A 72,089-nucleotide genomic window follows, 5' to 3' on the forward strand; every position below is an offset into this window, starting at 1 on the left:
TGCTATCACCACTAGGAGTTGAAAGACATTGAGGGGGAGCGATGAAGTAGTACCCCCTAGGAGTCAATCTGTGACTACACCTACCACTGATACTGTTATAGAGAGTGAGGAGGAGAGGACCGGAGAGAATGATAAAACTGTAGAGGTCTTAAATGAAAAGGAAGTAACACAAGTCAAAGAGCCCAATCTATTGCAAAAACTTCCTTACCCCCATAAGTTTGTGAGACATAAGTTGGATGTTCAATTCGGTAAGTTTTTAGATACTTTGAAGCAAATTCACCTTTCCATACCATTCACCGACGCTATAAAACAAATGCCTAACTATGCTAGGTTTTTGAAAGATATTTTGAGTGGCAGGAGGAATTGTGATGGGGTGGAAACTGTTAACCTCACCGCGAATTGTAGTGCAATCATTATGAACAAGATGCCTCCCAAATTGGGAGACCCAGGTAATTTCTCAATCCCTTGTGCTATTAATAAAATGAAAATTGATAATGCATTATGTGATCTTGGGGCTAGTGTTAGTCTTATGCCATATTCTGTATATCAAAGATTAGGGGTAGGAGAACTTCTTCCTACCAACATTACCCTACAGTTAGTTGATCGTTCGATCAAATTTCCTAAGGGTAAGGTAGAAGATGTTCCCCTACGAGTTGGGAAATTTGTGATACCTGTGGATTTTGTAGTTTTGGAAATGGATGAAGATAATCATATACCTATTATTCTTGGGCGACCTTTCCTAGCTACCTCTGGTGCTCTCATTGATGTGAAGAGTGCCAAGATTTCTTTAAAGGTAGGAGAGGAGGTCCTTGAATTTGATCTGAACAAAAGCATGCAATATCCTTTGTCTACTTCCAAAAACTGCATGATGATTGACACTATTGATTCGATTGTCTCTAGTATGCATACACTATTGCTTTCTACTAACCATGATCTTGAGCCAAGTGATACCGATGAGAGCAGGTACATAGAGGAGCAAATGCTAGAGGAAGATGATGGTGATAACGGTTTCAAGGAAATTACACCCATGTATGCACTTGCTGAGGCCACCACAAAAGAGGTAAACGAGGCCCCTAAAATAGAATTGAAACCTCTACCATTACATCTAAGGTACGAATTTCTTGGCCCTGATTCAACTTATCCTGTCATTGTGAATTCTTCTTTAGATGCGGATCAAACTCGGAAGTTGTGTGATGTATTGAGAGAGCATCAAAGTGCCATAGGTTATACCATTGATAACCTCAAGGGTATTAGCCCCGCTATATGTATGCATCACATAACTCTCGAGGATGGTGCGAGGCCTTCTATTGAGAGGCAGAGGAAACTCAATCCTCAAATGGGGGAGGTGGTGAAGAAAGAGATCACCAAACTTCTTGATGCAGGTATCATCTTCCCCATTTCAAGCTCTAGATGGGTTTCCCCTGTGCATGTTGTCCCTAAGAAGGGGGGAATGACTGTAGTTGAGAATGAGAATGGTGAGCTCATCTCAACTAGAACGGTGACCGGCTGGCGGATGTGCATAGACTATAGACGTCTAAACGCATCTACCAAAAAGGACCATTTTCCCCTCCCTTTTATTGATCAAATGCTCGAAAGACTAACTAGGCACAAGTATTATTGCTTTCTTGACGGTTATTCGGGGTTTTTCCAAATACCTATAAACCCGGATGACCAAGAGAAGACGTTTTACTTGTCCATATGGTACTTTTGCCTACAGGAGAATGCCTTTTGGACTTTGGAATGCACCGGGCACCTTTCAACGGTGTATGATGAGCATTTTTGGGGACATGTTGGAGGCCGAGATGGAGGTTTTCATGGACGATTTTTCTGTTGGGGGAGCCTCCTTTGATGATTGCCTAGTGAACTTGGGGAAGTGCCTACAACGGTGTGAGAGAGTGAATTTAGTCCTGAACTGGGAGAAGTGTCACTTCATGGTTGAAGAAGGTATTGTTCTCGGTCACAAGATCTCAAATGCAGGCATAGAGGTGGACAAAGCAAAGGTTGAAGTTATAGCAAAGCTACCACCACCGGTCAATGCAAAAGGGGTAAGACAATTCCTAGGACATGCGGGGTTCTACCGGCGATTCATAAAAGATTTCTCTCTTATAGCCAAGCCTTTGACTGCCTTATTGCAAAAGGAAGTCGACTTCAAGTTCGACAAAGAGTGCCTACAAGCTTTTAACACACTTAAGAAAGCTTTGATTTCGGCACCGATTGTGCAAGGACCACGGTGGGACCTACCTTTTGAGTTGATGTGCGATGCTAGTGATACGGCTATTGGAGGTGTTCTTGGGCAACGAGTTGAGAAGAGGGTTCACGTGATCTATTACATGTCCAAGACCTTAAATGAAGCACAAAGGAACTACACCACTACAGAGAAAGAGTTCCTAGCCATTGTTCATGCATTTGAGAAATTTTGGGACTACCTCATTGGTTCCAAAACGATTGTTTATACCGACCATGCTGCCATTAAGTACCTAATTTCGAAGAAGGAATCCAAACCACGCCTCCTCCGATGGGTCCTCTCTTTACAACAATTTCATGTGGAGATCCGGGACAAGAAGGGAGCCGAGAATGTGGTTGCGGATCACCTTTCGCGCATGGAGAGGGAGCAACAAGAAGATGATGGGCTGCCCATTTGTGATGAGTTGAAGGATGATGTTTTATACCTCCTCAAGGAGAAGATTCTACCATGGTTTGCGGATTTGGTAAACTACTTAGCTTGTGCGGAGTTTCCCCCCGATTACTCCAAGCACCAACGGAAGAAGATTAGGAGAGATGCAAGGCATTACATATGGGATGATCCAATTTTGTTCAAGAGAGGTGTAGATGGTCTCCTAAGAAGGTGCGTTCCATAGGAAGAAGTTCATAGTGTGCTGAAAATGTGCCACTCCGACCCTTGCGGAGGTCACATGGGGGCTAATAAGACAGCCCAAAAGGTTTTGCAATGTGGGCTATGGTGGCCCCATATCTTTAGGGACGCGTGGGCATTTGTGAAGACTTGCGATGCTTGCCAACGGAGTGGAAACATTTCCAAGAAGAATGAAATGCCTCAAAAACCCATACTTGAACTTGAGATCTTTGATGTGTGGGGCATTGACTTTATGGGACCCTTCCCTTCCTCCCGTGGGAACCAATACATACTTGTGGCTGTGGATTACGTGTCTAAGTGGGTGGAAGCAATTGCCTCCCCTACAAATGATCACAAGGTGGTGGTAAAACTCTTCAAGAAGATTATATTTCCAAGGTTCGGGGTTCCTAGGGCGGTTATAAGTGACAACGGGTCACACTTTGTGCATGGGGCCTTTCAAAGGATGCTTCGAAAGAATGGAGTACATCAACGGTTCGGGACAACCTATCACCCTCAATCTAGTGGGCAAGCGGAAGTCTCCAATCGACAGATAAAGTCCATCCTTGAGAAGACAGTGGCGAAGAATAGGAAAGATTGGTCCGATAAGCTTGATGATGCACTTTGGGCATACCGGACTGCTTTCAAGACCCCAATAGGCACCACCCCATACCGTTTGATCTACGGGAAAGCATGTCACCTCCCGGTCGAACTAGAGCACCGTGCTCAATGGGCTATCAAGAAGATAAATTTTGATCTAGCAAGCGCGGGAGAGCAACGGATGTTGGACCTTCATGAATTGGAGGAGCTTCGGATGGACGCATATGACAGTGCGAACCTATACAAGTCCCGATCTAAGGAGTTCCATGACCGGAAAATAGAGCGGAAGGTGTTCAATGTTGGTGACAAAGTCCTCTTATATAACTCTAGGATGAAGCTCTTCCCCGGTAAGTTGATGTCAAGATGGAGGGGTCCATTCACTGTCAAAGATGTTTTCCCTTCCGGTGCGGTTGAGCTTTATGATTCTAGTGGGTTGCAATCCTTCGTGGTTAATGGGCAAAGGTTGAAGACATACTATGAGGGAGCCCATGTTGGTGTGATAGATGTGTTCGAATGCGGTCACAAGAGTTGAATGTGACCACGTCAAGCTATCGACGTTAAACTTAGCGCTTCCGGGAGGCAACCCGATTTTCTTGCTTTTACTAGAGTAGTTTCTTTTGTTTTGTAGTTGGTTTAGCTCCGATTTTGTGTGAGTTTTGTGTGCTCTTGTGTGTTTTTGTGCAGGTAGAAGATTGGTTAGAAGTCGGAATGAAGAGAGTGATGAGTGCCTTGAAGGAAAAGAAAACCTGCAGACTGCAGCAGACAGCACGACCGTGCCATCAGACAGCACGGCCGTGCCAAGTACTAGCACGGCCGTGCCATCAGACAGCACGGCCGTGCCATCTGAAGTTCAATTTCGCAAAAGCCTGCCAAGCCAACACGGCCGTGCCAAATTCGGCACGGCCGTGCCAAACTTCAGCACGACCGTGCCAGTTATAGCACGGCCGTGCCATCTGAAGTTCAATTTCGCAAAAAGCCTACCAAGCCAACACGGCCGTGCCAAATTCGGCACGGCCGTGCCAAACCTCAGCACGGCCGTGCCAGTTATAGCACGGCCGTGCAACGCGGGTTCTGGATAGTTTTTCGTGTTTTTTAAACACGATTTCACTCACACTCTCTCATTATTCTCCAACTCTCCTACCCTTTTTCTCTCTAAACTAACCCAAACCCCCAACCTCCTCCCTCAATTCCTCAAATCAAACCCTAATTCCCCATACTCTTCTTTCAAGATCTCGGCACCCTTCTTGCATTAGAGCATTTTACAAGTGATTGGACGCAAAATTCGGCCCTCTTTGAGCTTGCCACAACTCCACTTCGTGGAGTCCTCGGTGAATTCGTTCTTAAACTCATTGATTTCCGCAATTTTTGTCCAATTTCATTCGTTTTATTGAATATTTGTTGTTGAATTGTGCTTTATTGTTGCAAGTTTGGGTGAACTAGTAGTGTTAGGGTAGTACATTGCATGCTAGGATAGTTTCTTGCTTGTTAATTGGTATATTGTGCTTAATTTCTTGAATCAAACATGCCTAGAACAAAGACATCGACTAGGAGACCGGGTCGGGACGATGCATCCTCATCCATGGTCACAGTGGACACCATGGGTATTGTTTTTAATAACCCGTCCTTTTTGGAAAAATTTGTAGGATTATCCCACCGACCGATCCGGCCTACCAAGTTCTACGACCCTTTAGCCGCTAGGGCTCTAGGGATCGAAAGCGACATGGTTCAACTATTTTCATTTACCAATTTTGATTCTTTCCTTACCATGCATGCTCTCACTTACAAGAGGCTTACCCTCGAGTTTTTGTCTTCTTTGTACGTGCATCGGGATGAGAATAACTCACCCCGGTACTTGTCCTTTCAACTAATGAACTCGGGCACCATTCAAATGTCGGTGGCCCAAGTTAATGCCGCCTTTGGGTGGACATCCGACCTGAAATATGGTCCTAAGGATGGCCACTCAAAACACTACAACTCCGGGTTGTTTTGGCGGCAAATCACGGGGAAAGTGGATAGAGATCCCCGTAGGGATAAGGCGACTTCCATCGTAAATCCCGCCTTTCGGTTGTCCCACAGGACCTTCTCCTCTACTATCTTTGCTAGAGGAGATAGTTCGGGTGTAGTCTCCAGTAGGGAGTTACAGTTTATTTGGCACCTCACCCGTGGGGACGGGCGTCTAGACATGGGAGCGTGGTTACTAGACCACCTCGACGGTGTAGCCCGGGGTAGGGGTGATATTACTATCGGTGGCATGATCACCATTCTTGCGCAATATAATGGGATTGATTTTTCTGAATTGCAGGCTATCCCAGGCACTACGAGGCTTGATATGCGCACCTTGAGAGCCATGCAGTGGCTTGAAGGGACATCCCAGCCGGATTTCTATTTGTGGCTCGTAGCAGGCAAGCCATACGCCTACTTGCCCGATCCGGAGAGGACGGTGGTTTACAACAAACACAACTGGATCTTCGACCCCGACTTCGCCTGGAACGAGGACGGAGGCACGGAGTATGTAGACCGCAATCCCCAGCCTCACCACGGGGATGAGCAGGCCCACGGGGGCCAAGGAGGTGACGATGCTGATGATGATGATGATGACGAGGAGGGTGGCCCGGATGCGGCCCAGCAGATCCCGGCGCAAGACTTCGCCTGGCTCCGCCAAGGAATGGAAGATTTGAGGCTCGAGGTAGCGGATTTGCGCCGGTCGAACGAGGATATGACCTCCGCCTTCAGAGACTTGAAGAGGAGTGTTGATGATATGGCCTCCCGTTTCCCTTATGGCCCGGGCGGGCCTAGCTCGTGATCCCTTTCCCTTTCCCTTTAGTTACCTCCCTCTCCTTACTATTGTAAGTCCTTGATGTGTAAACATTGAGGACAATGTTTGATTCTAGCTTGGGGGGGGGGGGGGTCTTACTTGTATTTAGGGATTTGGATTTTTGGTAGTTTAGTTTTTATTTGCTTTCGAAAAAAAAACAAAAACAAAAACAAAAAGATTTACTGCTTTCCTAGACTAACCTTAACTTGTTTGCTAGTAAGTCTTTCCTTTTTGCAGATTGGGAACATTCGAGACGCGGCATGAGTTTGAAGAACGATGCTATGGCCGTTAATTGAAGCTCCCGGGAAGCAAATTTGGTGAGATCTTTTCTTTTTTTTGTGCGCTTAGGATAGTTTAGTTTAGGAAGAAGTTGAATGGTTCGAGGATGTTTGATCGGTTCTAAGTAACCTGGGATCGTTGATGTTGATATCATTCAATCACTTGTTTGTCGATTGGGATTATTATGTGATTTTCATGCCTCTTTATGAGCCATTTAGCTTGTTTAGATTACTTAGTTGTTTATATATGTGTGCAATATAGGAAAAGCTTCTGTTATGAGAATGTGTAGTCTAGTTTATATGATTTGCCTCATAGTCTTTTCCTATATTTTTTTGGATCGTGATAAACTTGTCTAATTGCATAAACTTTTGGAATAATGCTCATATTTGGATTCGAAACGTGAATGAATGTGTGTGGAATATCTATTTCTACTTAAGCCAGTAATGAATGCACAGTTTGAGTCTATTGTTGATCAATGTAGACGAGTCTAGGCGAAGGTAGTTGGTTAGAGCACTTTTGTCATGTGAAACTCTATGCCTTTGGGCTGTGGTAAGATGGAGTCGCTTCCCATTTGTGGATTTGATCCCCTTAATTGGTAGTTGCTTTGTTTTTTAGATCCCGTGAGGTTTATTTGTTCTAGCCTTCATCATTCTTGTTGAGTGGCATATTTGGATCCTTGATTACGCATTTTTCGATCTTTGTGTTGACTAGTAGCTCCCGAGACCGACTTGACACTTTTAAGGGAGGAAGAGGGCACCTTTTTCATTTTTCTTATTTTGTTCCTTTTGTTTTGTTACAAATTAATTTTCTTTTTACATCATCTTACTTGCTAACCATGTTGAGCCTTTAATTCCATTCTTGGTTACCCATGTTACAAACCCGATGGCCGATGTTTTACCAACCCTTAGTTGTGAAGCGTTTACCTCGCAAGGTTTGTTTGAGCTTATTGTGTATAAATCAAGAATAATGATCGATAGTTGGTTTGAGCAAGTTTGAAAGTGAGCTTAATTGTAAAGATGTAATATGAAAATTTGTTTTTGAAAAAAAAAAGGAAAAGAAAATCAAAATAAAAAAAAAGAGGAGAAAAGCCGTCCGAATTGTGAAAAAAGGCAAGGACACATAAATAAAGTTTTGAAGTTTGAAAGAGGTCATTTGAGTGTGTATTATATGGATAATTCGGGATGTGTAAGAATGTGAATCAATGAGATTGTGGAAAGTGAATTACATCTTTTGAACTATTGTTTTTGAGAATTGTGATTCTTGCGCTTCATTTAGGAATTAACCCCACTTTTTTAAATTGTTTTCACCTACCTTACCCATTGCCAATACATTACAACCCTTTTAAGACCCTTAGACTTTAGAGGTGTTCGGTTCTCAAACGGTGGAGGGAGATACCTTTCAACCCTATGGAAAGATTATGCGTAATCGAGATGTCGGGATACCTTTGTTATTTCCTCAAAATATCACTTTTTCCGGTTCCTTCGAGGAATCACGAGGGGCCAATTAGGGTGGTGATTTGAAGCAAAAGGGGAGGACGTGGCCGGTTTGGTTGGGTTTAGAGGGAAGCATGACTTCTTTGTTCTCTATGCTTGGTTTAGGTTTTGTTTGCATTTTGATCAACGATACCTTGGATTGTGTGTCTCGTTGCTTGTTTGAGTGAGTTTTCATTCCGTGCATGGTTGTTCTAAGTAGGATCCATTGACTTCATTCCGTGCTAAATTGGATTTATATGTAATGGCAATAGTTTATTTGATCCTGTGTGTGTGTGTGTATCCCTTGGTTTTTTGCTCGAGGACTAGCAAAAGTGTAGCTTGGGGGGTTTTTGACAAGCGCACTTTAGGGCGCGCTTTAGAGCATATTTTAGGATGATTTTGGATGTATTTGGGGCCGCTTTGGCCGATTATTACCTTGTTATGCTTACGTTCCCCATATTACATGCTTCACGGGTTTTCGGTTTGTTTTTGATGTGTTTTCAGGTAATATCAACCGAGTTTAATCGGATCCCGAGCCCTTGATGCGTAACCGAGCTAGCCTTGACCGGAGTCCGAGGAGTTAAGGAAGTTCAAGTGCCGTGCATTGATTACATAGCACAGGCAGCACGGCCGTGTTACCATAGGCACACCCGTGTTGGCCTATAAGCAAGCAACCCCAGGCAAGGCAGCACGGCCGTGCAAGCCAATAGCACGGCCGTGTCAGTATCCACGCACCCGCACGGCCGTGCAGGCCATTAGCACGGCCGTGCCAGATGTTGCCCGTGCCCGTGTCAGCTTCAGTATGAGCCCCGTGCTAGAGCATATTCAGCACGGCCGTGTCATTTTTAGCACGGCCGTGCCAGGAAGCTGCACGGCCGTGCCATATATAGCACGACCGTGCCAACTTGAAGAAGAAACCCGGTGTACTTACTGACAAGCTAGCACGGCCGTGCCAAATACAGCACGACCGTGCTGATCCAGGGTTAACTGCGCGCTTGACTTCTCCGAATTAGAAGACGTATATAAGGCCCGACTTTAAGAGGATTAAAAGACAGTTTTTAGAGATAGTTTGGAGAGCCTTTGTAGAGAGTTATTGAAGAACGTTCTTAGTATTAGAGATTCATTAGTTTTCTTAGAGATTATTCTAGCGATTTTAGTTTTCTTGGATTGATTTGAAGCAAGATTTGTGAAGGTTCTTTGTATTATTCATTGACGACGGATATCAAAGTTCTGAACTTTTCCATTGATTCGCATCAATACAATTGGTATTATTCATTCTTGTTTATTAATCAAGCTTTATTATTCCTTAATCAGAATTCATGTTTATATCTATTATGCTTTTGGAATTCATTATTGCTTTGATTATGAATATGTGTGAGTAGTCTCCTAGCTAGGGTTTCGGGATGAAACCCGGCCTAGGTAATCTATGTAATTGAGGATTGATTTTGATAAACGGATTGTGATTAAATTGATTATATGCGATTGCATGTTAATTCATTATAATAGGAGTAGCTAACCTAGAATCTTGAATTTGATTGCATGATATCCTTGATTTGAACAAGAGATTGTGAATTGAGTATTTCATTATTGAATGTGGTTTGATTATGTATCGAGTAATATTAAGTGCATGAGAAATCCAAGCTTAGTATTGCCCGTTGTCTTCCTATCACATGATATTGATCAGACATATAGTCTTTGCATGTCCCGTCTGTCTCTGTGATTCCTTGTTGCGTAGTTACCGATGGTTTGGTGAATTCCCGTTCTCCCTAGTGTCTTAGTTTATTGATTTATTCCATCTTATTAGTAGTATTTTAGAACACCATTTTCCATTGATTTCGAACTAGCTTAGGTTTAAGATTGATTTGCAATTACTCTCGTTCCTCGTGGACCGAACCTTTATTTGCCATTGTACTTGGTTATAGGGTGTTCGTATAAGTATTGTTTGATTGAGAGTTAGATTGTAGCGACCGATTTAACCCTTGTCAGGCATCACTCATTAGCATGTAATTGTGCCACTTGTCGCGTTGTGATTGATTTAATTATTTATTTAATTTGGAATTAAACAAATTGTTGAATTTACCAACTCTCCCACATTGGTGGAAGATTGGAAATCAAGGGTGGATTTCCCTATAAATATCAAAGGCATGGGTATTGGGAAAAAAAACAACCTTGAGTGGAATTAAAAGGCAACTTTTGATTTGAGTAAACCTTGATTCGTAAAACTCATAATTTTATTTGTCCGGGTCTCGTCTGACCTTCGAGACTTAGGACGCTCGGGTCGGGTTCGAGGATACAATCCCGTTGGAGACCTCGTATTTTTGGGGTTCAAGTAAGAGCTCATAGTAGAGCGAAGCACGCGTCACAGGTATAATCTTTTATCCTTAATTATTTTTAAATTATGTTTTGCTTGTAAATTACATTTATTATGGGGGTGAGTCTTGGCGGGTTTCTTTGCGTGTAGTGTGGGTCACTATGAAACCCTACAACACACCTATATGTGTTGCACCATGTTGCAGATGTTCACCCATGTAACGTCAAATATGATGACTTTACTCTTGTAGATCTTGGCAACCTGATTGATAGTGCGGAACCATTCATCCTTGCATCTCAAGATAAGCAAGTGTTTTACGTAAGTGACCCAGCCGACTCTAAATGGCCTATTGTGCTAGCTGGCAAAAGAAGAATCCTTGGCGTTGGAGATGTCGAGATGAGGTAGAATATGATGCGTTTGATGACTCGGCACCTTTCACTGTTCCTAGACCTGTTGTACCAAATGAGATAGACGACCAAGCCAATTACATGCGATCAGACCACAACGAAGGAATATTAGATTGAGGTACTATTTTTTGTTAGTTTGAAATTGTAGGCATAGAAAGTATTATTTAATCACATTTTAGGTGAAAATGAATGAAATTGTTAACTTACTTGCCCATTTTCTGTTGATTTGTATTATAATTCAGCAATTTATATTTGGTTATAACTTTACTTTACAAATTTATTTATATTACAACTAATATCGTGTTATGTTTGTAATGACAGGTTTTTACATCTCATGGCGGACGATCTGTACCGTTTTGGAGTCGAGGATGATGATGATGATGATGATTTATCAGAGGATGGGGACGAGTTATATGATGTGAACAAGGAGCCTGATTTGGGTGAGGCAGAAGATCAGGCTCAAGATGTTTTGGAGCGAATGCTAGATGAGTTTGAAATTTCAGCTGAACAAGCGCCTCTTATCGAAAATGCAATGTGTGAGACGTTTGGTGAGAATCATGTTTCCCACAGTCAAAGCCAGGAACAAAGTGGAGGGGGGGTAAAGGCACTAGCGAAGAAAAAGTTGAGGGGTCTGAGGACAAGTTTTAAGAAACCTGTCGGCCCAATGGTCCTGGAGTATGACAGGGTAGGCCAACCTACAGGAAAATGGCATCGTCAGTATGCTGTTAAGTTGGCATTTGTGCGCGGAAAATCCCCATTACTCTTTGTTGGAGCGAAGTATCTACAGACTTGATTGACACATTTTGGAATGATACAAGGGCAAGTGTTTTGTTTGCACATTTATAAATTCCTTCACTTTATTGCTATTTAATGGGGAAACTAATAATGGCTGTTATTTGTGCTTGCAGAGTCTGTTTAATATTCCAAATGAGTATGCCAAGTGAAGGGTGTTTGAATCCGTACTAGCGGGAAGATTCAGAGGCTTTAAGACTACCTTAGTTCGTCAATTTATCACAATGAAACTTGTGAGAAAACCAAATAACAAGAAAGGAGGTGGCAATGATGATGAAGTCATCGATGAAGAGAAACTCCCATGGAAAATGTGGCCAAGCGTATCGAAGGATGATTGGGAAGCTTTCGTTCTTCAAAAAAGCAAAAAGGAAGCAATTGTAAGTTTCAGTAATTCTGATGACAATTGTAGAATATATTAACTCTTTTGGTAGTAATGATACTAACATGTCTAATTATGTAGGAACTGAGGGAGAAGAATTCCAAGAATGCATTGCAGAGGCAATACACCCACCGTATGGGGTGTAAGACATTTGATGAATGGAAGGAGACGTGGGTGATTGAGGGAGTATACCCTACTGCGCTTCTAGGGTCCTCCAAAGAAGCCTCTGATTCCACGACCAGTACGTTGGTGAGTCGCGCTGGCGATTTCATTTTCTCTCTACATTTGCGTGACAAGGAAACCGGAAAATGGGTCATCAAGGCTCCGAAAACCAATGAAATGGCAGATAAACTTGTAAGCAACTATGAACTAGTGAACTACATGAATCTTTTGCATATATATCACTTTACATAAACATTACCTTCGTGTTGCCTTTTTTTTTGCTATAGCTTGAGTACACTGAAGAGCTTGTTGATGGCAAGCTCGTCCCAACAGTAGAAAAGGACCCTTTCACCTTGGCTTTGGGAAAGCCCTACCATCCAGGACGGGTATTGGGTGTGGGGGGGAGCTTGCTAGGATAGGAGAAGGTAATGGGTCCGGAATATACCAAATCTGGTAGATCCCGAGCAAGTGTAAACTCATCACATAAATTCGATGCCACGGTGGCATTAATTAAGGAACAAGTGCGCAACGAGATGCGAGAAAAGTTCAATGCTTGGGCGAAGCAAATGAACTTGCCGGGCTTGCCTTTCTCCTCGACTACACCGGTCGACTCATCTAGTCACCCACAAAGACAAGGAGAAGATGAGATACATGCAGACGAGGAGGTACATGAGGTGGTTTCAAATCTATTAGTTTTGACATGCTGAGTTGCGTGGGTTCTAATTAAGGTGGCACTATTAATTTACTGTTGCAGGTTGGTAATCCTGCACATGTGGACTCGAGGGAGCTTGATAATCCAACACCTCATGAATTTCCCGATCTACAGGTGATTTGATTACTTTTTTGTCTGGATGGTGCTAATTGGTGATATGTTATTTTTGTGATGTATAAATGTTGTTGTGCTATTGTTGTTGTTGTTGTGTTGCTAATTCTGTGTTGTTCTGTTGCTGTGTTGCTGTTGTTGTTATGTTGCTGTGCTACTGTTGTTGCTGTGTTGTTGTTTTTGTTGCTGTTTGTGTTGCCGTGTTGATTTTTCTGTTGTTGTGCTACTGTTGTTTCTATTGATGTGTTGCTGTTTCTGTTGCTGTGTTGTTGTTCCTGTTGCTATGTTGTTGTTTCCGTTGTTGTTGCGATCTTGTTGCTATTGCGGTTGCTGTTTGGAGGCTGCTGTTTTTAGTGTTGGTGGCTGCTTTGTTGATGGCTGCTGTGTTGTTGTTAACAGCCACTAGCAAGACCAGCAACAGCCATAAAAACAGCAGCATCATGCAGGCAGATTAGTAGTAGCAGACAGCATAGCAGCATGTAGACAGCAGCAGGCTGATCAGCAACAGCAGGATGCAGATCAGTAGCAGCATGCAGGCAGAACAACAACAACTTAGCAGACTGCAGCAGCCAGATCAGTGGCTGTTGTTTCTGTTTGCTGTGGCTGCTGTTTTTGTTTGTTGTGGTTGCTGATTTCTGTTTTGCTAGCTCTTGTGTTGCTTGTTTTGTTTTCGTTTTTGCTTGAGTGTTGATGGATGCTTGGCCACTTGTGATATTTTTTGTTCTAACATGTGATCTTCCAAATTGGTGTAGGAAGAGACCCATTGTGCACTTTTACACCCAGGCGAATCATACAATGGAGCTTTAAATGTGGTTGCATATGGTAGTGCACAACTGGCCGAACAAGGTACGGTCCATTTGCGACCGCTTAGGCCACAACATTATTCGGTCGGGATCAATTCTGTGGTTGCCGGGTTCGAGGACATTCTAATACCTGTGCCCGAAGAGGAGGATGAGTTCACTACACTTTGCACAACAAAAGGTAGTTTTGTGCAATGGCCATGTGCTTGGATACGGTTTTCAAACCAGGTAATTAAGATTTTGGGTTCACGCTTTATTTTATACCCGATTTTCTTCCCAAGAGTTGGATGTAATTCTTTTCTAACCATTTGTGTGATTTGTTTTATTAGATGTCGAGGAAAAGCCAAACTCCAAAGAAGAGGATGGAGGGGCCAAAAAGCATTGATCAACTGTTGCCAAAGAAGAGGAGGGAACAGGGGTCGGTGAGTGGAAAAGCGTCGAAGAAGAGCTCTTCGCGAGGTTCAGTTATGAAAGCTACTCCACTTGTTGCAGACAAGGTGCTTTAATCGCTCTCTAAGGAGTTAACTTATCTGCATAACCGTGTTTGTATGTTGCCTAGTGACACTCCCATTCAAGTTCCACTACCTAAGGAAATGTTCCACTACGATAATGATGCAATTGCATGGCTCAACAAAGAAGATGTGATGGAATTTCTACGTGGTGAAATGCTTAACATTTCCTTAATTCAAATATGCATCAGGTAATTCAACTAGTACTCAAATTATGTTATTCAGATTAGTGGTGATTGTCGTTTAGTTTTCCATTAATATTCTATTAAATCAAGCATTGAGCTAAAATCATGAAAAATGCGCAAGTTAGAACTCATTTAAGACATTTCGAGCCGTAAATACTCTAAATGAACCTAAAACTTGTGAAATTGCTTTTTTTAGGTTGTTTCAAGCCATAAATATTCATAACTAAGTATCTTAGGTGTAATATTGGATTTAATTCAAGCATTGAGCTAAAATCATGAAAAATGGGCAAGTTAGAACTCATTTTGGCCATTTTGAACCGTAAACACTCTAATAGAACCTAAAACTTGTGAAATTTCTTTTTTTAGGTTGTTTCAAGCCATAAATATTCATAACTAAGTATCTTAGGTGTAATCTAGGAGTTAAATCAAGCATTGATCTAAAATCATGAATAATGGGCAAGTAAGAACTCATTTAAAACATTTCGAGCCGTAAATGCTCTAAATGAACCTAAAACTTGAGAAATTGCTTTTTATAGGTTGTTTCAAGCCATAAATATTCATAACTAAGTATCTTAGGTTTAATATAGGAGTTAATACAAGCATTGAGCTAAAATCATGAAAAATGGGCAAGTTAGAACTCATTTTGGCCATTTTGAACCGTAAACACTCTAAATGAACCTAAAACTTGTCAAATTTCTTTTTTTAGGTTGTTTCAAGCCATAAATATTCATAACTAAGTATCTTAGGTGTAATATAGGAGTTAAATCAAGCATTGATCTAAAATCATGAATAATGGGCAAGTAAGAACTCATTTAAAACATTTCGAGCCGTAAATGCTCTAAATGAACCTAAAACTTGAGAAATTGCTTTTTATAGGTTGTTTCAAGCCATAAATATTCATAACTAAGTATCTTAGGTTTAATATAGGAGTTAATACAAGCATTGAGCTAAAGTCATGAAAAATGGGCAAGTTAGAACTCATTTTGGCCATTTTGAACCGTAAACACTCTAAATGAACCTAAAACTTGTCAAATTTCTTATTTTAGGTTGTTTCAAGCCATAAATATTCATAACTAAGTATCTTAGGTGTAATATAGGAGTTAAATTAAGCATTGAGCTAAAATCATGAAAAATGCGCAAGTTAGAACTCATTTAGGACATTTCGAGCCGTAAATAATCTAAATGAACCTAAAACTTGTGAAATTGCTTTTTTAGGTTGTTTCAAGACATAAATATTCATAAATAAGTATCTTAGGTGTAATATAGGAGTTAAATCAAGCATTGAGCTAAAATCATGAAAAATGGGTAAGTTAGAACTCATTTTGGCCATTTTGAACCGTAAACACTCTAAATGAACCTAAAACTTGTGAAATTGCTTTTTTTAGGTTGTTTCAAGCCATAAATATTCATAACTAAGTATCTTAGGTGTAATATTGGATTTAATTCAAGCATTGAGCTAAAATCATGAAAAATGGGCAAGTTAGAACTCATTTTGGCCATTTTGAACCGTAAACACTCTAATAGAACCTAAAACTTGTGAAATTTCTTTTTTTAGGTTGTTTCAAGCCATAAATATTCATAACTAAGTATCTTAGGTGTAATATAGGAGTTAAATCAAGCATTGATCTAAAATCATGAATAATGGGCAAGTAAGAACTCATTTAAAACATTTCGAGCCGTAAATGCTCTAAATGAACCTAAAACTTGAGAAATTTCTTTTTATAGGTTGTTTCAAGCCATAAATATTCATAACTAAGTATCTTAGGTTTAATATGTGAGATTGATTCTCCGTGTCAAATTGGGTGGTTATGCCCTAAGCAGATCTCCACTACTATAATCTTAGGTAATTACCCTAACGTGTTGTACTATGTTGAACGGAGTGTCAAGGAATAAGTGTGTGCGGGAGACAAGTTTATATTCGCCCCATATTATGACGAGTACGTCTGATTATGTCAAATTCATTTGTTTCCCGTGCTTATACGTTGTACATGGCTAATTATTAATTTGTTTGTCTGTTGTGAATTTATTTACGTAGTTTGCATTGGACCCTGCTGGTGATTTGTGTTTCCAGTAACATAATCTTTCTTTTTGATTCTGCTCGGTTACCTCATCCAAGAAAGCGCCTCGTGAAGTCCATACTGCAAAAGTAAATATATTTTCCTATTGTTGATTATCATTACCTAACTCATTTATTAGTCATACTAATCAAATTTGAACTTACTTTTCTATATAATGTTATGAAGAAGATAAATTGTCGAGCTCCTCGAGGTCCTACATGGAAATCACCGATGGTAATGCCACATGATATTGTGATTTTCGTAATAAATAATGCGTAAGATGTTGCTAATTTGCTATGCATGTTTGATTCATGTACTTTGTTCCTTATGCTAGTGCGCACAACAAGATACCGGAGTTGATTGTGGCCTATATGTGATGAGATTCATGTTTGACATAGTGAGTCAATGTACAGACACACTACAGCTTGATGAGGTATGCCATTGACTATATCTTGTAATTTCAAGCATTAGCAGTATCATATTAGTCTAATAGGCCTTACACTAGTAGAAAAAAAGAAATAGGCAACCCCCCTATGGCAACGGTTCATGAAAACCGTTGCCAACTTAAGTGAGCGCCATTTTAAATATCAGAGTTGGCAACGGTTAACCGTTGCCAATTTATTGTATTTTTTTAAAAAAAATTAAAATTAAAAGGGGTAGAGTTGGCAACGGTTAACTGTTGCCAAACTAATAAAAAAAAAAGAAAAAAAAATTTAAATGTTCACATTTGGCAATGGTTAACCGTTACCAATTTAAGAAAAAAAAACCCGGGTTTTTGTATACTGTATACTCCATCCTTCTTCTTCATTCAAGCAAGCAACGTTCTTCTTCAATACTTAAAATAAAAAACAGGCGCGTTTTCCCTCCTCCCTTCTTCATCTTCTTCTTCCCTCTTTGTTACTCCATTGAAGTGGTGCGAGCTCGAGCATTCTCACGTCTGTCCGTCGAAGATAAGACTCGCGTCGTACTCCGGCCAAATTCCCTCCATTGAAACAGCTTTAACCTAAGGTATAATTAAGTAGCAATTAGGTTTTAATAAGAGTTGGGATTTTGTTCTTGCCTTTATTATGAGTTGCATAATCTGGGTTTTTTCTTTACTTAAATTTCCCACACTACTTGCACTCATAAGGATTATGAACCCTAACATGAGGGGATGGTTTAATCGTTTTCCTATTAATTTCCAGCTTAAATTTTCCAAATTGTAAGCGATTGTTGCGAATTTCTCATGGATAAAGGTAAATGTTTCAAATTTGTGTTGATTTTGGATAATTGATTTTGGTTGTTCAATTTTTATGAATTGTGCAAATTTTCTGGTATCTTGTTCTGGTGTTTAGATTCTATGTAAATTTTGGGTGCTAATTGTATAGTTTGGTAACTAAAATGTGTTAAAGTAAATTGAAATCATGTAAATGTAAATGAAATCAGTTTAAAAGTAAATAAATTTTGTTGCTGGAAGGTTAACAATTGTCAACGACAGTCCAGGGGTTGTAGCTCTGTGTAATACATAGATCTTGGGTAGTTAGCTGTTAAAATAGGTGAAAGTTTAATTAGTTAAAACTTGAAACTTGGATGTAGCTCTGAATAATACATAACTCTGTAAGTCTCAAGTTTTATTAGTTGAAACTTGAAACTTGGATGTAGCTCTGTATAATACATAGCTCTGTAAGTCTCAAGTTTTATTAGTTGAAACTTGAAACTTGGATGTTTATTGGAGATTATAGCAAATATTGCTAATACTTTTCACGTTCCTTGTTGCATTTATTGGAGATTATAGCAAAAACACAATTTAATGCTTAATATTTCCACTTAACTTTTATATATATGTAGATCCAGCAAAGACCACAATTAAAGGATTCTAGTGTCTTTCCTTTTGGTATTTCTTATATTATGTGCTCTTATTATATGTTTTAAGGTTTTAAGTTTTTAATAATGCTTTACAATTTAGTAATCATAAGTTCCGATCCTGTAATCTAGGGTTTGTCAATAACATAGACGCGCATTGCCCCCCTCCACGTACAACAACCTTCTTGCTCGCTCTCACTGTTGGTCTATGGCGCCCTTTCTGGTAGTTGTTTGAAACCCATTAATGTCCCTATTTGTATTTATTATCCATTAGGGGTGGCAAACAGATCAGGTCAGGTTGGGTTCGTGTTCGGGTTTTCGTGTTTCGGGTCAGGGAATCCCCAACCTGAACCTGATCCATTTAAGTTTTCGGGTTGAAAATCCCAACCCGAACCTGATATTTTCGGGTTCAGGTCAACCCAAAAACAACCTGATTTGACCTGACTTTTGTTAATTGTTTTAATTTTTTTTTAGCTGAATAAACTGATTTTTAGCCAAATTTTGTGTTTTCAAACAGTTAACAAAACTTGGATTTTTTACCCAATATTTTCAATAGTCTAAAATGCCTAATTAACTATTACACACTAAGTCACTAACACACCAAAATAGTCTTAACAAATTACAAACCATAATTAAAAAGAAAAAAATGTCTTTTAATAAACTTTAGTCCTTGTGACTCAAATAATATTCGAAGAAGCATTCTCATCAAATTCTGATAGTTCCGACGAGGTTTGTGGTGCGTCATCGTTGTCCCCCACCTTAAGCTTCATAACGGCTCCACATAGCATTGCCATTTGAGGATCCATATTATCTACAAGAAAAGATAGCAAATTAAAATCAACACATGTACTAAAAATAAAAGATAATTTATAAGTAATATAATAGTTCTAACTCATTTTTTACCTTCCCCAAATCCCTTAAGCAAATTATAGCCTCCACTGTTTCTGATTTTAAAGCACTTCTATAACAATCAAGCACTCGACTTCAAGTACTAAAAGCTGATTCGGAGGCCACAGTTGATACGGGGACAACAAGAACATCCCTAGCAATTTTAGCTAATATAGGATACCGGACCGAGCAAGTTCTCCAATAAGACAAAATATCAAGGTTGGTGCCTCGGGGGATAAGTGGCTCCTCATAATACATATCAACTTCAGATTTGATTGACACATTTGATTGCTCCATAGAAAAACTATCAAAATCCTATATACCAAGATTAGATTACATGAGTAGCATGTCACAAAAAATCAAAAAATAAAAATCAGATTATCATACAATAAAATCAGATTATAATATAATAAATCAGATTATAAGAAAATCAGATTATAATACAATAAATCAGATTATAATATAATAAATCAAATTATATGAGTAGCATGACACCATGACACAAAAAAAACAGAAAATAAAAATCAGATTATAATACAATAAATCACAGATTATAATATAATAAATCAGATATAATAAAATCAGATTATAATAAAATCAGATTATAAAAAATCAGATTATTAAATCAGGATATGTTTTCACTTGCAATAAAGGTAAATGCATCAGAAAGACAGAAACTCATACAGTTGTTTACCATCATAAAATCATCGGAAGCTTCATTAGCATTGGAAGCATTAGCAGTGGGAATAACATTGCTTGATGAAGAATGACTGGATGCATAAGCCTCGTACAACCTCCGTAAAGCATCCTTAACCTTAGAAAACTCAAGCTCGTATTCAACACTATGCTGACCATATATCCTCATGTAACCCCAATTGACACATTGCAACTTATATCGTGGATCCAACACCACAGCAACAACCATAAATGTACTAAATTCTGACCAATACTTTCCAAATTTCTCATACATTTTACAAGCCATTTTTTGCATAAAAAGATCTGAACTTTTCATTTCATTTTGTAACAACAACCTAACTTGTAAGACTCTATGAAAGTAGAGATTGGAAGTTGGATATTTGGTCCTAGAAAAGGCAAGTGTGACATCATGAAAAAGTTTCAAAAACTTGCATATTTTTTCAACTCTACCCCATTCTTCAACAGAAGGACAATGTACATAATTGGCATCAACTTTTTGAAAGTGAATTAAAGCTTTTTTAAAATACAAAGCACAATCAAGCATCATGTAAGTTGAATTCCATCTAGTAGGAATATCTTGTTGTAAAAGTCTAGTAGAGTGAATTTCAACATGTGATACACAACTTAAAAACCTTTGTTTCCTAGCTTGTGAACTCTTACAATATTTGGCACTCTCTTTAATCTTATACATAGCCTCATCAATTTATTTTAAACCATCTTGATCAATTAAATTAAGAATGTGAGCACAACACCTTACATGAAAAAATTCCCCACCACAAATCAACTCAAGTTCCCCTTTTAGATTTTCAGCAAAAACATCATTTGAAGAAGCATTATCTAATGTAATTGAAAAAAATATTTTTTTGAATACCCCATTCTTTTAACAAACCATACACATGATCACATAAATGAATTCCTGTATGGGGAGGACCAATGTAAGAAAAGTTCAAAATCTTTTTTTGCAAACACCAAGACTTGTCAACATAATGAGTTGTCAATGAAATATAACCATCAGTGGTTATAGAAGTCCAACAATCAGAAGTCAATGCAATTCTACTACAAGTTGAGCCCAAAACAGCTTTTAATTTTTCTTTCCCTCTTTTATACATTTAAAGTACATCAGATTTGATAGTATTTCGAGTGATAGGTTTGAAATCAGGATGCAAATAATTAAAACATCTCCTAAAACCCTTGAACTCTACAAACTGAAATGGCATATCATGCTCCACAATAGCAAGAGATAATAATTCACGGAAATAATTAGCATCAAATTCACTCAATCTATTTCCTAAACCAGAGGATGTTTTCTCTAATATCATTTGACCAACATCCCTAAAAGACCTTTGTTTGCAATTTTTCAAATGACGATGAAGATTCCTAGTTCCATTCTTACTATCAGCATTAAAATGTATACCACACTTTTTACATTTGCAAATTAGATTACCATTTTCATCAGGCTCGTCTAAAAAATCAAAATTCACCCAAACACTAGAAGAAAGCCGACGTTGACGTTTCTTACCAGTAAGAATCACACGAGGTTTACCAGAAGAAGTTTTCTGGTTTTTACCATTTCCTTTGTCTTGTGTTGTCGAGTCAATCTCCTCTTCCTCGGAAGAAAGTTGCTGAACATCGGCATCCATAATTACTGCAAAAATTATAACAAAATAAAACATTTATTTTAAAACAAGAGACAAAAACTGATCTATTCTTTCTAGAAATATAATCTAAACATCAACATCCATAATTACCGCAAAAAATCAGAAATTATTTGGACAAGAACAACAATATAAAATAAACAACTAGTCAACAACAACAAGCTAGAGATATAATCTAAATCAGACCTAAAATTAAAAAAAAAAAATCACATGCATGTCAAAGATATATTCTTGCTGTAAATTAGATCAGAAATTGGATTATTGTGCTAGAAATTTACAAAGCAACCCATCATACGTTATATAAACTTAATACTATTATCATGCAAGAACAACAACAATAATCAAATACAAATCTGTATTGAAACAGAAACAAAAACAACAAAATCAAGAACAAACCAAACGAAAACAACCAAAATGAAATGAAAACAACCAAACTCGAAACGAAAACAACCAAAAATGGAACGGAAACAAAAACAACAAAAATCAAGAACAAAACTAACGAAAACAACAAAACCAAAACGAAAACAACCAAACTCGAAACGAAAACAAAAAAATTGAAACGAAAAAAAAACATCAAAAATCAAGAACAAAACCGAAACGAAAACAACAAAACAGAAACGAAAACAACAAAAATCGAAACAAAAACAACAAAAATTAAAAAAGAATTACCTTTGAGAGTTTGAGGTTTGACAGCTTGAAGGAGATGAAGATTTGAAGATTTGAAAAAAAAAACAAGAATGGAAAATTCAGAATCAGAACTTGAAATTCAAAACAAAAACGAAACGAAATAAAAAACAATTAATAACCATTACCTTTCAGGCGTTGAGGAGTGAGAACGAGTGAGAAGAGGGAAAAGTTGAGAACTTGAGAACGAAAGAGTGAGAAAGAACTAGAAGGAAAGAGTGAGTGTGGAGTGTCTGAGAACTTGAGATTGTTGAGAAAATGAGAACCAGAGAAGTTTAGAGAGAGAGAGAGAGAGAGAGAGAGAGAGAGAGGGCAAAATGAGAAAATAGGAGGCAAAAACGGCTGGTGGGGGTTAGTCACATTTAGGGTTTTTTTAGGTTTAGAACTTTAAATTGGGCTTGGGCCATTAGCCATTAAAATGATTTTTTTTTAAGAATTTTTTATTCGGGTTATAAGGTCGGGTTCGGGTTGACCCGACCTGATTTTGACCCGAAAATTATTTTCGGGTTATGTGGGTCATTTTCGGGTTGAAATTTTCAACCTTAACCTAACCCATTTAATTTCGGGTCGGGTTCGTGTCAACCCATTTAAGTTTTCGTGTCGAAATTCTCAACCCTAACCCGCTATGTTCGGGTCGGGTTTTCGGGTCGGGTCAGTTTTTGCCACCCCTATTATCCATTACTCATACATACTTACTAACTTTTAATTTGTTTTTTGTTTTTTCTTTTTGCGTTTTTATAGGTTCATATGTGAATTGAAGTTGAAGCTAGTTAAGTTTGAAGACTACACATAGGGAAGTTATAAAGAATACATCCATTGTGTTGGTATGAATTATAAACTTCTCTAAGCTATAAATATTTCTTTCTCTCTATTATTGTTTTAATAAACGTTTTTTCATGCTAGCTATTAGATTTGTGTATTTATTATATAATGACAAACTAAATACAACAATAAATATATGAAATGTTTGCATCATCATATGCCTAGATTGAAATGGTCTAATGTGCTAGCCGACAAAAGAAGAATCCTTGGCGTTGGAGATGTCGAGGATGAGGAAGAATATGATGCCTTTGATGACTCGGCACCTTTCACTGTTCCTAGACCTGCTGTGCCAAATAAGATAGACGACCAAGCCAATTATATGAGATCAGACCACGATGAAGGAATATTAGATTGAGGTACTATATATTTTCTGTTAGTTTGAATTGTAGGCGTAGAAAGAATTATAAAATCACATTTTAGGTGAAAATAAATGAAATTGTTGAATTACTTGCCCATTTTTCTTATATTCTTTTAAATGAATAAAGTAACTTGCTTCACCATTTTCTATGTTTATTTGTATTATAATTCAGCAATTTATATATGATTATAAGTTTACCTTACAATTCAGCATCTAATAACGTGTTATGTTTGTAATGACAGGTTTTAACATCTAATGGCGGACGATCAATATCGTGTTCGAGTTGAGGATGTTGAATCTAATGATGATGATTCATCTAATGTTGGGGACCAGCTGTATGATGTGAACAAGGAACCTGATATGGGTGAGCCAGAAGATCAGGCATAAGATGTATTGGAGAGAATGATAGATGAGTTTGAAATTGCAGCTGAGCAAGCGCCTCCAATAGATAATGCCATTGTGGAGCCGTTTCGTGAGGATCAAAGTGGAGGGGGGGGGGGGGGGTGCAGGCACCAGCGAAGAAAAAAAGCTGAGGGGTCCGACAACAACTTTCAAAAAACCTGTCGGTCCTATGGTCTTGGAGTATGACAGGGTAGGCTAACCCTCAGGTAAATGGCGTCGTCAGTATGCTGGTCAAGTTGGGATTTGTGCGCGCAAAATCCCCATTACGCTTCGTATGAGCGACGTACCTACAGGCTTGATTGACACGTTTTGGAATGATACCAGGGTAAGTTTTTTTTATTCCACATTATTTATAAACAATTTCAATTTATTGTTATGTTATGGGCAAACTAATAATGTTTGTTATTTATGCTTGCAGAGTCTATTTAACATTCCAAATGAGTACGCCAATCGAAGGGTGTTTGAATCCTTACTTGCGCCAAGATTCAGAAGCTTCAAGTGTAACTTAGTTCGTCGGTTTATCACAAAGGAACTTGTGAGGAAACCAAAGAACAAGAAAGGAGGTGGCAGTGATGATGATGTCATCGATGAAAAGGAACTCCCATGGAAAATATGGCCTAGCATATCGAAGGATGATTGGGAAGCTTTCGTTCTTAAAAAATGTAAAAAGGAAGAAATTGTAAGTTTAAAGAACTCTGATGAAAATTGTGTTGTAATTTATCGTCTGTTTTATTAGTAATGAAACTAACATATCTTTTTATGTAGGAAATGAGGGAGGAGAATTCCAAGAATGCATTGCAAAAGTAATACCACCATCATATGGGAGCAATAACGTATGATGAATGGAGGGATACGTGGGTGAGTGAAGGAGTATACCCCTCTGCGCTTCTAGGGTCCTCCACAGCGCCATCTGACTCCACGACCAGTACTTTGGTTAGTCGTGCTGGGGATTTCTTTTGTTCTATGCATTCGCGGGACAAGAAAACCGGAAAATGGTCCATCAAGGCTCTGGAAATCAAAGAAATGACAGATAAGCTAGTAAGCAACTATGAACTAGTGAACTACATTATTCATTTGCATATATATCACTTTATATAAACACTTACTTCATGTTGCCATTTTGTTTTTGCTACAGCTTGAGTACACTGGAGAGCTTGTTGAAGGCAAGCTCGTCCTGACGGTAGAGAAGGACCCCTTCACCTTGGCTATGGGAAAGCCCTACCATCCGGGACGGGTATTAGGTGCTGGGGGGAGCTTGCTAGGATGGGAGAAAGTAATGGGTCCCGAATATACCAAATCTGGAAGATCCCGAGAAAGTGTGAACTCGCCACAGAACTTCGATGCCACGGTGGCATCAATTAAAGAACAAGTGCGCAATGAGATGCGCGAAGAGTTCAATGCATGGGCGAAGCAAATGAATTTGCCGACCATGCCCTTTTCCTCGACAACACCGGTCGACTCAAGTAGCCACCCACGAAGAGAAGGAGAACAGGAGATAAATGCACGCGAGGAGGTACATGATTAGAATTCAACTCTATAAGTTTTGATATGTTGAGTTACGTGGGTACGGTTCTAATTAATGTTTCAATATAAATACACTATTGCAGATTGGTACTCCTTCATATGCGTACTCAAGGGGGCTTGATACTCCGACACCTCATGACTTTCCTATTCTACAGGTGATTTTGTACTTACTTGTTTGGATAATGATATTAGTTTTTGGATTGTGTTGTGAAATGGTTAAGTTGGTTGTGAAATGGTGAAGTTCGTTGTGTTGTGTTGTTGGTGTTGCTTTGTTGATGTGATGTGTTGTTGTTGTTTGCTCCTCCTTCTCCTTCTCCTCCTCCTCTTTCTCTTTCTTCTCCTTCTCCTCCTCATCCTTCTCTTTCTTCTCCTTCTCCTTCTCCTTCTCATTGGGAAGCCAAAATGAGGGTGCAGCTGCTGCCCTTCCCGCCCGGTTTTTTTTTTTTTTTTTTTGCACTCGTTTTGGGTTTTTTTTTTCTTTTTTTTTTGTTTAATTTTATTTTTGATTTTCTTCTATTGATGTGTTGCCTTACTTGTTTTTGTGTTTCACGTGTTTTTTGGTTCTACTATAATTGGTTCTTACAAGTATCTTCCTAATTGTTGCAGGAAGAGACCCGTTGTGAACTTCTTCACCCGGGCGAATCATATGATGGACCTTTGAATGTTGTTGCCTATGGTAGTGCACAACCGGCCGAACAAGGTACGGTCCATCTTCGACCTCTTCTGCCTGAGCATTATTCTGTCGGGATCCATTCTGTGGTTCCCGGGTTCGAGGACATCTTAATACATGTGCCCATGGAGGAGGATGAGTTCACTACACTCTAGGTAGTTTTGTGCAATGGCCATCTGCTTGGATACGGTGAATGAACCAGGTAATTAAGATTTAGCTTTCACGCTTTAATCTTTTCTTCCCAAGAGTTGGATGGAAATATTTTCTAACCATTTGTGTGATTTGTCTTATTATCCATCGAGGAAAAGCCAAACTCCAAAGAAGAGGGTGGAGGGGCCAAAGAAGAGGAGTGAACATGGCTCGGTGAGTGGAAAAGCGTCGATGAAGAGCCCTTCACGAGGTTCAGCTACGCAAGCTACTCCATTAGTTGAAGACACGGTGCTTCAATCGCTATCTCAGGAGTTAGCTTATTTGCACAACCGTGTTTGTGTGTTGCCTAATGACAGCCCCATCCAAATTCAACTTCCTTAGGAAATGTTCCACTACGATGATGATGCAATGACATGGCTATTCAAAGAAGATGTGAAGGAATTTCTAAGTGGTGCAATGCTTAACATTTCCCTCATTCAAATATGCATGAGGTAATTCAACTGGTACTCAATTTATGTTATTCAGTTTAGTGGTGTTTGTCGTTTTGTTTTCGATTAACATTTTGTTATCATGCATGTAGAGCACTCCAGGAGCAAATATGGGAGCTTGAATCTCCTTGTCAAGTTGGGTGGTTATGCCCTGAGCAGATGTCCACTGCTAGAATCTTAGGCAACTCCGATGACGTGTTGTACTATGCTGAACGGGGTATCAGGCAATCAGTGAGTGCGGGAGACAAGTTTATATTCGTCCCATATTATGAGGAGTTTGTCTGATTATGCTAGTCAAGTTCATTTGTTTTCCCAGTTTATTTGTTGTAATAGGCTAACTATTGATTTGTTTGTCTCGTGTGTAGTTATCATTGGACCCTACTTGTGATTTGTGTTTCCAGTAACACAATCTTCTACTTTTATTCTGCTCGGTTACCTCAAGTAAGAAAGCGCCTCGTGAGGTCCATACTGCAAAAGTAAGTATCTAGTTTGTTTCAATTCTTGTTATTGATTTTCATATCTTAACTCATATGTATTGATTATACTAGTCAAATTTGAACTTATTACTTTGATTTTCTGTAGTACCATGAAGAAGATAAGTCCTCGATCTCCTCGAGGTCCTACATGGAAAGCACCCAAGGTAATTTACCCATGATGTTGTGATTTTCTTACTTTACAATGCTTAAGATGTTGCTTATTTGCTATGCATTTTGATTCATGTGCTTTGTTCCTCATGCTAGTGCACACAACAGGAAAATGTATTTGACTGTGGCCTATACGTGATGAGATTCACGTATGACATAGTGATGAGTCATTGTACAGACACACGTCAGCTTGAAGAGGTATGCCATTTTGGTTGAAATTGCGTTCCAAGACCACTTACTTGCTATTTTCTTGTAATCTCAAGCATTAGTCACCTATAAATAAGTGATTATGACATGTTTTAACTAGTTATGAGTTCAATAGACAAGAAATATAGAAAATAGGCATCCTAGTAGCCAGAATGGCCTTACTTGAGCCATTTTGGTTGAAATTGCGTTCCAACACCACTTACTTGCACTTTTATTGTAATCTCAAGCATTAGTCACATATAACTAAATGATTATGACATGTTTTAACTATTTATGAGTTCAATAGACAAGAAATATACAAAATAGGCATCCTAGTAGCCAAAATGGCCTTACTTGAGCCATTTTGGTTGAAATTGCGTTCCAACACCACTTACTTGCTGTAATCTCAAGCATTAGTCACCTATAACTAAGTGATTATGACATGTTTTAACTAGTTATGATTCAATAGACAAGAAATATAGAAAATAGGCATCCTAGTAGCCAAAATGGCCTTACTTGAGCCATTTTGGTTGAAATTGCGTTCCAAAACCACTTACTTGCTCTTTTCTTGTAATCTCAAGCATTATTCACCTCTAACTAAGCGATTATGACATGTTTTAACTAGTTATGATTTCAATAGACAAGAAATATACAAAATAGGCATCCTAAAAGCCAAAAAGGCCTTACTTGACCATTTTTGTTGAAATTGCGTTCCAAAACCACTTACTTGCTGTTTTCTTGTAATCTCAAGCATTATTCACCTATAAGTAAGTGATAATGACATGTTTTAACTAGTTATGATTTCAATATACAAGAATTATGGAAAATAGGCATCCTAGAAGCCAAAATGGCCTTACTTGAGCCATTTTGGTTGAAATTGCGTTCCAACACCACTTACTTGCTCTTTTCTTGTAGTCTCAAGCATTAGTCACCTATAAATAAGTGATTATGACATTTTTTAACTAGTTATGAGTTCAATAGACAAGAAATATACAAAATAGGCATCCTAAAAGCCAAAATGGCCCTACTTGAGCCATTTTTGTTGAAATTGCGTTCCAAAACCACTTACTTGCTATTTTCTTGTAATATCAAGCATTAGTCACCTATAAATAAGTTATTATGACATTTTTTAACTAGTTATGAGTTCAATAGACAAGAAATATACAAAATAGGCATCCTAGTAGCCAAAATGGCCTTACTTGAGCCATTTTGGTTGAAATTGCGTTCCAAAACCACTTACTTGCTATTTTCTTGTAATCTCATGCATTAGGCACCTATAACTAAGTGATTATGACATTTTTAACTAGTTATGAGTTCAATAGACAAGAAATATAGAAAATAGGCATCCTGGTAGCCAAAATGGCCTTACTTGGGCCATTTTGGTTGAAATTGCGTTCCAAAACCACTTACTTGCTCTTTTCTTGTAATCTCAAGCATTAGTCACCTATAACTAAGTGATAATGATATGTTTTAAATAGTTATGATTTCAATATACAAGAATTATAGAAAATAGGCATCCTAGAAGCCAAAATGGCCTTACTTGGACTATTTTGATCGAAAATGCGACCTAAACCCTAATATTGCTATTTTCTTGTTATTTCATTCCTTAGCTTAGTCACATATAACTAAGTAATAATGTCATGTTATTATTATGTGTAAGTATGAGTTCACTTACGTTTTGTGTATTATTCCAAGTTTTGTTAGGGTCATTCCTTCTAACTAACCCCAATTATTATTAATTCACTTCATTCTACTAACTCACGTTTTGTGTATTCTAAGTTTTTCAAGGGGAAAACGGGACAACCATACACGAGCGAGGAACTCCATGTAATTCGAGAGATGTTGGCGACCTACATCACATTTAATTTGTAAATATCGTTTACTAGCTAGCTACTTCATCAATCCTAGCCTTAGCTTACTAATTATGTACTATACATTATTATAACTAATTAAAATTGTTTGTAGGTACCATGACACATTTTTCTAATTAAGATCATCTCTTGCGATTGTTATTATTATTTATGTTTTGTTATTAATAATACTAATTTTTGTTACTATTATCATAATAATTATTATTAATACTATTATAATATTAATAATTATTATTATTAATATTAATATTATGATAATAATAATAATAATTATTATTATTAATATTAATATTATAATAATAATTATTATTTAATATGTATATATTATTATTGCAGCAAAAAAAAAAATTACAGGTCAATGGCAACGGTTCAAAACCGTTGCCAATTTGCTCTTTTCGTGTAGTGTTACTTGGGCAATTTTGGTTGAAAATGCGTCCTAAAACCCTTAAATTGCTATATTCTTGTAATTTCAAGCCTTAACCACATATAAATAAGTGATAGTGACATGTTATGAGTAAGTATGAGATCACTTGACAAGAAATGTAGGAAATAGGTATCATTGTAGTCAAATAGGCCTTACTTGGGCCATTATAGTTGAAAATGCGTCCTAAAACCCTTAAATTGCTCTTTTCTCGTAATTTTGCACATTAGAAGCCTATAACTAAGTGATAATGACATGTTATGAGTAAGTATGAGTTCACTTGACAAGAAGTGTAGGAAATAGGCATCATAGTAGTAAAAAAGGCCTTACTTGTGCCATTTTGGTTGAAAATGCGTCCTAAAACCCTTAAATTACTCTTTTCTTGTAATTTCAAGCCTTAGCCACCTATAAATAAGTAAGAATGACATGTTATGAGTAAGTATGAGTTCACTTGACAAGAAATGTAGGAAATAGGCATCATAGTAATCAAATAGGCCTTACTTGGGCCATTTTGATTGAAAATACGTCCTAAAACCCTTAAAATGCTCTTTTCTTGCAATTTCAAGCCTTAGCCACCTATCAATAAGTGATAATGACATGTTATGAGTAAGTATGAGTTCAGTTGACAAGAAGTGTAGGAAATAGGTATCATAGTAGTCAAATAGGCCTTACTTGTAAATGTATTTTTACATGCATATATAACCTAGGTAATGCACTCCTAACTTACGTTTCGTTTATTCCAAGTTTCGCAAGGGACAAACGGGACGTCCGTTCACGAGCGAAGAACTTAATGAAGTTCGAGACATGTTGGCGTCCTTCATCACATTTAATTTGTACGTATTATTTCTATTTGAACTTGTATACTACGTACATTACTGATTAATATTGTTTGTTATTACGACACTTTTTTCTAATTAGTATTACATTTTGGGATTGTTATCAATGTTTATGTATTATTATTATTTCAATTATTATTACTAATATTAAACTAATAATAATTATTATTAATTATTGTTATTATAATATCCTAATGGTAGAATTAATGCAGGATGTACATGATCTCATTATTATTTTATTTATTAGTATTAATATTATTATATATTATTGCTGGAAAAAAAAAAAAGCAAACGTAGTTAAAGGCACCGGTTCATGCTAAAAACCGGTGCCAATAGTATTGAAAATTAAAAAAAAAATTCGCGCCATAGTAGTTGGCACCAGTTAATCGGTGCCAAAGCATGTAGTTAGCACCGGTTAACCGGTGCTAAATGCTTTAGCTGGCACCGGTTTTGAACCGGTGCCAAATTTTCATGGATTTGGCATCCCTCAAATCCCCAACGGTTCAAATCCGGTGCCAAAGGGGGGGTTTGAACCGGTGCCTTTTTACCTTTTTCGTCCAGTGAATCCTCTTAGCCTCCAAATCCTTTCTTATTCCTTGAAGATTTATCACAAGGTCTTGAATATCTTCATCATTGCCTTCTGCCAAACTTACACAAGTGTGTATCTCTAACCATAAATCATTTAACAATTTTTTCTTGTCAATTAAATTTGCACATTGCTCCAACAGGTTTCCACCTAAGTCAAAAATTGGTTTTTTCAGTGCCATAGTAGTCCATCTGTGTAGCATATACTGCTCAGGAATGGTTTCAAACCTTTTTGCTTTCCAAACCCAAATCATATGTCTACATGAAATTCCTTATCTATAAAATATCTTGCAAGAACATGTGATGTCATAGTTAGTTGGATTAAACACAACATCAAATGTTCTAATCCGATTACCTTCACTTACCTTTGCAACTTCCAATCCATTTTCTTTCTTCAATTCATCAACACCACAAGAAAAACAAGAAATTTCAACCTCATATTGAAATTCATAAAAGACATAGTTAGTATATAAATGTGAGGCATGCTTTTCTATCCTTAGTGGTGTTTTGCACTCTGGATATTTCTGCTTTGAATCATTATCATTCTAACCTTGAGTGTGTCTCTGGGCATCACTTGCAGCTTCATATCTCAAGTAAAACTCAACAAGTGACACATGAGGATTGATAAAGGAGCAGAAAAAGTTGTTTTCACTTTCAGATCTTAATGTTGTACGCATTATTCCTCCAAGGAACACATCTCTAAAATATGCTGGAATCCACTTGTCCCTTATCTTGTACATATAACCTAACCACTCATGATCTTCCAAGTGGTATTCAACCATCGCCTTGTTCCACCTTTCTTCAAACTCAACGGGTTCAATTTCAAGATGCCAAACGCAAGAACATATTTTTTTTAGGAAACCAGTTTCTTCTTGCATGATTGATTTCTCCACCTTATCTGCTAACTTTTTCATTATGTGCCACATATAGAATCGATGTTCAGTCTTCTTAAACACACTTTTAACAGCTATATTCATTGCTGGATCATGATCCGTGATCGTACAATTAGGTTCATTCCCCCCCATTGCCTTGAGAAATGATATGAACAACCACTCAAATGACACAATATCTTCCTTTGCTATGAAACCAGCAGCAAAAGTAATGCAGCTCTTATAATGATCAACCCCTGTAAATGGAGTAAACACCATGTTATACCTGTTTACACATACAGATTAAATTTTAAATGACCAAATAATTCAATGCTCATTTGACAAATAATAAAATAATTTAGTTCTCATTTGTCAGATGAGCAAATAACTCGATTCTCATTTGTGAAATAAGCAAACAATTCTTTGCTCTTTTTTCAACTAAGCAAATAATTTAATGCTCATTTTGTCAAATGAGCAAATAACTCATTGGTCATTTGTGAAATAAGCAAACAATTCTTTCCTCATTTGTCAAATGAGCAAATAATTCAGTGCTCATTTGTTAAATGAACATGCAATTCAATGCCCACATACAAACTCTTATTACAAAATATTAGACTTAAGGCGATATTCACTTTTCACATTGAAATTAGCAAACAATTTTATAAAGTTGTTAAGTTAAGCCATGGTTATAACATAGAAATGAATTGTGATTATTATGTATTAGCTGTTGGTTTGGTATGTGGTATCAAAGGATACCATATCACCAAATAGAGCATAAATCTTTTTACAAAGGAGGTCTACCCACAATGCTCTACAAAGGCAATAATCTTCATCCATCTCAAAGTCAAAGAAAAAAGCGCTCCACATTAGCTTTTTAATGGTAAAGTTATCCACAAACATTTGAGCATCACTTCCTTGAATGTATGCTTTTAAATCTCTATGAAATTTTTTGAAATCTTGCTTAGATGCACCAATGTTATCATAACCTCCAACAATTTCCTTCATCATTCGAAAAGTTGTAACGGGACCAATATTCACCTATATAAAGAACAAAACAGATTGTCAAATGAACAAATAATTCAATGCTCAACAATTTAATGCTCCTTTTTAAAATAAGGAAACAATTTAATGGTCATTTTTCAATGGTCATTTTTCAAATGAACAAACAATATAATGCTCGATTTTCAAATGAGCAAACAACTTTTATTAGAACATATAGATTATTCATGAAACATAACAGATTTTAAAAGTGTTACCTTAGAATTATTCACAATTATTTTTTTGTGCAATATGTTCATTTTCCTTCCTTCTTTTTGGAAGAGATTGCAACTAGGTGTATAAAGTGCATGCGTATGCCCCTCATGAAACTGTGACACTATGAATCTGTTATCATCACAATGCTTTATGACAATATGTGCCTTACACCCAAAACGGGTAACAAGTCTCTTCCTTTTGATTGAAGCTTTTTCTTCATTGCTTTCTCCTTCCTTGTTATTTAAATCTTTTTCAACAGTAGCCTTTCTTTTCTCTTTGTATCCTTCCTTATTGCATAAGATATATTGTGATTTTAATTCTTTGCTTCTTCTTTGTCTTTTAGTTGTAGACTTTCTCGTTTTGAATCCAGCAGCAAATGCGTAACTTTTATAAAATTCTAGATTATTAAACTTCATCCCTATAACTAGTTTCAACTCATTGGGGCATATTGGAAGCCATTCTTTTGTTCCTCTAGGAGTGAGCAAAGGTGCTACTTTAGGAGAAATTACTATTGTAGGAGTAGTTGGCACATATGTGATGGGTACTAGAATGACTGTCAAGTTGTTCGTTGTTGCTCATCAATTCTGACATTAAATATAATAGAAATAACAAGTCATCAACAATTCCACAAAATAGTAACAAGTGAATATGCACCCCCTTAAACACACTTACACACAGACTCTCAATAATTAGAACTGAAATTAGATTCTTAAATAAGAATGTACGCGGCCAGAACCAAACACACACACTTATACATACACTCTTACATTCACTCACTCACACACACACACACACACACACACACACAACAATTTATGAAATCAGAACTGCAGGCAGAAAGATGAAGGGGCAGGGGGGGATAGGTTTTTGCAGGGAAGTGGAAGAAGAGAGTGTGGTTGGTATGTAGGAAACAGACCAAGAAGAAGGGTGTGCGGCTTGTGCACAGGCAAGCATACCAATGAACTCAATGCTCATTTTTTAAATAAGCAAACAATTCTTTGATCTTTTGTCAAATGAGAAAATAATTAAATGCTCATTTGTCAAATGAGCAAATAACTCAATGCTTATTTGTGAAATTAGCAATTAAGTATTTGCTCATTTGACAAATGAGCAACTAATTATTTGCTCATTTGATAAATGAGCAACTAAATATTTGCTCATTTGCTAAATGAGCCTATATATGATATATTACTTGTCAAAATAACACACAGTACAACGCAGCAACATCAAGCATAAAGCATATCTATAGAACCAAATTTTCATCGAATTATCAATTTTATATAAATAGTCAATTATAGACCAGGTAGATGCAAGAGAAATTGATTTTGGATACTGTTGTATCTGCAATCAATCATGAATGCTCCTTAACTAAAATCACTTTCTGCTGTGATATGTTAGTGGCTAAAATCTAGAGCAAGCTGAATTCCCTAAAGGACTGCCTTCGCTTCACTAATGCAAGGCTCCTAGCAGTTTTTCACCTTCCCCGAAGCAGCTACATAAGCCTTCCCATCACTTCCCTCCACTTTCTTTCTCTCTACTCTTTTTTCTTCATAATAATATGGGCACTCTTTCTCTTCTAATCCTAGCATTAGCAATAGCATTAGCTACAACTACCTCTTTCACTTTCACTGCTTCTACAACTCATGTTAATGAGATGAATGCCATTTGTCACCCTCTTCCTTACACCATACAATCACCCCACCACCAAACTCTGTCTCCTTCCTCCGCCCCTATCCCTGCCCCTACACCTTACCACCATCACTATCACCACCACAACCTGTCTCACTCTCACTCCCCCGCCGCCGCTCCTGTCCCCTACACCCTACCACCACCACCATTACCAACTTATTTTTGCTCATTTGCTCATTTTTATATTTGCTCATTTTTTTTGGATTTGCTCATTTTAATTATGTTTGCTCATTACATTTTTTTTATATTATTACAAATAATTAGGTTTGCTAATTTTCAATTCATTTTCTCATTTTAAATTTGATTGCAAATTTTCTATCTCTATCAAATTAATCAAACCTAAATTATTGATTTAATTCAAAAAATTTCAAAGAAGTAAATTCAATCAAATCAATAATTGATGCAATTAAACATGCAATTCAATAAGAACAGAACAAACCTTAAAAATTGAAAATTATCATGCAATTAACATGAAATTCAATAATTGGCGACTGATGCAATTAAACATGTAATTCAATGAGAACAGAACAAAGCTCAAAAATCAAAAATTATCATGCAATTAACATGTAATTAACGAAAATAATTTGAACTGAAAAATTTGAAATCCTCAAACACTAAGATTAACATGCAATTGAAAAATATTTTGTAAATTTTGATGCTAAGATCACTCATTGGTAAAATTTTAATGAAAATCCAACATTCAAACCATGAAATTCGAAAATACTAACAAAAATTAAGAAAAATACATTCGGAAAACACTAACATAACTTTTGATGATTATTTACCTGTATAATCTATGAAGCTTGTCGATTCTTGTTGCTGCTAAAATCTGACAAAAATCAAATGGAATAACGTTCGTAATTCTTGATTCTCACTTAAATTGAAGCTCGTATTTCTTTGCTATGTTTTTCTGAGTAGCAGCCGTATATCGTTTGATATGTTTGATATCAAAAGTTTGGATTTATTAGAGCCGTTGATATTGTTTGATCCTAAAGCTTAGATTTGTTCTCATATATTAGGAGTTTCCTCACATAAAGGGTGGTTCTCACCAGATCCCGACCCTATATATATATATGAGGACACTCCTAATATATGAGAATAAATCTAAGCTTTAGGATCAAACAATATATATATATACATATATATATATGTATATATATATATATATATATATATATATATATATATACACATATATATATACATATATATATATACATATATATATATATATATATATTGTATATATATGATTGTGATATTAAATGCATGTTTAAGATTTCGAATGTTGAATGATTAGTTTAGTTCACTTAAATCAACCAACAAAGAAACCCTAAGTCCCAAGGAATATTGAGGTAAATCTGCCATTCCAAAATGACACTTACGGAACTAATGAGAATAGTAATGGGCTATGCCAAAGCAAGGTATTACTACTTTCCTAGGGATGTAATGTATGTTGGTGCGCTTGCCAAAGCAAGGCATCATATACACTTTAGTTTTTGTTAAACTCAACGATATCAGTAAGGAGTCCTTAGTTGTCGTGGCAATGGAGATAAACGTAAAGAAAGTATTAGATGCGACGTTTTATCGAGCCAAGAGTAGCTTAGAGCTATTAGCAATTGGATTGCTTACTGTAAAATATTAAGTGTTAAGACAAGCCAAAGCATGCTTAATCACTTTTCAATTTTTGGAATCTTGGAATCGTTTTATTCTTGCCTTATTGGGATAAATTTTATATGTGTGGATAAAACGTTCAATAAGATTGAAAGTTTGCATGTATGCTTAAATTTTAAATTTATTATGTTATTATCTTGATAAATGGTAATACTTTGCACTTATATTTGTAGAATTCAAAATCAAATTATAATGTTTCCAATGATTGGTAAAAGGAAATCTTTTGAGAATGGCTTTTAAGGAAAGAAAAGGCATTTCTAAAATACAAATTCTCATAAATGACTTTTATGGCTTATTCCGAAAGGACAGTTGGACATCATGTATTCAAAATACTAGGTAGTTTTGATAAACATGAAGATTGAGTTGAAATACTCAAATTGTCAATAGTTGACAACCAACATATCTTTTTGCTTCATACACCAATGAGTAGGACTTATTGATGTAGTAATTCAAGTACGAATTAAAATTAAAGTACTTTGTTTTACGGCGCATTAGATGCTTAATTATGCCTAACAAAGTATATAAAAGACAAAACACTTAAAGAAATGGTTCTTAAAAGTTATGATATGATGTATGATAAGAATATAGGAAACAAGGAACATTCGAAAGGAATACGAGAATCCAATTCTACCTAAGAGTTCATGTTATCGTAGTTAAACTTAGCAACTCATTGTCTTCACAAGTATCGAATAATTCTTGAGTGTTCCACTTTTAAGGTGACCTCCAAACATTGAAGTTAAGCTAAGTTATTGACTTACAAGCTTGGAATGAAGTAAGTAGTGCTACATCAGTTGTAAGGTCATCTGTTTTGTTTAAAGACCTTTTAAAGCTAAGGCTGGAACAAATAAATGGTTATTGTGTTCCATAATCAGCAAACGATCCGTTTACACATGTAAAGACTCACATTCAAAGTAAAAGAGCAATAGTTGTTGGTTTTATTTAAATGGAATGGTTTTTTAAGCCATGAGTCAAGGAAGCTTGATTATAAACAAACATTTCTCTAACATGAAAACTCACTAAGTTCAAGTCATGGACATGATTTGTGTTCTAAACATCTATAACAATGTCACATCGACAAGAACATACTCAAGGCTCTATCAGATAGACTCTTGAAAGTTGATTGATTCTAAATCATTCTAATACGAGCAAGTCTTACTTATTCAAATTGACAAAGAAAAGAGCTATTGTGCTTGGTATAGACAATTCACTCCAAAAGCTAAAAAGAATTCCATTACTTCAACGTTTTCACAAGAATTTGAAAGAATATGGCTATATTCATCAAATGTGAACAAACTGGATCTTAAATAGCTCAAAAGTTCAGTGAAGAATAGAATCGACTTGGCAAGATATCAAAACATATAGATTAGATCGAGCGATGTTTGCTTGATCCAAGAGTGATCATATTATGAAATGGGAATTTCATAATTAGCTCCACAAAGAATATAATATGTCTTAACGGAGACCTCGATGCCATTTGGAAATGACTTGCATGATGATGGATCACATCCCTTCCTATAAAGATCTTAAAGATTTGCACAAATGACTAATGTTACGCTAAATAAAATGTCGAAGCTAAGAAAGGATACCATATTCAGTTATGGATAGAAATAGTTTCTAGCGTCTTTTCAAGTATATGTTTAGGACCCTTAGCCTTACTGGGAGCTCATTGGCTCAGTGGGAGCTAAGTGGCTTAATAAGGGCTAAGATAGCTCAAGTGGGAGCTAACTGTTTGTTCACAACAAACTTTTAGCCAAAGAAAATATACATATCTCTTTTTTAGCATTCAAGTGAGACTATGGGCATTACATCCACAACCTAATGGAGAACATAGTATTTGTTGCTCTAAGTGGTGTCTTTCCAGAAAGTAAAACATTTCCAAAACGACAAGTGGGAGGAAAATGAACTCGATGACCATCGAGATTAGCAACAAACTAGAACTGAGAATCTTAGAAGACTTTAAAAGGGCTTCATGAGAATGATTGATCAAGAATACTCAAAGGACTTTACAAGTGCCTTAAGAGAGAATTCACTACTTACAAAACTTTAGAAGTATTGGAGTAAGATCAATATAATCAAAGGGCTTTAAAAGGACCTTGAAACTCATTGTTTGATGCAATTACCTCATATAGGTATAGAATTATCCAAAGGCTTAGATTGAATCTTATAAATTTCTATTAAGTTAGAGATAAACCTAAGACTTACAAGCATACTATTTAATATTGGATGGTAAGGGAATAATTTCTTGTAAATTAGCTACAACAAATCAAAATTCCGAATAATGGTTAGAGGCCATAAAATCCGAAAAGACTCCATGTTTGAAAGTCATGTTTGAAACTTGATTAATTTGCATGAAGGGTAAAGACTCATCAATTTTAAATAAGTTTTCAAGGAGAAAACTAACAAATATGGAAATGTATATGCATACATAGCTAAATTGGTTGAAAAGGTTACAATTAAATTCATGGCGTCGATTTAATAAAACTTATTCACTAATTGGAATGCTTAAGTCTTTTCGTGATTATTCTAGCAAAATTGCGCATATGAAATATGGAAAAATAGATATCGAAACCGCCTTCCTAAAAAGGGGATTTGGAAGAAACTATGGATATAGTCTAAGGGTTTTGTAAATCTAAATAATGCTAGATTTCAAAGCAAGCTCAAGAAATCCATTGGTGGATTGAGAGAAGCATTGCATGTAGGAACTGGAATGTGTTTTATCATAAAGTTAGAAAAAGGTTTAGCTGATGGAGAAACATAAAAATTCTTATAGATAAGAAGTTTAGTGGGAGCAAAAGTCAATTTTGTAAAGGTCCAACAAGAAGTTTACGAACTCTGTTGTGAAATAACTACCAAATGTTAAATGCTTAGAGTTGAAAGTACTTTCGACAATGGACCAACGTCAGGCGACACTTAGTTCATAGTGGGAATTAAGATCTATTGCATAGACTCAATAAAATGTTTGAACGAGTAAAGGAATTTACCATGTTAAACATGAAGGACTTGAAAAGTTCTCGACCCATATTTATAAAACTAAGTAAATGTTTGAACTAAGTACAAGCTAGGCAAATACTAAGTCAAACAAGAAAGACTCTAGTAGAGAATTTCAACTGTATCATATAGCAGACAGTTTAGCTAGACTAAGTGATACTGGATGAGCTAAAAGTCACATGAATGGGATGAAATTGGGAATATTTCAGCAATTGAATCCATCATGTATGCTACGATACGGAATTGTCACATGGCCTGCATGCTTAGAGCATGACAAGTATAAAATACCAATTGACTTGAATCTATGCAATGAGTCGTTAAATTATGCTCAAGAACATCCAAAGTTCTTGGTTAAGTAAAAGGATGAGTTCTTGATGCATGGAAACAAATATAATTTGAGTATTAATGTTGCGAGCACAACCTTAGCAAGGATTAAATCCTTAACAAGGAAGCCATTTATAAGCACGAGCTTAGATGCATCGTGGCTTGGGAATGGTAACATGGACTAGCATCCATGTGTAATGTGCAGAAATTTAAGGTAAATTTCCATGATCACCTATGGTTAGGGTATCCCAAATCATTGTGAACAAGTTGGACTAAAATCCAAGCAAAACATCATTAGGAACTCTACTAAAATATATGTTGAGAACATTGTTGCCTTAAAGGCAATAATAAGGAAGTTGTTCAATGGATAGTTCTTTGTTGAACTTTAATTTGATGATTTTAGGTTGTCAAGTTGGAGATCTCAAATCATGAAAAATGAGTGTGGAAGCCATCACTTGGACAGTAAATCTTAAATCTCATATAATCCATAACACTCTCAAATCTTATCATCTTAATATAAGAGTTTTTGATAATGAAGATGCTAAGTTTTACAGAGTAATCATAACTATACCTATGCAATAAATGAACCACAACATTCACAATTGCTTAAAAGAAATCAAGCATATTAGATATGGGTGTGATTACTTTAAATTTTTTGTTAAGAGTATTACTCTTAAAACATTTAGGAAAACCATTTATCATAAGATTGAACGTTTGAAAGTTTCATAATGGAATAAAATTTACTAATCATTCCTCAAAACTATTTAATTGTGGTTTAGAATTAAATAATGAGTCCGTTCGATTAAACGATATTTAAAATAGGGTATCAAGACCATGTCTTGGATAAAGAAACACATATTAAGTGAACATTGAATATCATATCGAAATTACCCCTAATCGAGGTTATTTGAAAGTTGGACGACTAATGACCGAGTGAGATTAGTGTGTAGTATAATTTATAGCACCGTTTCTTGTGCTACAAGGACAAAATTGTCATAAATCATTTGCACAGGTATCAGTTTGAAGCTATACCGGATCGACCTATGAGAATACTGCAAGAGATTTAACAATTGTCATAAGTATATTACTCATTATGGCTATCGGAACCTCTGTCCAAGAACATAAGTATTGTTAGTTCTCTTGTTTGAGTACTAGTCCGCTTTGATGTTGTCAAACATCTGTCGTACAAGGGGATTATAAAGGCAACATTTGGGCAGCTAGGGCCTCTTAGTAAGGGAAGCTGACAATGCAAGACTTGGAATGTCCCTCTATTAACAATAGGGAACATGGCTTTGTTATTTACAAGGCCTCTCGAAGAGCGAGACTGTGAAAATGCATAACCATGCTCAGATGAATTTTAGAAATCATCTGCTTATTGACTGTCGATCTCGGAAATCGAGAAACACTTCTGGACGTAATAAGGATGACGAAAAATCTTACCTTATAGTTCACGAAGAGATATTAAGTGAATAGGAAAGAAGCTATATACATAGAGCAAAGTTGTCCGGAAGGACAAGTGGAAGATTGAAAGGAATGGTGTCCTTCAAACAAGTGTATTATTCTAATAGAGGGATCGAAATTAATTAGAAATCTAATTATTTAGTGAGGTCAAGTGATAGGAATGCCTAGCTGGAGGCCGTTTCCGATCAGTAATATTTATGAATAATTAATGTTACGGCTTAATCTTGACTAAACCCTTCAGGTCACACCCACTCGTGAAACCGAACCAAAGCGAAAAATTAATCCGAAGGATTAAATGAGTCGATCAAGATTTTATGAACTAAGATGACGGACTCCAAGCTTAGAGCGTCGAACTTCGAGTCGTTTCAAGGAATCGACGAGAGGAGAAAATAATTCATATGAAAAGACATCGAACCTAGCCTCGGATTGGCTAAGCCAACCGAGGACTAGGTCACGCTAGCTAGCATGGCTACTAGCCATGGACTAACCTTGGCAGCATGCCCAGCTGCCACGCGTGTGCGCTTGCCGGGCATGCTGCCGAGCTAGCTAGCTAGCAACGAAGGGGCCATGCGCGTGTTGCCTTGCGGGTGAGCTAGTAGCGCTAGCATCAACCTGCAAGCATGCAAGCAAGCCAATGCTAGCAGCGCTAGCACCAGCCAGAAAGCATGCGAGCAGGCCTAGTAGCAGCCCGCTAGTTCATTTCAGCTTGCGGCATGCTAGCAGGCCTAGCCGAGGGCAAGGCCGCCAGCTAGGCGAGCCTTGACGCCCAAGGCATGTGGCCGATCTTCCTTGTGTTGACCAAGTATGTGAGTTGGTGGGTTTATGCTTTCTTTCCAAGGATGGGTTTGTGGTCCTTACCTACTCTCTCCGTCATGTTGACACTTGTCATTTGACTATTGCATAGCTTACATAATTTAATGTGGAATTATATTAATTGCTTATTTTCACATTTTACCAACTATCCCACATTGAAAGATGATGGGAATTCTTGGGGAGATTTCCCTTAAAATACCAATCATGGGGTATTGGGAATTTCACTTTAGTTGGTGAACTCTAAGGGATATGCAAAAGCGAGAAAACCTTTGTTCGTAAATTTTAACTTATTATTAGTGTAGCCCCGACTAAGTTTCGGGGTAGGGACCGGTTATGATTCGGTAATGAGGGTTTGAGCCGTTAGAGGTTCTCGCACTTGCAAAACTTGAAGTTTTCAAGTCCGAGCTCAACAGTTGAACAAAGCACGCTACAAGGGTGAGCATTCTTTTTCTTCTCTCTCTTCTCTTAAGTTTATGTTTATTTTGAATGCTTTTATTCATGTTGTAATTATTATGCATGCGATCCAATTATCGGGTTCTGTTTCCGCGCGGTGTCTGACATCGCAAAACCTAACATTATTAAGCTGAAATTGTTAGTGTGAATGCAACATATAATTCTAAATATCGTGATCATTTTGATTAAATAACAAGATTAAAAAGGATCCTAAACCGGTCGTCCAAATTATCTTAATAGGTGTTATATTCAATTACATATTCCCATTAACATGCAATATAGTGATCAAATAACATAATAGAATAATCATCAATATTGGAAGCAATTTAACCGTAATAACAACGATTAGTATATGAAAAGCATAACAAAAACCATTAGAAATATAACAAGAACAAAAAGAACATGAGTGATTACTTTGATTGCTTTTGCTTGCAACTATAAAACAATGAACACGTTAGTAACTTCAAGGAAAACTAAAAACAAAATAGAAATTAAATCAAATGAAAGTAAAGTTGATTTGGGGCCAAACCCTCAAACAGTTCTACCTTTCACGCCATAGTTTAAGTTTAGAAATTCGGGTAAAGCACAGAATTCGAGGAGTGCTTAAAGGATGTATTGTGAAAGAATTAGGATGGCAAGTATTTAGGCTAGAGCATAACAGAGAGAGAGAATTATTTAGTGCCCCGAGACTCTGAAATCAGCCTCGTATTTATAGTGGAAATGAGAGGGGCAAGGTCCAGAACCCTAGAAATGAGGCGCCAAGGAGAAATGATACCTAGAAATTGCCGCGTCACGACGTAAATTTCCATGGCACGGCAAAGCATGCCTCGGCGCGGCATTTCTGTTATGATGCGACATATGTCATTTTATGGAATTCCATCTAAATTTATTTTTATCCTTTAGTTAACATTAATTACGGGATAATTAGGCGCCGTTTTAGGGTTCCTGACTTATTTCAGGTTTAAGGTTCACTAGGCGAAAAATGGTCTTTCGCACCGGTTCAAACCCCCTAATGCGCACCGGGGTTTTGAACCGGTCTAGATTTGAGGGATGCCAAATCTCTAAAGATTTCGCACCGGTTCAAAACTGGTGGCAATTCCAATATTTAGCACCGGGCGAAATACCCTCTTTGGCACCGGTTAACTGATGCTAAAAGGTCATGGCGCGCTTTTTTCTTTTCTTTTTTTTATAAATACAATTGCACTAGTTTGAAGCCTGAACCGGTGCCTTTAACTGTGTTTTTCTTTTTCGGCAATAAAGAATAATATTAATAATAATAATTATAATAAAAAACAACCTGTACATCCTGCATTATTAATTCTACCATTATTATAATATATTATAATAAGAATAATAATAATTATTATTATAATTATAATATCAAAAATAATAATAATAATAATAATAATAATAATAATAATAATAATTTCTAAATCGAAATAATAAAAATAATAAATAGATATTAATTAATAATCCCAAATGCAATACAACGAAGGGTCATATATATTTACAATTCCTCAAAAAATAAGTGTCATATTTACTAACAATATTAATTAATAATGTAGTTAAAAAGTTAAAGAGATATAAATTCCAACAGAAATGACATTTACAAATTAAAGGTGATGAAAGACGCCAACATGTCTTGAACTTCATTAAGTTCCTTGCTTGCCAACAGACTTCCCTTTTGTTCTTTACAAAACTTGAAATGAACAAAAATTATGTTCTAATTAATTACTTAGGTTATGCATGTAAAAATACATTAACAAGTTCACTTAGGCAAAAATTTATTACTTAGGTAAAAAAAATATGACTACTACTTCGCTATTTTCTACATTTCTTATCAAATGAACTCATTCTATCTCACAACATGTCATTATTACTTAGTTATAGGTGACTAAGTCTTGAAATCACATAAAAAGTGTAACTTAAGGATTTTAGGACTCATTTTCATAAAAAATGGCCCAAATAAGGCCTATTAGACTAATAGGATGCCTATTCCCTACGTTTCTGATTAACTTCGGATTAATTCGTCATCTCGAATCGGTTGTTCGATTGGGTTCGACCCGAAGGGTTCAGTTAAGATTAAGCTATAATATTAATTATACATTCATATTACTGATCGGAAGCAGCCTCCACCTAGGCATTCCGATCACTTGACCTTACTGAAAAATTAGCTCTGTTACAATTCTGAACCCTCTATTTGAATAATACACTTTTTGGAAAGACACAATTCCTTTCACAAATGAACTCATTCTTTCTCACAACATGCCATTATTACATAGTTATAGGCGGCTAAGGCTTGAAAACACGTGAAAGGAGGAGTTTAAGCATTTACGGACGCATTTTCATCCAAATTGGCCCAAATAAGGCCTATTTGACTACTTGGATACCAATTTCCTACATTCCTTGTCAAATGAATTCAATATTTCTCACAACATGTCCTTATTACTTTTTTATAGGCGGATAAGGCTTGAAATCACATAAAAAGAGCAATTTTAAGGTTTAAGGCTTGAAATCAAATGAAAAGATCAATTTAAGAGTTTTAGAATGCATTTTCATCCAAAAAGGCCCAAATTAGGCCTACTTTTCTACTAGGATGCCTATTTCCTACATTTACTTGTCAAATGAACTCATTTTTTCTCACAAAATGTCAACATTACTTAATTATAGGCAGCTAAGACTTGAAATTACATTAAAAGAGCAAATTAAAGGTTTTAGGACGCATTTTCATCTAAAATGGTCGAAATAAGGCCTATTTGACTACTATGATGCCTATTTCCTACATTTCTTGCCAAATGAACTCATTCTTTCTAATAGCATATCAACATTACTTGGTTACAGGCGACTAAGGCTTGAAAACAAATGAAAAGAGCAATTTAACGGTTTTAGAACGCATTTTCATCCAAAATGGCCCAAATAAGGCCTACTTGACTACTAGGTTTCCTATTTACTACATTTCATGTCAAATGAACTCATTCATTCTCACAAAATGTCAACATTACTTAATTATAGGCAGCTAAGGCTTATAATCGCATGAAAAGAGCAATTTAAGGGTTTTAGGACGCATTTTCATCCAAAATGGCCCAAATAAGGCCTATTTGACTACTAGTATGCCTATTTTCTACATTTCTTATCAAATGAACTAATTCTATCTCACAACATGTCATTATTACTTAGTTATAGGTGACTAAGTCTTGAAATCACATAAAAAGAGTAACTTAAGGGTTTTAGGACTCATTTTCATAAAAAATGGCCCAAATAAGGCCTATTTGACTTCTAGGATTCCTATTTCCTACATTTCTTATTAAATGAACTCATTCTTTCTCACAACATGTCATTATTACTTAGTTAAAGTCGGCTAAGGCTTGAAATAACATGAAAAGAGCAATTTAAGGGTATAAGGACGCATTTTCATCCAAAATGGCCCAAATAAGGCCAATATGACTACTAGGATGCCTATTTCCCAAATTTCATGTCAAATGAACTCATTCTATCTCCAAAAATGTCTACATTACTTGGTTATAGAGCAATTTAAGGGTTCTAGGACGCATTTTCATCCAAAATGGCCCAAATAAGTCCTACTTGACTACTTGGATGCCTATTTCCTACATTTCTCGTCAAGTGAACTCAATATTTCTCACAAAATGTCAAAATTACTTAGTTATAGGCGGCTAAGGCTTGAATTCACATGAAAAGAGCAATTTAAGGGTTTTAGGACGCATTTTCATCCAAATTGGCCTAAATAAGGCCTATTTGACTACTAGGATACCAATTTCCTAAATGAACTCATGTTATCTCCATAAATGTCAACATTACTTAGTTATAGGCAGCTAAGGCCGGAAATCACTTGAAAAGAGCAATTTAAGGGTTTAAGAACGCATTTTCATCCAAATTGGCCCAAATAAGGCCTATTTGACTACTTGGATGCCTATTTCCTACATTCCTTGTCAAATGAATTCATTATTTCTCACAACATGTCCTTATTACTTTTTTATAGGCGGATAAGGCTTGAAATCACATAAAAAGAGCAAGTTTAGGGTTTAAGGACTTATTCTTATCCAGAATGGCCCAAATAAGGCCTATTTGATTACTAGGATGCCTATTCCCTACATTTCTTATCAAATGAACTCATTCTTTCTCACAAAATGTCAATATTACTTAGTTATAAGCGTCCAAGGCTTGAAATCAAATGAAAAGAGAAATTTAAGGGTTTTAGGACACATTTTCATCCAAAATGGCCTAAAATAGGCCTATTTGACTACTAGGATGCCTATTTTTCTTGTCAAATGAACTCATTTTTTCTCACAAAATGTCAACATTACTTAGTTATAGGCGGCTAAGGCTTGAAATCACATGAAAAGAGCAATTTAAGGGTTTTAGGAAGCATTTTCATCTAAAATGGCCCAAATAAGGCCTATTTGACTACTAGGATGTCTATTTTTCCTACATTTCATGTCAAATCAACTCAATCTTTCTCACAAAAAATCAACATTACTTATCTAAAGGTGGATAAGGCTTGAAATCAAATGAAAAGAGAAATTTAAGGGTTTTAGGACGCATTTTCATCCAAAATTACCCAAATAAGGCCTGTTTGACTAATAGGATACCTATTTCCTAAATAAACTCATGCTATCTCCAAAAATGTCAACATTAATTTGTTATAGGCGGCTAAGGCTTGAAATCACTTGAAAAGAGCAATTTAAGGGTTCTAGGATGCATTTTCATCTGAAATGGCTCAAATTAGGCGTATTTGACTTGTAGGATGCCTATTCCCTACATATCTTATTAGATGAACTAATTCTTTCTGACAACATGTCATTATTACTTAGTTATAGGCGGCTACGGATTGAATTCACATGAAACGAGCAATTTAAGGGTTTGAGGATGAATTTTCCTCCAAATTGGCCCAAATAAGGCGTATTTGACTACTAGGATGCCTATTCCCTTCATTTCTTATCAAATGAACTCATTCTTTCTCACAACATGTCAGTATTACTTAGTTATAGGCGACTAAGGCTTGAGAACTCATGAAAAGAGCAATTTAAGAGTTTGAGGACGCATTTTCATCCAAATTGACCCAAATAAGGCCTATTTGACTATTTAAATGCGTATTTCTTACATTCCTTGTCAAATTTACTTAGTTATAGGTGGCTAAGGCTTGAAATCACTTGAAAAAAGCAATTTAAGGGTTATTGGATGCATTTTCATCTAAAATGGCCCAAATAAGGCCTATTTGACTAGTAGGATGCCTATTCCCTACATTTCTTATAAAATAAATTCATTCTTTCTGAAAACACGTCATTATTACTTAGTTATAGGCGGCTACGGCTTGAATTCACATGAAAAGAGCAATTTAGGTGTTTAAGGACGCATTTTCATCCAAATTGGCCCAAATATGGCCTATTTGACTAATAAGATGCCTATTCTCTACATTTCTTATCAAATGAACTCATTCTTTCTCACAACATGTCATTATTACTTATTTATAGGCGGCTAAGGCTTGAAAACACATGAAAAGAGCAATTTAAGGGTTTAAGGACGAATTTCATCCAAATTATCCCAAATAAGGCCTATTTGACTACATGGATGCCTATTTCCTACCTTCCTTTTCAAATGAATTCATTATTTCTCACAACATGTCCTTATTACTTTTTTATAGGCGAATAACGCTTGAAATCACATTAAAAGAGCAATTTAAGGGTTTAAGGATGCATTTTCATCCAAAATGGCCCAAATAAGGCTTATTTGAGTACTTGGACGCCTATTTCCTATATTTCTTGTCAAATGAGCTCATTCTTTCTCAAAAATTGTCAATATTACTTAGTTATAGGTGGATAAGACTTCAAATAAAATGAAAAGAGCAATTTAACGGTTTTAGGACGCATTTTCATCCAAAATGGCCCAAATAAGACCTATTTGACTACTACTATGCCTATTTTCTACATTTCTTATCAAATGAACTCATTCTGTCTTACAACATGTCATTGTTACTTAGTTATAGGTGACTAAGTCTTGGAATCACATAAAAAGAGTAACTTAAGGGTTTTAGGACTCATTTTCATAAAAAATGGCCCAAATAAGGCCTATTTTACTAATTGGATGCCTATTCCCTACATTTCTTATCAAACGAACTCACTCTTTCTCACAACATGTCATTATTACTATGTTATAGTCGGCTAAGGCTTGAAATCAGATTAAAAGAGCAATTTAAGGGTTTAAGAACGCATTTTCATACAAAATGGCCCAAATAAGGCCTATTTGACTACTAGGACGCCTATTTCCTAAATTTCTTGTCAAATGAACTTATTCTTTCTCATAAAATTTCTGCATTAATTTGTTATAGAGCAATTTAAGGGGTCTAGGACGCATTTTCATCCAAAATGGCCTAAATAAGGCCTATTTGATTACTAGAATGCCTATTTCCTACATTTCTTGTCAAATGAACTCATTCTTTATCACAAAATTTCATTATTACTTATTTATAGACGGCTAAGTTTTGAAATCACATGAAAAAATAATTCAAGTGTTTTAGGACGCATTTTGACCCAAAATGGTCTAAATAAGGCCTATATGCTTACTAGGATGCCTATTTCCTGCATTTTTTATCAAATCAACTCATTGTTAGTCATAACATGTCATTATTATTTAGTTATTGGCAGCTAAGGTTTGAAATTACATGAATTGATCAATTCAAGGGTTTTAGGACCATTTTCCTCCAAAATGGCCAAAATAAGGCCTATATGTCTAATAGGATGCCTATTTCCTATATTTCTTGTCAAATTAACTTATTATTACTCATAACATGTCATTATCACTTAGTTTTAGGCGGCTTAGGCTTCAAATTACATGAATTGAGCAATTTAAGGGTTTTGGGACGCATTTTCCTCTAAAATGGCCCAAATAAGGCCTATATGACTAATAGGATGCCTATTTCCTATATTCCTTCTCAAATCAACTCATTTTTACTTATAACATGTCATTATTACTTAGTTATAGGCGGCTCAGGCTTGAAATTACTTGAATAGAGCAATTCAAGTGTTTTAGGACGCATTTTGATCCAAAATGGCCCAAGTAAGTTCTATATGACTAATAGGATGCTTATTTCTTACATTTCTTGTCAAATTAACTCATTGTTACTCATAACATGTCATTATTACTCATAACATGTCATTATAGGCGGCTAAGGCTTGAAATCACATGAAAAGAGCAATTTAAGTGTTTTAGGACGCATTTTGATCCATAATGGCCTAACTAAGGCCTATATGACTACTAGGATGCTTATCATGCATTTCTTCTCAAATCAACTCATTGTTACTCATAACATGTCATTATTACTTAGATTTAGGCGGCTTATGCTTGAAATTACATGAAAAGAGCAATTCAAGTGTTTTAGGACGCATTTTGATCCAAAATGGCCCAAGTAAGGCCTATATGACAACTAGGATTCTTATTTCCTACATTTCTTGTCAAATCACATGTTAAGAGAAAATAAACTAAGTCAATGGAATACCTCATCAAGCTGTAGTGTGTCTGTACAACGACTCACTATGTCAAACATGAATCTCATCACGTATAGGACATAATCAACTCCGTTATCTTGTTGTGCGCACTAGCATTGGAACAAAGTACATGAATCAAACACGCATAGCAAATTAGTAATATTTTATGCATTGTTTATTACGTAAATCACAATATCATGCGGCATTACTATCCGTGCTTTCCGTGTGGGACCTTGAGGAGCTTGACAATTTATCTCCTTCATAACACTATAGAAAAGTAAGTTCAAATTTGATTAGTATGACTAATAAATGAGTTAGGTAATGATAATCAACACTAGGTAGCTTTATTTACTTTTGCAGTATGGACTTCACGAGGAGCTTTTTTGGATGAGGCTATCGAGCTGAATCAAAAAGGAATATTGTGTTACTGGAAACACAAATCACCAGCAGGGTCCAATGCAAACTACACAAATTCACAGTAGACAAACAAATCAATAATTAGCCATGTACAACATATAATCAGGGGAAAAAAATGAATTTGACGTGGTTAGACGTACTCCTCATAACATGGGGCAAATATGAATGACAATCATCTTCTTTGCTGAGCCAATCATCACTTAGAAATCATCACTAATCTTAATAAAATAATTAGAGCGGCATTGAATTATCTCATGAATGTTTGAATGAGGGAAATTTTAAGCATTGAACCACTTAGAAATTCCTTCACATCTTCTTTGCTGAGCCATGCAATTGTATCGTCATCATAGTGGAACAATGCCTTAGGTAGTACAACTTCAATGGGAGTGTCACTAGGCAACATACTAACACGGTTGTGTAGATAAGTTAAATCTTTAGAGAGCGATTGAAGGACCGTGTCTGCAATAAGTGGAGTAGCTTGCATAGCAGAACCTCTCGAAGAGTTCTTCCTCAACGCTTTTTCACTCTCTGACCGTTGTTCACTCCTCTTCTTTGGCATCGATTGATCAATGCTTTTAGGCTGCTCCACCCTCCTTCTCTTTGATGTTTGCCTTTTCTTCGAAATTGATAAAGCAAATAACGCAATTGGTTAGATAATAAATCCATCCAACTCTTAGGAAGACAACCGGGCATAGAGTAAAGAGTGAACCCAAAATCTTACCTAGTTTATCAACCTTACCCAAGCACATGGCCATTGCACAAAGCTACCTTTTGCTTCCTAGAGTGTAGTAATCCCATCCTCCTCTACGGACATCGGTACTAGGATGTACTCGAACCCCGCAATCACGGAATTGATCCCGACCGAGTAATGTTGTGGCCTAAGCGGTCGCAAATGGACCGTACCACTGGTCGGTTGTGCACTACCATACGCAACCAACTGCAAAGCTTCACTGTTTGATAGCCCCGGGTGTAGAAGTGCACAACGGGTCTCTTCCTACACCAATTTGGAAGAAGAAATTTCATTATCAAAGCAATTATAAACAACGCCCACACCGAAAACAAAACCGAAAACAAAACAATCAAATGCAACAAAAAAAGGCCTACAAAACACCACAACACCGAACAAAACTACACAAATAAGCAAACAGAAACTACTCTGCACAACCACAAACAACAGCTGCACACAACCAGCACGACTGCCAGCTCACAGCCATTTATCTGGCAGCTCACTACCACAGCAGGCAAAAGCAGATCAGCAAGCAGCAGACAGGCAGAATTAAATCAGCAAGTATCAGGCAGACAGCATGACAACAGCAGGCAGACATCAGCAAGCAGATAGTAGTAAACAGCAGGCAGACAATAGGTAGGCAGGCAGAAGCAGATCAGCAAGCAGCATGACAGCAGCAGGCAGACAACAGCATCACAGAAATAGTAGACAACATCATCACAGAAACAGCACAGAATTAATACTATCACCTCGAACATTTCCTTTCCCGATCAATCGTTATGCAAGTAAGACTATGGTCACTCTCTCAAACACCTCCAACATAACCGAGAACATTTACAAAGAACTAAACAAATCACCTGTAAATTTGGAAATCCATGAAGTGTTGGATTATGAAGCTCCCTCGAGTCCGCATGTGTAGGAGCACCAACCTGCAATAGTAAATTAATAATGCCACCTTAGATCTCACATAACTCAATATGTAAAAACTAATAGATATGAAACTACCTCATGTATCTCATCATCGTCTCCATATATCTCATCTTCTCCTTATTCTTGTGGGTGACTACATGAGCCGACCGGTGTAGTCGAGGGAAAAGGCAAGCCCGGCAAGTTCATTTGCTTCGCCCAAGCATTGAATTGTTCTCGCATCTCATTGCGCACTTGTTCCTTAGTTGATGCCACCGTGGCATCCAAGTCATGTGGTGAGTTCACACTTGCTCGGGATCTTCCTGATTTGGTATATTCTCACCAACCGTCTTAGAAACTGCATTTTCGATAGGAGGCGCTTGTTCAGGTGAAGTTTCAAATTCATAAAGCCTATGCTCCAACTCATCTTGAGCCTGATCTTCTGCCTCACCCAAATTAGGCTCCTTGTTCACATCACACAGCTCGTCCTCATCCTCAGAGAAATCATCATCATTATCCTCTACATCCTCGACACAAATACGATCCTGATCGTCCGCCATGAGATGTAAACACCTTCCATTACAAACATAACACGTTATTAGTTGTAATATAAATAAATTTGTAAGGTAAAGTTATAATCAAATATAAATTGCTGAATTATAATATAAATCAACATAGAAAATGGGAAAGTGTAGGTCGTTTATATTCCATATTTCAAATGTTTTAAAAGTTATTTCAATCATATAAAAGAAAATGTGAAAAATGGGCAAGTAAGCACTTTTATTCATATTCACCTAACCTGTAATTTAATAATACTTTCAACGCCTAATATTTCAAAATTGTTGAAAAATAGTACCTCAATCTAATATTCCTTCGTTGTGGTCTGATCGCATATAATTGGCTTGGTAGTCTATGTCATTTGTTACAATAGGTCTACGAACAGTGAAAGGTGCCGAGTCATCAAACGCATCATATTCTTCCTCATCCTCGACATTTCCAATGCCTAGGATTCTTCTTTTGCCGGCTAGCACAATAGACCATTTTGAATTGGCTGGGTCAGTTACGTAAAACACTTATTTAGCTTGAGATGCAAGGGTGAATGGTTGCGCACTATCATTCAGGTGCCCAAGATCTACAAGAGTAAAGTCAACATATTTGACGTTACGCCTGATATTATCAACCCACTTACACTAGAAAAGAGCAACCGTGAAGTTACAATAATCAAGCTCCCATATTTCTTGAATTCGACCATAGTATGACAACTCTACATAAACGAGTGATTTATCCTGAGCACTTTCAAACTCGCTTGATGATGCCACAAGCATTACACCACTGTTTTGGGTCGAGGAAGATTTCAAATCATGACGCTCAGTCCAAAAATTGTACACATTTAAGTCATATCCCTCAAATGATCGAATTTCATCCCTAGGACCATAAGCAAGCCACCTTACTGTATCAGTGACACTGTCATCCATTCTACCCGTCACTCAATCACGAAACCAACTCACAAACCTCTTATTATGCAACTGCATCAATGCCTTTTTCACCTTTCGTTGGAAATTCATCACGCAAATTGGCCATGTGCTCATCAAAGTATGGGTGAACATCTGCAACATGGTGCAACACATATAGCTGTGCTTGTAAGAACTTATCTCGGTTAGGTCACATTTGTTTCGACCCGATTGTGCCCTGACCATCAAGTCTCCCTTCATGTCGAGAAGTAAGAAGACCAATATGTTCAGAAACGGCTATATAGTCGGCCACAAAATTACCAATCTCCTCACCCACGGTCCCTTGAATCATACTTTCTTTCGGGTGAGTCCGATTCCTTACCTTATTTTGCAATGTACCCATGTGTCTTTCAAAAGGATAGCATCAACTCATGAACACTAGACTGCATAACTTAATATCACGCACTAAATTAAGAATAAGATGTACCATTATGTTAAAAAATGAGGGTGGGAAGTACATCTCAAATTTTCACAAAGTCACAACCACATCCGCCTGCAAAGCATCAAGTGGAGCACTCTACTGCATATTGTATTGAAAAATGAACAGAGGCTTGTAATAGCTTCCCTCACGTGCTTCGGTAAAATACCACGTATTGCAATTGGTAGGAATACTTGCATCAGAACATGACAATCATGGGATTTCATACTTGTCAGCTTCAATTCTCCATTTAAGGATACAAATCATTTCATATTAGATGCGTACCCTGAAGGAACCTTAATGCCGTACAGACATGCACAAAACATCTGTTTTCCTACCCTTGACAATGTGTAGCAAGCCGGAAGTGAATAAGCCTTGTCATCCCTGGATTTTCCCTCATATCTCTTCTTCGACGCATCCGTGGCCTTTCCCTTTCCCTTTCCCTTGCTCTTCCCCTTTCCTTTTTTCGAACTCATTTCATTTTCCTTTTCCTGTTCCTTTCTCTTTCTAACCTTTTTTTGAGCCCACAATTCTGAACGAATCCCCATCTTTTCCAAATCTAACCGTGCACCATTTCCGTCCTTTGTTTTGCCTTGAATATTCATCAATGTTCCCACAAGAGCATCACACACATTTTTCTCTATATGCATTACATCAAGACAGTGCCTAACATCATGTTCTTTCTAGTACGGAAGCTTCCAAAAGATTGATTCTTTTTTAAAGAGAGTAGTTGAGTCCGCAGATTTTTCTGTTTTCCCAAATACTGTTCGTATACCCTTAACTCGAGCATAAACCTCCTCACCAGTCAATGACCTAGGCGCAGTCCCCTCTTCCGCTTTCCCATCGAAAGGCTTTTTCTTCCTAGGGTACGGGTGATCGCGCCTGAGCAACCTTCGAGTCCGTACGTATACCTCTTTGTGACAATTATCAAGGTGTATGGTTGGGGTGTCATCAATATAAATGGGGCATGCTTTTTTCCTTTGTTCTTGTACCTAGACAAGTTGCCATATGCAGGAAAATCATTAACGGTCCACATAAGAGCTGCACGCAATGTGAACATCTCATTCTTATGAGCATAAAAAACGGAAACCCCTTCGTCCCATATCTTTCTCAAATCGTCAACAAGTGGCGCAAGATAAACATCTATGTCGTTTCCAGGTTGCCTTGGCCCCGTTACCAAAAGTGAAAGCATTACGTATTTCCGTTTCATGCACAACCAAGGAGGCAAATTGTAGATCACTAAAAGTATCGGCCATGTGCTGTGTGAGGTACTAAGAGTGCCAAATGGATTCATCCCGTCCGTGCACAACCCAAGCCTTAAATTTCTGACTTCATCACCAAATTCCCCAAACTTCATATCAATGTTCTTCCATTGCGGGGAGTCGGCTGAATGCTTCAGCATTATGTTTTTCTTTCTTCCCTTTGCATGCCACCTCAAGTTTTTAGCGTCTTTTGGTGTTGAGAATAGACGCTTAAACCTTGGAATAATGGGAATATACCACAACACTTTAGCAGGAGGTTCCTTCGTACGAGCATTGCAACTTATGCGCTTGTAGCGCGACTTCTTGCATCATGGACACTCCTCGAATTGTTCATATTCATTTCGATAAAGAATACAATCACTAGGACATGCATGTATCTTCTTATACTCCAAACCAAATGGACACATGAGCTTCTTTGCGCAATATTAAGACTTAGGAATTTCATTTCTGTCAGGCAACATCTCAATTAACGCGGACAACAAAAAAGTAAAACTGTTGTCCGTCCACCCATACTTCGACTTAATGTTAAAAAGTGTTAGCACGGCTGATAGTTTGGAGTATTTTTTGCACCTAGGATACAAAGGCTTTTTAGAAGCCTCCGATAATGACTCAAACACGTCACCTTCAACACTACGCATCATCTCATCCACCCCTTCATCCTCGACGTCATCCACCTGATCATCCTTAAATCCATCCTCATCACCATTATCAATAATATGTTCATCATTCATGTATTCCTCTTCCACACGAATCTCATTGCTTCTATCGTGCACATCATTCCCATCAACATCCCCACTATACTCTCCTTTACCGTGCCAAATCCACACATGGTATTTAAGCCTAAACCCACGACAAATTACATGATCTCTAATGATTTCAACACTATTGACCACCTTCACATTATTACAATCAACACAAGGACAATAGAGCCAATCGACACCCATTATGTGCTGATAAGATGAAGCCTTCTCGCAAAACTCTTGAACCCCATCAAAGAATTCCAATGTATCACGTCTACCATACATCCAGCCACGATCCTTCTCCATTAAGTAAATTGTCTCTAAACATAGAAACATATTACGAATAATGTATAATTGCTACATCTATTATATATGTAAATCAAATTCAAACACACACCATGCATATAACATTCATATAGAAAAAAAATTCATATATGCTTCCAAAGGGTCCTTATCACTCCAACCTAACCCATCCTTGAACATGTAATCTCACTAGTGAATGTATGTCGACTTTCCAATTTTAAGGAAAATCCGGCAGCATTTCCCCCCAGTTCTCCAAGTACACGATGTAGGTAATTACTTACCCACTTATGTACCCAGAGAACAGGGTGAGGAAATGGTAAGCTAAGATGTTCCTTAAAATCGAAAAAAAAAGACATACATTCACCATCTAAGTGAGAGTTAACGTTCAAGAACAGTCCTAACCGGGGACTATTCAAGACTTTCTCATAATGAGAAAGCCTTGAACGGGTATCTAGGCATATGATGATGCAAGAATTTCATATATTGTTGTATTTATTTGTCATTAAATAATACACAAGTTGTAATAGCATGAAAAACTTTTATTAAATGAATAAAGAGAAAGAAATATAGCTTAGTAAAGTGTATATTTCATACCAATATAGCAAGTACAATGGATGTATTCTTTCTAACTTCCTACTTGAGCTAAATATGTAGTCTTCAAGCTAATAAACTTGTGCTTCAATTCACATATGAATTTATAAAAAAAAAAAACAAAAACAAAAAACAAAACAAAAAACAAAAGTTAGTAAGTATGAACTATCATTTATCAATTGGAAACTATGAACTATCAAAAGTATCAATCTTTCATGTCTGCCAATTGAAAATTATTTTTGTCTTTGCAAATTTAGTTTCATTTTATTATTTATTTTATTTTATTTTTTTTGTCTCAATTCCTTTCTTCGATTTAAGATGAGGAATATTAGATAAGATAGATGAACAAAAAAATAAAATAAAGGGAGTGTTAGAAAAATGATCACTATAGATAGAAACATATTAATGCAGGTTTCTGCTTAGTTGATAAGAGAAGAGCTATAAATACAACAATATTAAAAAAACAAAAATCAATTTGAATGTCATGCTCTAACTAAGAAAGATCACAAAATAATAATGTTTTCTACTTTATTAAATTTAAGCTAATAGTCAGTATGTTTATTAAGAGTGATTATTTAACAAAAAATAATTGTCAAATAGCATAAAGTTGCATGATTTTCTATTCACATCCATTCATAATCTTAATAAAGGAATAATGAAAAAAATAAGGTACCTTGATCTCTACACCGTCACAGCACCCTTGCTCCAAAAAACCAATGTAGATTGCGACACTGTACAAAAAATATACTGAATCAGACAACTAAATTAAACCATTTAGCAAATTTATAAGAAATTGGAAAAGGAAAATATTGTTTTCCCTCTCCCCCTACTGGGTTAGCAACCACCAATATCTGTCCTATAACCCCTCCCAACCATACCATCTCCACCTACTGCCCTAGAACCATCAAACTTCCTGCTGTCCTCCCATACCTCCCCCCACACCATCTTCTAAACTGCCCATAAGTTGACACCCGTAGCAACAACAAATATAGTTTTTGAGCATATAACAACACATATAACAACAATACTAAAGATAGAGATAGTTAGATCAAACACCCAACTCAGCCAATAAAAAAAACAAAGAAAAATTATAGTATAAAAAAATTGCAGCCACAAAATTAATCAAGTAACCATAATTAAGTTATTATCATAAGAAATATTAATAAATAGAAAATAATGTTTACATTTTTATTATCGTCTTCAGAGCCGAATCCACAAGGATCATCAGAACATTGAACACGAAATGGGGTTGCTACCGTGCCGTCGTTGTGGTGGAGGTGGAGCTGTGCGCGCTTCAATGACAAGCCCTAGATCACCAGAACGCTAAAATTAAAAAATTGAAAACCAAATCAACGACAAACCCTAGGTTGCGAAGGAATTTGGTAGATTAAGAAGACCACAACAAAAATCTTACGTCGAAGTTGCTTCAATGGAAGTGAGAAAACTCAGAATACGCTTCAATGGAGAATATAGAGCACGAGTTCAATGGAGGAGAGATATGGAGAGAGAAGGAGGTGCATGCAGCTGCTTCAATGGAGTGAGAAAGCTCATAAACAGCTCAATGGAGAAGGTGGGAATTCGGAGGTGAGAACGAGGGAAAAAAAAGAAGTTGAAAAAGTAGGGGGAAAGAAAAGAAGAAGATGAAATACGAGCCCAGTTTTTTTTTTTTTTAAATTTCGCACTGGTTTGAACCGGTGCTAAATCCCTTTCTCCCATTTTTTTTCTCTTATTTAATTCGTACCGATTATAACCGGTGCGAAAAAGATGATTTCGCACCGATTTATTAGGAACCGGTGAGAAAAGTCTTTTTCCCAATCCCGCCCATTTCTTTTCCCACCAGTTTTCATAAACCGGTGCGAAAAGTGCGGTGCCTATTTTCATTTTTTATACTAGTGGTTTTAATATTTATTAATCTGGCTTAATTAATAAATGAAATGGATTAAAATGGTCTTAGCTGAAATTAGGGTTGGACTATACTTCGACTGATCTGTTGGCTGATTTGTAGACTGTGTTTGACTGAATATGGTTTTTAATCACTCCGGAGATTAAATACTTGACCCGACCAATAATGGTGGTGAAAGGTTGTTCGTCATCGAGTTTGATTTTGGGGAGACATTTTAGATGTCTACAACGGTACGAATTGAGTCATGAACCCATTGCCGCACGTATTGGCCTCTACACGATTCTTATAGCGACATGTATTAATTGAAACCTAAAAGGCATACAAACAATATTCAATTCTTCCCAAACTAATTAATCTAAGTTGGATGAATATTTAATGCACACATAAATCTAATTATTGTAATCATTTGAATTAATTAATTAAGCAACAAGATCATTAGGAACCTAAACCGGTTGTCCAAATTATCTTATTAAGCGTGATTTTCAATTACATGTTTAACCTGCAATAGGTGTGATCAAAGTAAATTAAAATAATCAAATAGATTAAATAAGCATGCATAAAAATATTGGAAGCTAAGCAATTAGATAATAATTAGATAACGAATTAAAGCATCTTAAACATGATACTAAACAATTATTAGTATAATCCTAGGCAAGATACTAACAAGATTAATATGTCCCCTTAATAGGTTAGTAACAATTATAAATTAATACCTAAACATGATTCTAGCAAGAATAAAAAACTGTAGAATTAATTAAACGGAAAGAGCAATTTAATCTACTTACTTCGATTGCAGAATCTTCCAACTACATTATGAATAAACGTTTAGTAACTTCAATAAAATAATAAATCTAAGGAAACTAAATCAAACTAAAGGAAAAAAAATTAAATTGATTTAACATTGAAACCCGCAGGTTGTATGATTAACCTTTCCAACCCAATGTGAATCAGGTCAATATCCTTTATAGATTTAAAGATATGGTCAAATAGTGCAAGGGTATCGGTTTTAGATAGAGTTTGGTATTTTTATCATATGTTTTTTGTTATAATTCAGAATTGGGCTTATGAACATCATTGAAATTCTTATTCAAGGGCTATACAAACATCTAAGATTTGGATAGAAATTATGATGCACAAAAATCAAATTTTCTCGGTTTGGGGACTGTAGTTAGGAAAAGATAAAATTAGGCTATGATATGTGGATTTCGGGTTAAGAAAAGTGTTTGGGTTTATGAAATGGCTAGACTGGCTCATGGGATGGTAGAAATTGAAAATGGCATAGATTTCTAAGTAAGAATAAAGTGTTTCTTTATGTCAATACTCCACTCAAACCAAATGGCGATGAACGGTTTTACTTATAATTAGGTTTCGGTCGAGGAGACATTTTTAGGTGTCTACATCTGCCCTTGCATTTAAACTTTTTAAAGCCTGGACTTTGATCCACTTTGTGAAATAATCTATAGCTATAAGGACATACTCATGGTGAGTTGACAAGAGAGGTTTAATAGTCTCAATTGCATCCATTACCCATCCTCTAAAAGGCCAAGGCTTGATTAAGGGGTGTAACTCTGATGCTATTGCCCTGCTTATTAGCCTAAAGCGTTGGCATTGCTTGCAACCTTTTGCATATTTCAAACAATCTGGTATGACAAAAGGCTAATAAAAACCCATATGATGGATCAACCACCTCATCTTGATCCCAATCTTATGTGACCCACATATACCATGATGTACTTCAACCAAATTAGTTAGCAATTTCTTTGTACTGACACACCCTAATAATAGGCCTTGAGGATCTTTCCTATATATAGCTTATGTCCCATGAGAAAGTATTTTGTAGCTGCTAATCTAACTTTGGCTAACACTTTCCTCTTGAAGTGTTATTCAACTATTACTCAATCTCCTTTCTTCAACTATTACTCTACTTCTGCACCTCTACCTCCATCTTTTCATCCAAAGGTTTAAGCTTATATGTGCTTATATGAATAAATGATTCATCAAAACCTTCACAGTCAGACAATGATGCCTGTTGTGCCAGAAAAGTCAGCTTTTTCATTTTCTTCTTCTGGAATATGGGAAATTTGCAAATATTCAAAAGCATTAATTAGCTCTTGAACAATAGATGCAAACTTCATCTCCAAGGGGGAGATTTTTCTTTATATTCTTTATTTGCTTTGGCTATCACCCATAGAGAGTCCCCAAGCACCTTAACTCGTGTAACACCCATATCCTTGAGAGTCCTCAATCCAATTACCAAAGCTTCGAACTTTGCCCTATTATTAGAGCATTGAGTTGGGAGAAAGTGATCTCCATCTTAGTCACTACATCAGAAGGTGAATAGATTATTATACCAGCCCTAGCTGACTCTCTTATGCTTGATCCATCAAAGAACATAATCCATGGCTTCTACTCGTGTATCATCACATTTTCCTTATGTGGATGATCAGCCAAAAAGGCTACCAATGCTTTGTTGGGTTTCGTATTGTCCAACGCTACACGGAAGAGAAACCCGCCTAAGACCCGCTCACTAATTAAAGTAACTAAATATGCAATCACATAATTAACAACAAAAGAAAGAGAAAGGGAAATGACATTATTACCCTCGACGCATGCTTCGCTCCCATAGAGCTCGGACTTCAATTCAAAGCCTTAGCTCCGTAAGCACAAGAGCCTCTGACGCAGTCCATCCTCGAGACCCTGACCCGAACGGCTTTTACCGCGAAGGTTAGTCGAGGCTAGACCAAGAAAAGACTAGAGTATTACGAAATTAAAGGTTTTCTCACCTATAGGGAGATGCCTTATTAAGTTCAACTCAAGTGATTTTTCCTAAACACAAAACTTGGGTATTTATAGGGAAGAGAGCCTTGATCTCCTTTCTCCCATCAATGTGGGAGATTTGAATTTTCCTCTATTTTATTTTAATAAAAAACAAAACAAAAATGCAAGGCAATCAACAAGCTCCAAGTGTCACATGGAGGGGGAGAGTAGGTAAGGACCATTGGGGGGGGGGACCAAATCCCCTTGCTCACCAAGAAATCCCTCAATTTTGGTCCCCATACAAATACCGCACCACCCAACCACATGGCTGGCTGGCAGCCTGCCTTGGCTGCTAAGGCTGCCAGCTGGCGCCAAGGCTAGGCAGCTCAGCCAGCCAGCTCACAACATACGCTCAGCTAGTTAGCACGTATCTAGCCAACACACGCATGGGCTGCTGCTGCTACTTGATGCGTGCTACTGTGAGAGTGGCGAGTGCTTGGTGTTGCTTGGTAGCAAGCACGTACAACCAGCTGCTGCTTGGTGCTGCTACGCTAGCTAGCACGCATAGCTACACACACGCACACATGGATTGCGATGTTGCATGCTGTTCTGTGCGATGCCCAAGCATGTTGCGATGCTAGCAATGATGTGGCCGGTGCTGCTATGCTAGGTAACACTCCTAGCCATGCATGCACAACCATGGTACACACACGGATGACACGCATCTTGTGATGCTCGTGCTGTGCAATGTGCGTGTGCTAGGCAATGCTAGGCACGCTAGCACACATGTGGTTTGGCACCTCGCCTAGCCTAGCACTCGCATGGCTAGACCAATCCGATGCTACAGCTTGGCTCGTACTTGTCGCTTGCTTGATTCCACGTCTCGTCGAAATCTAAATTCGACTCGACTTACGACGCTTGGTCTCGACGCTCTAACCTTGATATCCAACGTCTTTGTTTGTAATACTCTAATGACTCATCTAATCCTTCTGATTGATTCGTCGTCTCGGATCGTTTATTCGATTGGGTGTGACCCAAAGGGTTCAGTCAAGATTAAGTTGTAATATTAATTACACATTAATATTACTGATCCAAAGCGGCCTCCACCTAGGCATTCCGATCACTTGATCTCACTGAAGAATTAGCTTTCTAATAATTCTGAACCCTCCATCGGAATAATACACTTGTTGGAAGGACACCATTCCTTTCAATCTCCCACTTGTCCTTCCGGACAAGTGTGCAATTAGTGTATAACCCTTTTCCTATGTCGCTTAATGTCTCTTCATGAACTATAAGGTCAGATTCTTCGTCATCCTTATTAAGTCCATAAGTGTATCTCGATTCCTAATTTCGATTGTTAATAAGCAAATGATTTCCAAAATCCATCTGAGCACGGCCATGCATTTTCACAGTCTCACTCTTCGAGAGGCCTTGTAAACAACAAAGACATGTTCCCTATTGTTAATAGGGGGACATTCCCATGCTTGCATTATTAACTTCCCTTACTAGGAGGACCTTGCCGCCCGAGTGTTGCCGTTATAATCCCCATTTACAGAAGACGTTTGACAACATCAAATCAGACTAGTACTCAAACAAGAGAACTAACAATACTCATGGTCAAGGAAAAAGGTTCCGATAGCTATAATGATTAATGAGAAATATACTTATGACAATTTTAAATATCTTAAAGTATTCTCATAAGTCGATCCGTTATAGTTCTAAACCAATACCTGTGCAAATGATTTACGACAATCATGTCCTAGTAGCACAAAAACGGTGCTATAAATCATACTACACACTAATCTCAATTGGTCATTAATCGTCCATCATTTAAATGACCTTGATTAGAGATAATTTTCGATTGAAATATTCAATGTTCACTTAACAGGTGTTTCTTTATCTAAGATATGGTCTTGATACCCTGTTTTGAATTTTCTTTAAAATCGAATTGACTCATTATTTAATTCTAAACCACGATTAAATAGTTTGTGGAATTTTATTAGTAAAATTTTATTCCACCATGAAACTTTTCAACGTTTCATATTATGATAAATGGTTTTCCCCAAATGTTTCAAGAGTAACACTCTTCACAAGACATTTATAGAAATCACACCCATATTTAATACACTTTATTTCTTTCATGCAATTCTGGTGAATGTTGTCGTTCACTTATTGCATAGGTTTAGTTATTATTATTTTGCAAATCTTAGCATCTTCATCATCGAAAAATTTCATAAAAAGATGATAAAATTTTGAGAGTGTTATGGATCATATATGATTTAGGATTTATTGTCCAAGTGATGACTCCCACTCATTTTCATGACTTGAGATCTTTCGACTTGATAACCTACAATCATCAACGTTCGACAGCGAACTTTCCATTGAACACTTTATTATTATTGCCTTCCAGGCAACAATATTCTCAACATATATTTTAGTAGACTTTCTGATGGTGCTCTGCTCGGATTTCATTCCAAACGGCTCACAATGATTTAGGAGACCCTAATAACTTGTGATTATGGAAATTTACCTTAAATTTCCGCACATTATACATGGATTCGCATCCATGTTACCATTCTTAAGCCATGACGCATTCTAGCTCGTGCTTATAAACAGTTTCCTTATTAAGAATCTAATCCTTGCTAAGGATGTGCTTGCAACATCAATTCTCAAATTACATTTGTTTCCATGCGTCAAGAACTTTTCCCCTTTTTACTTATCAAAGTACTTTGGATTTTTCTTGATCATAATCTAACGATTCATCACTTAGATTTAAATTGATTGGTATTTTATTCTTCTCATGCTCTAAGCAGGTAAGTTGAGTGACGACTCCATATCATAGAATACATGATGGTTTTAATTGCAGAATTATTCCCAATATTATTCCATTCATGTCACCTTTTAGCTCATCTAGTTTCACCGAGTCTTGCTAAACTGTTTGCTATGTGATACGGTTGAAAGTATCTACTAGAGTCTTTCTTGTTTGACTTAGTATTTGCCCAACTTATACTTAGTTCAAACATTTACTTAATTATACATATGGGTCAAAATCCTTTCCAAGTCCTTCATGTTTAACACGGTAAATTCCTCTACTCTTTTAAACATTTCATTAAGTCTATCCAATAGATCTTAATTCCCACTATGTACTAAGTATCGCCTTTTGCTTGGTCCATTGTCGAAATTCCTTTCAAATCTAAGAATTTAGCATTTGATAGTCATTTCACAATAGAGTTCGTAAACTTCTTGTTGGACCATACAAGATTGACTCTTGCTCCAACTAAACTTCTTGTTCATAAGCATTTCTATGATTCTCCATAAGCCACACCTTTTGTTAACTTTATGAGAATACATGTTCCAATTCCTACATGCAATGCTTCACTAAATCCCACAATGGATTTCTTGAGCTTGCTTTCATATCTAGCATTATTTAGAATTACAAAACCCTTAGACTATTTCCATAGTCTCTTCCAAAATCCAATTTTAGGAAGGCGGTTTCGTTATCTATTTGTCACATTTCATATGCGCAATTTTGCTAGAATAATCACAAAAAGACTTAAGCGTTCCGATTGGTGAATAGGTTTTTATTAAAATCAATATCGTGAATTAATTGTATCCTTTTCAACCAACCTAGCTTTGTATGCTTTATGCATTTCACATTTGTCAGTTTTCTCATTGAAAACTTATTTGCGATTGATGGGTCTTTCACCCTTCATGCAAATGAATCAAGTTCCAAACATGACTTACAAACATGGAGTCTATTTTGGATTTTATGTCCTCTAACCATTATTCGGAATTTGGATTTGTCGTATCTAATTTACAAGACACTATTCTCTCACCATCCAATAATAAATAGTATGCTTGTAAGTCTTAGGTTTATTTCTAACTTAATAGAAATTTATAGGATTCAGTCCAAGCCTTCGGTGAATTCTATACCTATACGGGGTAATTTCATCAAACACTGAGTTTTAAGGTGCTTTTAAAGCCCTTTGATTATATCAATCTTACTGCACCACTTCTAAAGTTTTGCGAGTATTGAATTCTCATTTAAGGCACTTGTAAAGTCCTTTGAGTATTCTTGATCAATCATTCTCATGAAGCCCTTCTAAAGTCTTTAGAGATTCTCAGTTCTAGTTTGTTGCTAATCTCGATGGTCATCGAGTTCATTTTCCTCCCACTTGTCATTTTGGAAATGTGTTACTTTCCAGAAAGACACCACTTAGAGAAACAAATACTATGTTCTCAATTAGGTTCTGGAAGTAATGCCCGTAGTCTCACTTGAATACTTACAAAGAGACATGTATATTTCCTTTGGGTAAAAGTTCGTTGTGAAACAAACAGTTAGCTCCTTCTCGAGCTATCTTAGCCCTTATTGAGCTACTTAGCTCCCATTGAGTCAATGAACTCCCACTGAGCTAAGAGCCCTAGACATATACTTGAAGAAACACTAGAAATTATTTCTATCCATAACTGAATATGAAGTCCTTTCATATCTTTGATAATTTTTTTGTTTATTGTAACACTAGTCATTTGTGCAAATCTTTAGGAACTTTATAGGAAGGGATGTGATCCATCATCATTCGAGTCATTTCCAAATGGCATCGAGGTCTCCGTCAAGACAAACTACATTCTTTGTGAAGCTCATTATGAAATTTCAATTTCATAAGTTTGATATGGTCACCCTTTGCTCCTGCAAACATCGCTCGATCTAATCTATATGTTTTGATATCTTTCCAAGTTGATTCCATAATTCACTGAACATTTGAGCTACTCAAGGTCCAGTTTGTTCACATTTGATGAATATAGCCACATTCTTTCAAATTCTTGTTAGACGTTGAAGTAATGGAATCCTCTTCAGCTTTTGGAGTCAATTGTCTATGCCAAGCACAATAGCTCTTTTCTTTGTCGATATCAATAAACAATACTTGCTTATCTTAAAACGATTCCGAATCAATCAACTATCAAGAGTCTATTTAATAGAGCCTTGAGTATGTTCTTGTCGATGTGACGTTGCTAAAGATGTTTGGAACACAAATCATGTCCATGACATGAACCTTGTGAGTTTTCTTGTTAGGGAAATGTTTGTTTATAATCTAGCATTCTTGACTCATGTCTTAGACCACCATCCCATTCAAATAAAACCCACAACTATTTCTATTTTACTTTGAATATGAGTCTTTCCGTGTGTAAACGGATCGTTTGCTGATTATGGAACACAATAACCATTATTCGTTCCAGCCTTGGCTTACAAGGACTTTAAACAAAACAAATGAACTTACAACTGATGTAGCACTATTGCTTCATTCTAAGCTTGTAAGTCTATAACTTAGCTTGTCTTCAATGGTTTGAAGTCACTTTCAAAGTGGAACACTCAAGCAGTATCGAATACTTATGAAGATAACGTATTGCTAAATTGACCATAATAACATGAACTCATGGGTAGAAAAGGAATCTTATTCCTTTCCTTTGTTCCTTGTATCCTATATTTCTTATTATATACCATATCATAACTTTAAGAACCGTTTCTTTAAGTGCTTTGACTTTTACACTTTGTTAGGCATAATTAAGCATCTAACGCGCCGTGAAACAAAGTTCCATATTTTCCTTCAATTCGTACTTGAATTACTACATCAACGAGTCCTACACATTAGTGTATAAAGCGAAAAGATATGTTGGTTTTCAACTATTGACAATTTGAATTTTTCAACTCAATATTTCATGTTCATCCAAACTACCTAGTATTTTGAATACATGATATCCAACCGTCCTTTCGGACGACTTTAGTTATAAAAGTCATTTATGAGAGTTGTATTTTAGAAATGCTTTTCCTCTCTTTGAGAACCATTCTCAAAAGATTTCCTTTACCAATCACTGAAACTAATATAATTTGATTTACAATTCCACAAATATAAGTGCAAAGTATAACAATTTATCAAGTTCATAACATAATAAGTTTGAAATTCAAAGTATACATGCTAACTTTCGATCTTATTATGCGTCTTATCCATGCATTAAAATTTGTCCCTTTTAGGCGAGAATAAAACGATTCCAAGATCCCAAAAATCATTAGAAACTAATTAAGCATGCTTGGGCTTGATTTAACACTTAATATTTTAGGGTAAGCAATCCAATTGCTAAAAGCTCCAAGCTACTCTTGGTTCAATAAAACGTCACATCTAATGCTTCCTGGACATTTTATCTCCATTGCCAAGACATGTAAGGACTCCTTACTGATACCGTTGAGCTTAACCAAGACAACTTATATACCTAGTATACCTTACGTTCATAGGGAAGCGGTGATGCCTCACTTTGGCGTAGCCCATCACCACGCGCATTAGTTCGGTAAGAGTCGTTCTTGGAATGGCAAATTTGGCTCAATATTATAGGGACCTAGGGTTTCTATGTTGATTAATTTAAGTGAACTTAATTAATCATCGCAACATTTGAAATCCTAAACATGCATCTATCATACTATTCAATCATATATAAACACAATTATATATAAAACATCAGTAAATGATGCATTTAGCAACTAGCATGACCCCTTAAGTCAATGATGTGTGTATGCTAGTGGTGGCAGCTTGTGTTGGGCTTGCTGTGGCTCACATGCCATGCTACCCAGCAGCACTTGTGGGAACCGTCACACAGCACACGCATCATTGACACACAACCCATAGCACCTAGTGTGCATCACACTCTCACACACACCATACACTAGCGCATCTACGAGGCAAGGCAGGCCATCACGCACCTTGGGAGCCACATGTAGGCTGCTTAAGCAGCTCGGTTAGCCTAAGGGCGTGTCCTGGGCGATTTTTCCTCGATTTGCATGCACTTGTCTCAGGATTTTAATTCCCGATTTATGTGTGATAAAAATTTATTCTAAATTTATTTTAGACCCAATTTTGAGAAAAATGAAAATAAAACGAGTCTAAGTTAATTAAATTAAATTTTAATAGTGCACAAGCCTAAATTATTCAAGAACCATTCTTTAAACCAATTTAGGTTCATCTTGATGCTACAAAATTGAAGGGCTATACTCATAATTAATTTAACCATAAATAAATTAATAATGAGATTTTACAAAATTAAAGAGGTTGGAAAAATCAACCCATTCATCTAATGAAAAATTTCCAACACTAACTTGTGTATAATTGAAAAATTACATCTTCTAATATGAAGATTAATTAAATTTCAATCACAAGTTTTGAACTTTTATGACTTTAATCAACCCAAAAATGATTAAATCCAAAAATTAGTTCAACATGGAATTTAGCAATCAAATTTCCAACCAAATAAACAATTAAAGATCGGATCTTTAACATATTAGGGACTTCAAAATTACACATTCACCATAAACATTCACACTTGAAGAAATTAATTTGCAAAAATATGAAAATTTCAAGTTTATGTGAAAATGAGCTTACCAAATCTAGCACCAATTATGACTTCATAAACATGCTTAATAAGGTTTATAATTGCAATAGATTAGTGATGCAACCATACTCATAATCTACCTTTAACATGCCATAACCCATCAAGGTTTAAAGATTTAAAAATTTTCATTAAAAATGAAAAACCCCTCGAAAAACATGTTTCTGGGTGGATTTTGGCTTCTGGACAGTTTTCTTAAAGAGGGCCAAAACGATTTAAAACATCGATTCCAGCCAAAAATCACTATTTTTGAGTCGAAGTCTGGGTTCGTTGGCCAAAATTAGTAAAATATAAGATTAAAACTAATTAAAACGAGCTTCTAATCTAATTAGAAGCAAAACCAGAATTTAAATCCATTTTAAATCACCTCAATTAATTATTAATTGAAATAATTAAAATGAGTGTGACTCTGAAACCACTATTGGGTTTCTTAGCGTCCAACGCTACGCGGAAGAGAAACCCGCCCAAGACCCGCTCACTAATTAAAGCAACTAAACATGCAATCACAAAATTAAAAACAAAAGATAGAGAAAGGGAAAAGACATTCTTACCCTCGACGCGTGTTTCGCTCCTATAGAGCTCGGATATCAATTCAAAGCCTTGATCTCCCTTCTCATATCAATGTGGGATATTTGCATTTTCCTCTATTTTATTTTAATCAAAAACAAAATAAAAATGCAAGGAAATCAACAAGCTTCAAGTGTCACATGGAGGGAAAAAGTGGGTTAGGACCATTCAATGGGGAGGGGAACAAATCCCCTTGCTCACCAAGTAATCCCTCAATTTTGGTCCCCAGAAAAAATCAGCACCACCTCGCCACTTGACTGGCTGGCAGCCTGCCTTGGCTGCCAGCTGGTGCCAAGCACCAAGGCTAGGCAGGCCAGCCAACCAGCTCACAACATACGCACAGCCAGCTAGCACGCTGCCAGCTAGCACAATCATGCACTGCTACTGTTTCTTGGTGCGTGTTGTTGTGCTAGTGGCGAGTGCTTGGTGTTGCTCGCTAGCAAGCACACACAACCAGCTGCTACTGCTTTGTGCTGCTACGCTAGCTAGAACGCACATCCACACACACGCACGCATAGCTTGCGATGCTGCGTGCTGTGCTGTGCGATGCTAGCGATGATGAAGCTGGTGCTGCTATGTTAGCAAGCACGCCCAGCCATGCATGCACAGCCACGGTACACACATGGATGGCGCGAATCTTGCGATAATCGTGCTCTTCAATGTGCATGTGTTAGGCAATGCTAGGAACGCTAGCACGCGGGAAATTTGGCACCTCGCCTAGCCTAGCACTCACATGGCTAGACCAATGCGATGCTACAGTTTGGCTCGTACTTGTCGCTTGCTTGATTCCACGTCTCATCAAATTTTAAATTCGACTCGACTTACAACGCTATAAGCTCGATATCCGACGTATTTGTTCGTAATATTCTAATGACTTTTCTAATCCTTCGGATTGATTCGTCGTCTCGGATCAGTTACTCGATTGGGTGTGACCCGAATGGTTCAGTCAAGATTAAGCTTTAATATTAATTACACATTAATGTTGCTGATTAGAAGCGGCCTCCACCTAGGCATTCCGATCACTTGACCTCACTGAAGAATTAGCTTTCTAATAATTCTTAACCCTCCATCGGAATAATACACTTGTTGGAAGGACACCATTCCTTTCACGCTTGCCTTTGACAGTCTTTTCTGGTACATAGGTCAACTCGAACTGTGACAGATGTTTGCTCCATCTACACAAACTTCTTTTGATAAAACAATGATTTAATAAATATTTGAGTACATTTGTTGGTGAGATAACCTCCACTGGAAAAACCATAAAATAGTAATTAAGCTTGATGGAAGGGTCATACAAATTTAAACACCATTTCTCTACATTGGTGTATTTGGTTTCAGTATAATGTAAGATTCTACTTAGGTAAAAGATCGCCTGCTCGTGACCTTTTTTATTCTCTTGGTTCAGCATACTCGCAATAGAATCCTTGGTGGCTGAAAGATATAACCTCAACAGCTTTCGTCCATTCAGTTTTGGAGGAATTAAACTGGTGCAGTAGCTAGTTTCTTCTTAATTTGTTCGAAGGTCTCTTTGTGTTCTAGCTCCCATTTAAAATCTTCTCCTTGCTTGATCTTAACAAGAAGAGAAAACACTTTTGTCTTGCCAGCCAAGTTAGTGATAAACCTACAAACATAATTAATCACTAGTAGAAAAAAAGAAATAGGCAACCCCCCTACGGAAACGGTTCATGAAAACCGTTGCCAACTTAAGTGAGCGCCATTTTAAATATCAGAGTTGGCAACGGTTAACCGTTGCCAATTTTTTTTTTTTTAAAAAAAAATTGCTAAACATTGGCAACGGTTAACCGTTGCCAATTGCGTTTTTAAAAAAAAATAAAAGGTAAACGTTTGGCAACGGTTAACCGTTGCTAAATTTTAAAAAAAAATTGCGGGTTTTGTTCCCTACTCTCACTGTTCATCAACGTCTTCATTCATTCAATTGCAAAAAAAAAAAACCCTTCTGCCAAATTGCGTTTCCCTCCTCCCTTCTTCATTCAACTCTCCTCTTTGTTCCACCATTGAAGTGCTGCAACTTTCTCACCTCCATTGAAGACAACACTAGCATCGTACCTACAGCCAAACTCCCTCCATTGAAACAGCTTCAACCTAATTAAGGTAAGTTCGTAGCAATTAGGTTTTACAATTGATGAATTCCTTCGAGTTTTGGGTGGTTTTGATTTACAATTTAGTAATTATTAGTTCCTGTAATCTGGGTTTGTCAATATATACACGCATTGCCCCCCCTCCACGTACAACAACATTCTTCTCGCTCTCACGGTTGGTCTAAGGCGCCATTTCAGGTACTTGTTATGTTGAGTTACGTGGGTAATTTAGTTGCTGTAATTTAGTTGTTGTACTTGTTATTAGTTCCTGT

General features: G+C 36.8%; 2 protein-coding genes across 3 annotated transcripts; both read right to left on the minus strand.

Moving 5' to 3' along the window:
* Nucleotides 1–19,198: 19,198 nt before the first annotated feature.
* On the minus strand, nt 19,199–21,917 carry LOC110717268 (zinc finger BED domain-containing protein RICESLEEPER 1-like). 2 transcript variants are annotated; one of them, XR_002510724.1, is made up of 3 exons: nt 21,385–21,917; nt 19,864–19,983; nt 19,295–19,484 (listed from the first exon to the last, which is right to left on the minus strand). XR_002510724.1 is itself a non-coding variant. In XM_021895924.1 (2 exons), the coding sequence occupies exons 1-2, from the start codon at nt 20,410–20,412 to the stop codon at nt 19,266–19,268; spliced, it is 768 nt and encodes a 255-aa protein (XP_021751616.1). In that variant the 5' UTR covers nt 20,413–20,447; the 3' UTR covers nt 19,199–19,265. The 2 variants fall into 2 exon arrangements, 1 of the variants encoding a protein (XP_021751616.1); XM_021895924.1 differs by lacking the exon at nt 21,385–21,917 and having other exon boundaries at nt 19,199–19,484; nt 19,864–20,447.
* Nucleotides 21,918–31,706: 9,789 nt separating this feature from the next.
* On the minus strand, nt 31,707–35,122 carry LOC110717234 (protein FAR1-RELATED SEQUENCE 5-like). The gene is made up of 4 exons (XM_021895887.1): nt 35,038–35,122; nt 34,763–34,866; nt 32,836–33,068; nt 31,707–32,316 (listed from the first exon to the last, which is right to left on the minus strand). The coding sequence occupies exons 1-4, from the start codon at nt 35,120–35,122 to the stop codon at nt 31,707–31,709; spliced, it is 1,032 nt and encodes a 343-aa protein (XP_021751579.1).
* Nucleotides 35,123–72,089: the final 36,967 nt, after the last annotated feature.

Source organism: Chenopodium quinoa, unplaced genomic scaffold (assembly GCF_001683475.1).
Source record: "Chenopodium quinoa cultivar QQ74 unplaced genomic scaffold, ASM168347v1, whole genome shotgun sequence".
NCBI classification, from domain to species: Eukaryota; Viridiplantae; Streptophyta; class Magnoliopsida; order Caryophyllales; family Amaranthaceae; genus Chenopodium; species Chenopodium quinoa.

Excerpts from the sequence above, each read along its gene's own strand:
- LOC110717268 (XM_021895924.1), bottom strand. The coding sequence starts at position 20,412 with ATGATGCTTGATTGTGCTTTGTATTTTAAAAAAGCTTTAATTCACTTT. Across the intron at positions 19,485-19,863 it reads CTTCCGATGATTTTATGATG|GATTTTGATAGTTTTTCTAT; the intron begins GTAAACAACTGT and ends CTTGGTATATAG.
- LOC110717234 (XM_021895887.1), bottom strand. The coding sequence starts at position 35,122 with ATGGTGGTGGTGGTAGGGTGTAGGGGACAGGAGCGGCGGCGGGGGAGT. Across the intron at positions 34,867-35,037 it reads TGGTGGTGATAGTGATGGTG|GATTAGAAGAGAAAGAGTGC; the intron begins GTAAGGTGTAGG and ends TGCTAATGCTAG. Across the intron at positions 32,317-32,835 it reads TATTGCCTTTGTAGAGCATT|GTATAACATGGTGTTTACTC; the intron begins GTGGGTAGACCT and ends ATGTGTAAACAG.